General features: G+C 45.4%; 4 protein-coding genes across 6 annotated transcripts in view; 1 reads left to right on the plus strand and 3 right to left on the minus strand.

Moving 5' to 3' along the window:
- Nucleotides 1–2021: 2021 nt before the first annotated feature.
- Nucleotides 2022–22295, minus strand: NR1D2 (nuclear receptor subfamily 1 group D member 2; the record flags this gene model as incomplete). Its single annotated transcript, XM_082015572.1, is given in 8 exon segments — nucleotides 2022–4662; nucleotides 8917–9127; nucleotides 12980–13165; nucleotides 16594–17210; nucleotides 18795–18939; nucleotides 19895–19983; nucleotides 21973–22243; nucleotides 22245–22295. Coding segments are annotated over 8 exon segments (1767 nt in total). The 3' UTR covers nucleotides 2022–4465.
- An 18687-nt stretch (nucleotides 22296–40982) lies between these two features.
- On the minus strand, nucleotides 40983–44897 carry RPL15 (ribosomal protein L15; the record flags this gene model as incomplete). Its single annotated transcript, XM_082015217.1, has 3 exons — nucleotides 40983–41354; nucleotides 43521–43657; nucleotides 44726–44897. 3 exons carry the CDS (start codon nucleotides 44895–44897, stop codon nucleotides 41049–41051), a joined length of 615 nt encoding a protein of 204 aa, XP_081871343.1. The 3' UTR covers nucleotides 40983–41048.
- A 2695-nt stretch (nucleotides 44898–47592) lies between these two features.
- On the plus strand, nucleotides 47593–58849 carry NKIRAS1 (NFKB inhibitor interacting Ras like 1; the record flags this gene model as incomplete). The annotated part of the gene is made up of 3 exons (XM_082015202.1): nucleotides 47593–47686; nucleotides 54679–54920; nucleotides 57680–58849. The coding sequence occupies 3 exons, from the start codon at nucleotides 47593–47595 to the stop codon at nucleotides 57917–57919; spliced, it is 576 nt and encodes a 191-aa protein (XP_081871328.1). The 3' UTR covers nucleotides 57920–58849.
- Nucleotides 58850–62732: 3883 nt separating this feature from the next.
- The window catches only part of LOC309417907 (ubiquitin-conjugating enzyme E2 E2), a gene marked incomplete at both ends in the record, with an annotated part of 320158 nt that continues 311236 nt past the window's right edge, over nucleotides 62733–71654 (minus strand). For all 3 annotated transcript variants that reach the window (XM_082015531.1, XM_082015528.1, XM_082015529.1), the window contains 3 exons: nucleotides 62733–62830; nucleotides 63841–63988; nucleotides 70090–70222. In XM_082015531.1, coding sequence (XP_081871657.1) covers nucleotides 62733–62830; nucleotides 63841–63988; nucleotides 70090–70222 — 379 coding nt within the window. The remainder of the gene's footprint in view (nucleotides 62831–63840; nucleotides 63989–70089; nucleotides 70223–71654) is intronic.

The following is a 71654-nucleotide window of genomic DNA, read 5'->3' on the forward strand; positions in this document are numbered from 1 at the left end:
TGTACATTGCCAGCAGGTATAAACTGCTCTGTGAAGGGGCCCGACACAGCCAAAGCAATGTCTGTGTGGAGGGAAGCTTTCTTGGCTTTGATGGCGTGGATGGATCTGTTTGTTCCTGCAGGTCCTTGCAGCCACAGCCTTGCAGCCTTCACGCAGGCCTACTCAGCTCCCCTCTCTCAGGCTGGCAACGCTACCGTGTCCTTGACCAACTTTCCTGCCTCGCCAGCACAGGCTCCAGAATGTTTTTCCAAGCTGCCTGTTGCAGCTCAGTCAGCTGTCAGGGGTGGGCATCTCTGTGCTCTCCCCATACCTGGATGTCCCTCCCTCCCCACCCCACACTTCAACCTTTAAAAAAAAAAAAGAAAAAAAAAAAGAAAAAAAAAAAGAAGGTATTCGCTGATGAAGGCTCTGGCAGCTGCTCGCTGTACTCATCAAAGAAAAGGAAGTGCCAATTATTTCCTTGTACGAACTGTTTCTGTAATCAAAGTGCTCTGTGGTTCAGTTGCGAATGCTGATTCCCGCCCACCCCGCGCGCAGCCTGCGGGTCATGAGCCCGAGCGGGCGGCAGCTGGCTGCCCACACCCTCATCAGTTTATACTTTCACACAGTGACACTCATACCTGTGTTTTCCTTCCGACATTCATCATCTCGTGGAGCGAGGACAGAGACAGGGCAGGCTGCCGAGGGCACGTTCACACTTGGGTCGGCGCTGCTGACTCCAAGCCCAGCAAGTTTCCCACAAACACACACAAATGCTTCATGTCCCCATCCCCAGAGCATCTTGCCAAACTGGGAGGGTGGGAGAGGGGGGAAAGGAATCGTGTTTTTACTGGGAAGCTTCTCCTCCCACCCTACCTCATCCCCCCATTTGCTGTGGTAAGGCTCTCGCAGCCAAACAGGGAAAAATTAACTTGTGGCCCATCCGGAGCATCACGGAGAAAGCTGGAAAGATCTCTTCCCAAGGACTGCCCAGGCCCTGGGACCTCCATGGCTCACAGCCCTACTCACGGGGGCTCAGACTTGGTGGCAGCAAGGGAAGCCGTATGCAAACATGCCATCAGAGAAAACATGCCAAGAGAAAAGAACGTGGTTTTGTGCTGTTATTTTTTCCAGTGCTGGCAGTCATAATTTTGTTTCTGTTTAAATTTTGGTTTTTTGTTCTTTTTAAACACTGATAGATACATTTCTTGGCAAAGCTTCTCATACCTCCTAAAACAGTAAATGCGTCAAACTAGTAAATCAAGCTGGAAAAAATCAAAACTAAAATGTTTGTCCTTCATATGCCGTGTTCCGTCTACCTCTCTTTTAACCTAACTTTAAGACTGTGTTTACCAAAAAAGAAACCATATCCTTTTTTCAGTTACAAAGTTATATTCCTGAAAGTAATGAAGGTGTTTAAAATAAGTACCTATTTTAATGACATTACCCAAAAAAGACCATTAACTGTAGTAAATGAAGAGCACCAGAAAGCCCAATCCAACCACCTGGTAAGACAGACCAGTATCACAGGCAGACCGATATGGGCTCCCAGACACTGTGTGCCGGTGCAGCTCCCGTGACTTTAGGGCAGCTGATGTCCTCATCCATTACTGCTGCTTTGTTCATCTTGGCGTGCTGTCCTCCCCTCCAGAGTTTGTACAGAAAAATACAAAGAACACAGAAACACAGTTTAGCTTGCTGACATAATGCCCATATTTAATCTTTTAAAACAAGAACAAAATCAAGAATAAAATCAAGAATAAAAATTTCTTTTAAGTCATACAGTACATTAATCTTTCAGCAATGACCCAATCTACAGTACTCAAATGCCTGGCATGAAGTCTATTATCTCAGCGTTTAACAAGTGTATAACCAGTGACACAGTAAAAGAAGAGCTCACAATACACAGCTAACACGATGAGGTTAGATTTTCTTCTAAGAGTCCAGCTAGCGTTTGTAATACATGGGTCACTTTTGAACCATACTTTAATCAACTTTTTTCTTCAGTCAATCTGTTTGGGGCTTTTTTTTCTGTTCTGCGAGTTTTTCCATTATGTACAGGAAGATCATTTCAAATGAAATTGTGCAAGTTAGAATATCTATCTATAGGCATACATGGTCAATCTAACTAAAAATTTAATAAGCAGTAATTACTCAGTCCTGGTTATACATTCCTAAAGGCTTAATAATACAGTTTTAAGAAGAAAAAAACAAAAAACCAAAAAAACCCAAAACACAACAAAACACAGTTGTAGGGTGGCAATCTCTGTAAGAAGCCTCCTTCCCTCCCAAAACAACCACGGGTTAACTGTACTTTCCACATTTGAAATGGGGTCTACAAAGAAGTAATTTCAGCTCCTAAATAATACAAAACATGTGACTCTGTCCTTGCTAAAGGCTGAACAGTTCAATGCATAACTCAGTGAAGCTCTCAAACAAGTAATACTGGTAGGATGCAGCCTGTTAACAGAAATCAGGACAATATGCCCCGATAGCACATTTGTGTAGCAAACCTGTACATATTAAGGGGCCGTCGTCCAGCAGTTAAGGGAGCTTGGAGCAGGAGGACAGCTCTCCCTGCAGCAGCTGTGGAGGAGGGGAAAGGGTGGGCTCTTCTGCTCCTTAGCCGAGGCGACAGCCGAATTTTCCCCAGCTCTTTCTCACGCACCTGCCCCCTCCTGCTCCTGGCCCCCTGGTCAGCACTCCATCCCCCTTTCCGAGGGGAAATCCCCAGTCCAAAGGTGACGGGAGCTGCCCTGGAGCCTGGCAGCGTTCTGGCTCCTGGCCCCAGCTACCGCATACATCTCACCGCGGGAACAGAGGGGTGTCTCCCTCCGCAGAGTTGCGTTACCGAACGCTAGAGACCCAGAGGGCTACCTCTACGGTAAGTCGACTAGACACAAGGGTAATGGAGCGTCTTCTTCCCACGTTAGCAAAACAGAAACATAACTAATTAACACAACTGCTCTGACTTTTTTTTTTTTCCTCATCTCTCCGTTCTGGTGCCAGGTCCTGCTACAAATGGAGAAAACCCAGAGAGAGCCACCTTCCTAGACAGAAAAGCAGCAGAATCTTAAGCCTTGAGTATCTGCTTTGTAATTTGCTACTGGCATAAACAACAAAACAAGTCCCATTTGTTTGGTTGTTTTTTGTGGTGGTTTTTTTTTTTTAAGAAAAAAATCCAGACCATCCAGTGCACCTTCTCTGAACGTACACACACACGCACATGCACACGCACCAATGGAGAGCTCCAGAAGAACAGGCATGGGAACCACAAATGGTGAAAAGACATGGGCAATCTCACAGTTCTGTGTTCAATTCTCATTCAGTAATGAAGCAGCAAAATGATGTATTGCAAGGAATAAATGGTCACAGAACACACATACACCCAAACGCAACCATGGACACATTTTTCCCAGTTTTTTTTTTTCCTGACAGATGTTGTTACTCATCTGATTGATAGTTTCTTTCTGGCTGTGCTGAAGTTTTCGAAGAGCAACTTGGTGCTTCTTTATCAGAATGTAAGAACCTCAGTGGCAATGGACAATCAATCTCATTAATGCCACAACCAACCATCTCCACTCGGGGTTCTCTACAAACATGTTCTGGAAGTTGAAGCTGACTCTGCCCCTGTGGCACCACTCTGTTGTTTTGCTTTTTTTTTTTTTTTAAATTAACAAACACAGCATATTAATGCAAATTTGATGTTTTCTAAAAATTAGAAATGCTCAGATAATTAGTTCAGCAATATGCAAAGTCATCTATTTGGTTCTTTCCATAGATCACCTTCTGTTGTAAGTTTAAATTCCTTCACAGTTTAAAATATTGTGAAGAAATTATATGTATACTTTATGTATAGAACTATTTATATACATACACATATATACACACGACTCTGTACTTTATATAGCCATAAACACTCATTACTTAACTATTTATATTATATACACATGGCAGGAACACACACTCAGCGAAGTTGGTGCAGGCTGAAATCATTCCATCGGGTTTAATGGAATAACAACAGTGAAACCATGAGTGAGTTATCAAGAGACACAGACATACATCTATTAGATAAGTGAAAGACCAATTAAATCAGCTCTTCCATTTTCCTATTAGCGCAGGATTGTTCCCACCCCATTCCACGCTCCGTATGCACATACACAGTTATTTTGCATTCCGTTTACATGAGAGGGCAGTGGTGGTTCTTATGTGAAAGAACAGTCCATATTTACTCAGGCTCATCGCAGTCCCTTCTGCAGAAGTGTGGCACAGCTGGGTCTGGACGTCTTGGAGGACTCTGAACGCTGCGCCGCCGTTAGCTGAAAGCACCTGCTGAAGCATTATTGCATGGTTATGGGACAGCTAGCAATTGTTCACAGTCTATGAATTCTCTCTCTCCAACAAGTGGTACAACTGTATAAATACATATTTTAGCACAAAACAGTTTAACACGAGGCAAGTCCAAGTACAAATGAGACCTAAAGGCCTATGGGTGAACTTTAAAGGCCAAGAGTTCTTCAGAGTGCATGTTGTTTAAGGAACGCAAGTCAGGTAATTTCAAAAGAAGTTTTGTGAAAATAGAGGCTTCATTTGGGTGATTTTTCATGATTAAGGTCCTTAATGCACGGATTAGTGTTTCCTGAAGTGCCTCCACAGAATTGACATTTTCTATTCCGGAGCGATCTAAAGAGTAGGGGTGGGGGGTGAAGAAAGAGACAAGGGGGAGGGGGGGGGAAAAAAAAAAAAAAAAAAGAAAAAGAGACTGAGTGGATGTAGTTTGCAACATAAAGCCACTGCAAGCATCATTCACTAAATTAAGAAGCACAAGAAAAATTAAATACTTACGCCAGAAGTTTCAAACCCACATACCAAAAGTCTTTCAAACATTATTTAGCATCAACTTTGCAAAGTATTAATCTCACACTGACCCAGCAGCATTCATCACCTTTTCTGTAATCGCTTATCCATGTTTCCAGAGAAGGACAGACTGAAGCACGTGCTTGAATATTTTGCTGAATCATGGCTTTCAATGCAAGGAGACAGACAGGGCACACTGAAGTAAAAATTTCAAACATTTCTCAAGGCTGGACATAAAACCCTAAACTTAAACTGGAGGTTCACGTTTGAGGAGGAAATCCCACTCCGGACAAGTCACACACGTATCTGCACAACAGGATCCCCAGGGACAAAGCGAGTACAAGCCTTGACATGACTGGCACTATTTCTGAATGTGTTCAGGAGCACTTACAAAATAAAACACGAGGCACCCAAAAATTGCAAACTGAGGAAGCAAAGAAAAATTTCAACATCAAAAAAATACTATGCTTTCATACACTGCACTCATCCTATACCCAAATCATCTCTTTCAAGAGAGCTGTATTTAAGAACATGCCTGTTGTCCTTAGGTAGAACCTAAGTAAGCAGCTTAAAAGGATGAACTTTTAAACAAAACATCTCACCTAATAACCACGCACAGTAGCTGTTTTTTCCAAGGTGTAGCCTCCTTTCTTGAATGCTATGTAAATTTAGAGCACATACATACACAAGTGATGGACATGAACAAAAATGTGCTTTGATGTGTACACGTACTTAAGCACTTTGCAGAACTGGGACACAGAATGACAACAGCTTTCTGGAGTAGCACTGAGTCAGATAGTACAGTCAGAGCGGGAATCCTTTCCTTATGCTGTCAGTGTCAATCCAACCAGACTTCTCAGGTGAACAGAGTCTAGGAAGTCCTCCTGGACTATTCACTGCAGTTCCCTACCGCTATGGGAAAAATTATTATATAATCCACTTAAGGATCCATCTTGAAGCAGTTAATGTTTTTTGTTCCTTTAGAAAGATTGTTCCAGAACCTTCTACTCTAACAATTATGAACTTTGATTAATATCAAACCATGTTTATTAGCACATATTCCAGTCTTCTGTGGAGATTGTCCATTAGGTGTGATAGCTGCTCTCCAAGACAGCATGAGTGAAGAGAAGTCTTTCTGCATTATTTGTTAAGCTAATTATCCCACTTGTCCCCAGTTTTGCAAAACCTTTAGGTTTGCTCTATCCTGGGCAGGGGTGATAAAATTTGCACACAGTGTGCCAGACGGGGTTTCTCAAGAGCTCTGTACAGTGACAGCAGTCCTGCCTTGCCTCTGAAGGCAGAAAAATGCAGCCCAGTCTTTCCTGCTTGCCTTGGGTAAATTACTGTAGCCTCCTCTCTTCAATTAGTCCAAGTCTTTCTTCTCTCTCTCAGTCTACCTCCAGTTGCTCCCAGTGGCCAGCAGAGGTTTTTGTTAGTACTATCCCAACAAGAAAGAATAATTGAGAGCGTGTATTTTATATTCTTCTACCACAAGGCATCAACCTCGGTTAAAAGATTATCTGGTCTCTATATCTGCACGAACCACATTCTTTCAGCTTTGCTTCCACCTTGCTTCCTCCTTTGTCAGTGCTCATGATCCATCTTGCTATTTCCCCTCCATCTTCAACGCGTCCAGCTAACTGAAGCCAGAGGCGAAGCATTCTTTTCATTTTGGAATTGTACCAAGGTAATTCCTCAGCACCACCAGAAACACTTCCACATCCTCACTGTATGCCCTGCTTCTTCTTTCTTTGCCATATGACACTAAAACAAGAGGATCTACAGTTACACACATTCCTTGCTACTACCCCTGCTGCTTCTTTCTGCACATTCTAAATGTCCCTCCTAAGAGTGGTTATTCATCCAGTGTTATGTGGAGATGCTTCTGACAAGTGTTCTCCCCACTAGCACCATTTACAGACTTATGAACGTTTCTTTTTTTCCACTGGCATTTTTATACAAAAATTTAAACAACTGGAAGTATTTTCAAAAGATTTTTAAACAGTGCAGCATGGTATTTTATATTCTCGATCACTTAATCAGGATTCAACAGCCACACAGTCTTGTCTGCTTCTGGAACCGATCTAAATCTTGACTACTCTACTATCTTCCTTTCAATCTTCTCTCAGTAACTTTCATTTTGAGATGAATAAGTCTTAATGGCCTTATTCTTCCACCTTCAGTTCTTCCAGTTACAGCACATTTTGCCTTTGCCTGCACCTCCATATCATTCTTTCTGATGCTGTTCCTCAACTCTTCCTCCTTCATTGAGTTCCGCCTCCACCTTATGGGGAATGACTCTCTGGGCCACACTCCTTTCACACACATTTCAATTCAGTTGCAAGCTACACAGTGAAGTTGATCCAAAAATTGCTGGATTCACAGTGACCGTCAAGGTTACTATTGTGTCTGAAATACGGTACAAATGCAGGTTTGGGCCCAAATGCCTCCTAAGGCCAATGAAGTCGTGCTTTATAAAACTCTAGAAGTATTTTCTGAAGACATCCAGGAAGGTTATGATCAGACTACAGATCAGATCACAAGGTAGCAATGAAGTCCAAAGTCATGATCTGAAAAATCCTCAGCAGCTGCAAGAAGCCTAAATACCACAACACCTCCTCTTTTTGTCCTGTTGCACAGCTGACATTGCATGCTGTACGTGTTACACGTACGTCCCTAAGCTAAGCCCTGCTGGGAGCTAGCAACAGCATGAAGCAGTGCTTAAAAGGCTGGGGTGGGGCTGGCTCTGGGCTAGAAGCACATTAACAGACCAGATACAGCCCCTCACATTCAAAACAGGTGGTACAGAGACTGACACTCTAGGGCCCAGCAGCTGAGCAAGCAAGAAGAGAGGCTGTACCCTAGATACAACATCGCACAAGGAGGGATGAGGGCTGGTTCTCAGTTCTTGTTTTAAAGGTTGTCTCCAGTTCTCATGAATTTATTTTTTTGAAAGATCAGATTTGTAAAGCAGGGTCTGGAAAAGCAACTAAAAGCCCAAACTTCTCTCTGATACCAGAACACTTTCACTAGCAGACTATCATGCCATGCTTCCTTCACGCTGCCATTCCTTCTGGCTTTTGAAGCTTGCAGAGTCTGTACCATGCTCTGCTCATTACAACCGCTTACAAATTGATGAGGCTACAGCTGCTCCATCCTGTGCTATCACATCTCAGGCCATGCACAAAGCTACTAGACTGAACTCTCCTACCTTGTTTACAGAGGCTTCATGCACCTGCAACACCACGCTGGGGGGGGCCCTCCATAAGAAAGATGTGGGTCTTCCACCTGAGTGGTTTAGAAGTCCACTTGTGCAAGAAGTGAGTGGCCCCCAAATGCTGGCTTGCCGTACAAGAAGTGGGCACTACTAGCGCTCCTGCTAGCTACCTCGAGAGAGCTCCCAGCAAGCAGGGATTCTGCATCTTGTATTCCAGGCACTATATGCAGAGCTAATGTGCCTAATTTGTGGCTTTAGATAATACTACAGAAGTAGGTGCTTAATCCTTCTTTGAATCTGGGCCAGGGTGTTCTGCATATCCAGGGACTGAAAGAAGATACGAGGCCAGTGAAGATCTTAGTGGATTGGCAGACCTTCAGCGGTAAGAAGTCACGATGCAGATGACTAGAGCTTTCTTGCTGACATAGGCAGAGATCAAACTGTTGGATTTAGACTTAAGTAAGATACGCAATAGACTTCAATGACGACACTTGGAAGTAAAAATACCACCTTATCCCAAGACTTAGGCTGTGCAAGTCAGAAGTAATTTCACTGATGCTGTCCTGTGAAACTCAGATGAGTCAGACAAATGGCTTCTAAATAGCCATCGGGCAGCTATGAGATGTATTTTTGCATTCTATAGAAAGTAGCAGGAAAACATCAGCCCATTGCCACATTTTTCCAAAAGGCAAATATTAGAAAGAGCAAGTATGTAAAAAAGTAAATTACAGGCTGCTAGTAGCTTAAAACCTACTGAATTGCACTTAGACATGAAATAACAAGGTATACATTTTACAGAAATCTTTTAATAGAGAGCCATATTCAAAATTGGGCAAAGGTGTAAGTTAACTTTCTCTCCTTACCAGCAGATACCAGGACAACCGCTGTAAACAAACTCATTTCCTCATCACTAAGTTGCAGGGCATTTAATTTCTCACTAAATTCAAACATTGAGTTGAGCAGATCACCAGCTCCCATCGAATGCAAGTCGTCCACACTGTACTTCTTTCCACTAAGGAAGGTGACGGTACGTTCCTTTGCATCAAACAAAGATGCAAACCGTACCATTAAAACCTGGTGAAAGAAAAAAAGAAAAACAAAACCAGATAAATATAGGTGGATTTCTAGAAAAGCCAAAGAAAAAATTAAACCTTTTTTTAACATCATTCAAACTGTCTCATTAACCGCTGTACAAGCATTCTATACAGAAACTGTCAAGCATGCTATTGAGCTGTAAAAATCAGTGCAAGCTCTGTCCCAGTAGTCTGAGAGAAACAAACAAGTGAAAAAATTACCGAGTGGATGCAGGGGAGGGGCTGTAGCACATGAAAGGGAGGAAAACCGAAATTTAAGCCTCAGCCAGCCTGAGCCACAAAGACAATGCCATTCATAAATAGGCCAGTAGGACAACTTGCTTAAGCCACTGAACAGCCAAAGGCATACTGAGCAATAAAAGAAATCTTTCTTTGGCCACATGTATGAGGAGCAAAATGAAGGTATTGAACCAGATTCTTGCTTGGTATAAGCTGTAGCAGCTCCACTGAAATAATGCTGATTTACACCACCTGATGATCTGGCCCACTAGGCATTCTTTGGGAAAGCACCATGCCACATCGCTGCTCCCACAGGAATGTTAATGAGCTCTGGCAGAAAAGGAGCCACATGTACAGCCTTCAAAAGGCTACGGAAGCAGGGCTTGAAACGGCACCTGGTCTGTAGCTGCAGCTGGGAATACCCTTTTGGTGTAAGCACCTGGGCTGGAGCAGTTGACATGTGCTGAACTTACCCCTCTGGGCTGAAATTTCTCTTGTGGTTTCTCAGTCGTATTGTGAAATGTTTCCCTCTGGAATTGCTTGTAAAGTTTCGTTTGCTCATGTTCAACAACCTCATTTACATTTAAGGTTTAAGTTGCACACAACAGCCACCTTATTTGGAGAGAATGAACCAACTGGCATTGGTTAAAACTTCAGACTTGCTGTAATTTCTTGGTGTGACAGTCGCCTCTTCTCACTTATCCTACATAACTGCATTAATTTAAATGTTTACTACAGATGACAGGAGAACCAGATTTTCGGCAAAGGCTAGTGCCTTTGACAAGCTTAAAAAAGGAGGGTTCAAAAAAATGAAACTGTTTGAGAATTCAAACGCCATTCATGCACATTACATGACCTGCTCCTAAATTTAAACAGCCAAATGACATGCAGCAATCTTGATGGACACATGAGCGCTACATATTATTCACCTTTGTCATCTAAGCTATATGTCCTTTGATGACATTAACTACAGAGTGCAGAAACCTAGGTGCTGAAGCCCTCAGTATACAACAGAAGGAGACAAAGGGGAGACAGACAAAGCTGAACTTGTGCATTAGCAGGGACCCACCAGGTACTCAACAACTCTCCAGTTCAAAATGGTATTCCCCTTACAGAACTGGGCTTTAGAAACATGAACTTTCAATAATGAGCAACCACTATTAAAGTTAGTATTCAAAAACCAAAGCCCATGAAGCTGTGGTGATTTATACTAAGGCAAAGACCTTGCCCATAGATTTCAATGTCACCATTCTAACTCAAGGAAAAATAGTCTGGACTATGGTATAGCACACGTTTCACTTCAAGCCAGACTCCTATTTGTGCATGCTGAGGATATACCTGATCAACCCTACCACCTGACCATAGCAATATAAGCTCACAAAATGTGCACACAGGCAAGTGCTTGCTCACTTCCCCACCACCTGTAGCCAAACAACCAAGTTTGTGAGTCTGTGGAGAAATTGAGTCACTACCTCAATGGATCCAAGGGGCTTGTTAGCTCTACCATCAACTACATTTGGACTGGGGGCTTGTGGAGGTGGGGGAGGACCCATTCAAATCCAATACTTATTTTAGGCTCACTGCTGTTTCTGAGCTGGCTCCCATACAAAGCCATGCAAATGCCACCATGATATACTGAGCTCCCCAATACTCCCAGTTCTAAGAGGGCTTTTTAGCTTACGTGTGTGTGAATATATATAGCTATGCTGCTTCTGTACCAACATTGTCTTCATGCATCTTCTTACCCCCAAATGAACAAGCACTCCTTGAGTATGAGCTGCTGGTATGCACAGTGCCAGGACAGCCACACACTGATGCCCACGGGAGCCAAAACAGGCTCCAAGGCAGTACTTCTACTCAGGTTCTTCTATTAACATGCAGATGTTGGGATATCCTAGTTTAGTTACCCAGAAGACAGAAATGACCTTGTATGCACCAGGCTTTCAAGATGTTTTTTCCTCTATTGCAACGGTTTCATTAACCCTGTTTTGTTGGGGTTTTTTCCACTGCTCTGCAGCTTTTTTTTTTTTTTCTGTTGCTAAAATGTCACATAGTCCTTTAACTACAGCTACCAGCTGACTAACAGAAATCATTAATGTTTCTTATAAACAAGTGAATAGGGATAAGCATGCAGCCGTACGTTATTATTAATTCCCCTGGATATAGAAACCTTATCAGCAGTGCTTGTAACTGGCAAAAAGGCATAGGAATGAGGCTTGAGAAAAGCTTGAAGTGAAGAAAGGCCAAGACAAAACATTTTACTTGCAAAACATGAAGGTTTGGCTTTACATTACAGGAAGAGTTCAAGCTTGATTATCCACCCTCCTTGAGGGCACTGGACAGTATACCACTTTGCAGAGGAAGGAACCAACATTTTTGTGTAATGTGAACAGCAACGTAAAAGGCTGTAGCTGAAGAAGTTAAAATACAGCCCTTAGCTACAGGAGTTGTAGATGAATATTAAAAGCTGAAGAATAAGCACAACAGCAAAAAATACATGATGGCAAAATGGAAGAAACGGAGAAACTGACACGCTCCAGGCACCACGTCTTCCAGTATAACTTGTACCTTCCAACCCAACAGTTACCCATTTTAGAGCCAGGCTGTATAAATGCAGATAAAAGACCCGACACATTACACGAGAAATGTCTTCAGTTCAGGCAAATATGAAATGCAGCATCCCTCTTTGAAAGAATAAATCAAGTAAACAAGAGCAAAAATGTCACCAGCCCTGCCCTCCCCAGAAAAGCACAGTAACATTGAATACTTGGGACTTAGCTCCTCTGACCCTCTATGTTTAAATTTCACATTTGAATGCTTATAAAATGTGCATGGTCTCCAACAGACACAAGGGCCTGGAATAGCAACTAAATCCTTAAGTAAAGGTCCCCTGGTGAAGGTCACCAATTATAAAACAGCACCAAGCTCTCTGGTATCATTCCCAGTTTAACACCACTAATTCACATATGTGCCATGCTTCCAAGTGGGTGAAATTAACCACGAGGACCTGGTGGGATTAGTCTGGAGTAAGTCAGGCTGCAGCTGGTATACAGTATCTACAGAGCTGCAGCAGTACAGCTAGTTATCAGTGTTATGGCTTTGGAGGCAGAGGCTTCAGCAACCCCCAGCTGCCAGCAAAGGTGACTGGTCAGGACGGATGTTCTGCCTTTGGCAGGGAGCACAGTGGCAGAAGGAAGGACACACAGAGCAATAAATGCATTCGTCTACAAAACTGTTAAGTCAATAGATAGCTTTCTAAACTATCCACCCTTCCAGATGCAGTCTGCTTCTCTCCAGGCTAACCAAAGGTAACTATCAAAGTAACCGCTGCTACACAAAACCAAGAAGCTCTTCATTAGTGATTTATTAATGCCCAGGGAAGAGGAAAGGGTAAAAGGGCTGAGCAGTTTTGAGCTACTTGGAAGAGGGACAGCTCACCAAGATTTGGCCAAACAGAAGCACTGGACACCATCAGCTTGAGGAAAGCTCACAGCTGGTATCCCCAAACAAGCTGGTTCTGCCCAGTATAACCCAGTTCTATTTATTTTTGTTCTTAAAGGGTCAGACTGATGTACAGCTTGTCAGGTCCACGCTATACACACAGTGGTCTCACCTCAAAGGTCCCAGCCTTCAGAAGATTAACCTGGTCATGTTGGGAGAGATCTCGGAAACCTGGGATGCGCTTGGCAAACTCCACCACTTCCTTCACCGCAGGGGTAAAACTCAGGGAAAACTCTTCCCAGACTTCATGGCCAGACTTGTTTGGGTCCACGTGGGGAGTCTTACTCATTGGGCAGACCTGATGTTTACAGAACATAAAACAACTCTTAAAAATACCATTCCAAATCCTGACAAATACTTGAAAGACACAGGTTTCTTTTTCAAGAAAACTTTGCAATGATGCATAGAGAAAAAAATACCAGAATACTGGTACTCCCAGTCAAGTCACAAAGCAACTGAATTTCTCCCCCTCCCTTTAAAACAAACAAGCAATAAAAAACCCTATGTCAGTGCATTAGCACTGTTTCTAAATTTGCTGATCTTGGAGAGAACCCAGGTTACGCTTTTCTTCCCTGTTGTCACTCATGCCTGACATCTAGATTTCTCTTACTTGTATTATCCCTGTAATCTCGCAATTAATCATGATTTCACAATCAATCACTTGTAATCTCACAGTCACTAGTACATTCATTCTCATATATCTTTCTTGTTTTACAGGCAACCAAAGTGATTCAGTCAAGGTGACAAAGGTGTCAGCACCAGAACAAGGAACAGAGCCTTGGTTTCCTGAGTCACAGGTTTACACCCTCATTAACAGGACAACCTTCCTCTCCTACATATTTGCTTTTATTTGTATCACTGAAGGAGGACCAATGAACTGATATTCCAATTTTGCTCAGTCACAAGACAACGAAATGCTCTTTCTTTTATATAAACATACAGCAATTTTTTTGTAGGAAAGTCTGAATCCATTACAATGAGATCAGACGTATCAGTCAAGGCTGACTGCCAGTAAATTCCCTCTGTAAAACCCAACCAGATGCTTTCTAAAATTTACATCTTTTAATGAAGTTTAAACCTTTTAATATTCATTTCACCTGTCATCATCAAGGATGAGAATTCCATTTAAGTATTCCTCCCAAGTATACTAAACAGTGTGTGTAATCTTATATAATGTCACCAAATAGAAAACAGTGAAATAGATTAGTAATTCCCTCAGAGCTATGCTGCTTTTGCAGGGCATCTTAAATCTGATAATTGCCTAGCAATTCTTTGCATGGAAGGTCCTGAGATCCATTACTAACATTCATTACAAGAATATATTCAACAGGTATATATACGTGTGTATGCATATGTATTCGGCAACAGCTAGGGAAAACAAGATGGAGAGAGACAGATATACATTTCTGTTTTGTTGGGTTTTTTCCCCAAATATCAGTTACTAACTGGGCAGTCAATATGCAGAAAGCTCTCCCCAAAAGACAAAGAACAGAATTGCAGATTTCTTGGTTCAGTTGTGAATCACAACACCATTTGTGTATCTGAGGACAACGCCCAAAACCAAATGATTACTTGTGGGGTAGAGGAGGACCTTTTCCATAAACTGAAAATCATAAAATATTTTGGCAAAAGGAAAGGTCTAGGCACACAACCAGAAGGACAGCAGACACTAACCACTGCTCTGTCCATGATACTGCAACAGTTCATGCAGGTATTGTTAAAAATACAGTACTCCCTGAAAATAAGGAATGTCTGGTTCAGCACGCCACTCTGAACCAGACAGAAAGCACTTCAGTTTCTTATCCTACCACGGTTTACCCTAGCTCCCAGGCACTCGGTCCTGAGAGAAAACTGCCACCTTCCACCCCTGTGTATTACGCCTAAGCTCTCTTGAGAGACCTCTGCCCAGGAGTCCTTCCTATGGGAGGAGTTGTCAGCTTGTGCAGTCACTTGCTCTCTTTAGAGGAACCTCTTCAGGAACAACCTGTTCTGCTTTCCTGGTTGTGAGGGTATCGAGTAAAAAAAACAAAACCCTGAACATCTGCCTCTATACTGGTTCAGGGCCTAATTACACTCCCTTACAGCTACTGACTCATTTGGTCGGATCCGGCTCCCATTGAGTTCTCTGGCAAAACCCTCACTTGTGTCAGGGATGCAGGGACGGGGACCACAGTGCTCTGTTGGGTTTGGGTTTGTTTCCTCATCGTCGGCTGCATTAAACCTCCCTGCAGCTGCTATGCACAGGTCAAACTGACTGGTTGGGCCTCTGCAGGCAGCGTCACTCCCTGCCTGCCCACTGACAGGTTTAACTTCTGCTTCTCAGGAGTGCCAAGAATGCCGTTGTAGTGACTCTACATACTTTCCCTGCGAGGAATAAAGGTTGGGAGTGATTACTGTTTGCCATGGTGTAGTGCCCAGAGTCTGCAATTAACGTCAGAGCCTGCTAGGGATGGCATGGTCCATATATGCGGTAGCCAAAGAAGAAAAAAAACAAAACAAAACAAAAAAAAACCCACCAAAAAACAACCAACCCAACCAAGCAAACAAAAAAACCCAACAAAAAAGGAAAACCAGCATCAAAACAAACAGCATTCACTGTGTGGAGACTTTCAGGGGCCTTCAAGCACCCATGAAGAATCTTTACTAACTAGGAAGAAGAAAAACACTGGCAGCTCAAGTACTTCAGAAAGGTCAGGGGCTCGCACTTCCCGACAGGAGTGCAGGATGAGAACGAGGATGTTATGTTCTCTCATTCCAGGCGGTTCCAGTGATAAAGAGAAGGACAATCTATTTTAAGGGGCTTACAGAACCGGTTGCCTGAATGGCAGAGAAACAGCAGGTGCAAGGCAAATGGGAGGGACCTGTTAAGGAAAAAAAAAAAAAAACATATACAAGAAAATAGGAAGCATTCTTGTTAAGAATTCAGTGAGAAAATGCTCTAGCAAAGTCATCTAAGATACCCAGAAGTGTATTCAGAGCCTCACTTGTATAAGTACTACAGAAAAGACCCTGAACTTCTCTCAAAGCAGTTTAGCCATGCATCTTCCTCCTGCCTCTGTTCAAATTTGAAGATCTCTCCTCTTCTACGGGAGAAGGATAGTCTGTGAGTCCCACTGAGTCTTTATTTTACATTGCCTATAACAGAATAAGCCTACCCCCATTAAAACAAAACAATATTAAAAAAAACAACCAAACAAAAAACAACAACAAAAAAATCCAGCAAGAAAGATTTTAGAACACACTAGCACGGCATGCAAACACACTGGCTTAAAATCCTAGCCCTGAGGTTTCACCCCAGAAATTTGCTCTAAATACCTTTAAGGAAAATACAGCATATCTGAGTGTGTAGATTTTTTTAAAAGAAGTCTTCAAGAGGACTGAGTGAAGAAGGGAATTTATAAACTCCTAACATCCGTTTTCATTTTTAAGTCAAACCAGGTAAAAAACCCATGAGTTTTCTTCAACCAATGCTCTTTGACATTAGTCTACTTTCAATCAGGTACAAACTGAGCCAAGAAACTCCACCACTTGTATGATTTCAAATCCTCCACACAACTCAATTCATTACTCTCCACCACAGTTTGCGCTACCAAACTTGTGTCACTATTTTAAGTTTCAGCAGTTGTGCCAGTTGTGTGCAGCTTCACTGACTAAAGAGGCACAGCTGGATCACACCCATCACTAAGCCTTCTGCTAAGTGAAATCAAACAATTGATATCAATATACCAGATGCATTCTTCCTCCAGTGCTGCAAGAGTAAGTGGTATTCTTGTTTGGAGAGAAGCCATCTTCTGGGATCCTATCACACAGTCTCTGAGTATAACCACTGGTGAAGTTCATACAGTGGCTGTTTGTGAAACACATGGCGTGGCCACTTGGATAATGCATTGCGCTTCTCCCTTTGTACTGTCCACCAAGGTGCTGCTCCCTTTCAGGGTACTGAGGGCCACCGAGCCCACTAACAGAGTGCTCGCTGTTCAAGATATACTGCTCAGTGTTCTTTGTCACTCTCTCCCCACTCTGGGACTGCATCATCTCTGCTGGCTTTTGAGACTGTTCTTGGTTGTACATGAAAGTGTCTTTGTGGGCCCTAGTGACCATACCGATCACTTCTTCCTTAGCCATGTCAATGCTAGGAGGGGGAGAAGGGCTTTTGATGGTTTCCCGTTCTTGTTTGGGCTTGGAGGACAGGTCTTCTTGAGGTGCTTGATCTTGATGTTCTGTTAATGCTTCATTAGGTAAGTGACCACTGAACTGACTGTTCATCATGGTTTTCATGGCACTCTGCATTTCAATCAGCATCCTCTGTTTTTCACGTTTGGGAATACGGCCAAATCGAACAGCTACCAAGGTGAAAAATGAGAATTGGTTGGAAGAAAAAGAAAAGGGGGGGAAAAAAAAAAAGAAAAAAGTCAATCCTGAAAGTGTTAGCATGCACACACACACAGAATACACATCCCAAACAAAAATCTTGCCTTTTAAGGGAGACATTAACTGCTCTCTTTCCTACAGCAGGGATATTACCACTGAAGTCAAGGAGCATAGGATCAGCATGAGATATGAAACGTATGCTGTCGCTTACATACAAAGAGAAGGCAGCTCTAAAGCACACAATCTCTAAAACCTTTTCCCCTTTTGCTACAAGCCTGGCCATGGACTATATACACAGTTGTGTTAGTTAATTGTCAGGCTTTAAGATTGGATCAATTAAATCAGTACAACTTTGTGAGCTGACAATTAGTTGAATGTAAACACAGTTCCTATCATATTTGAATAGAAGTCCTACAAGACAGCTCCTCACGGAACAATTATATAATTTGCCAAAACAGTTAAGAGAATCAATGCTGAATGAAGCTTACCTTGCCAAATTTTCCCGATAACTTTGCCTTGACAGGGACATTTTCTGCTGGCAAGGGGATGGGCATCATTGTGGCTGCAGCACTTTTGACCCTGTCCTAGGGAATCTACAACTGCCTCTATCCTGCCCAACCGCAGCCTTACAAGGGCTCATAACCAGTTTCGACTGATGTAATTATGTTCATGCAGTAGTCCGTCATTAATGTAACCAAATCTCTTTCATTAAAGCAGGTGCAACCTTGTGCGCAAACAAGCGCCTAGGGGATGAAATAACTCCTATGCACGACAAGAACTCGAAACAATTATTTAAAATAAGTTTTAACACTCCACCCACTAAATTATTAACAGCCTAAGATTCCTAGTTCTTGTGAAATAAACAGCCAGAGAAAATTAAAAAGTGAAACAGAAGGAAGAGTTCTGTGACAGGTTTGTGACAGTAAGTTGTAGCAGACTAATGAACTACACTTTCAGCATTACATTTTTAATGAAGTCACAAGAAGTGGATAGCCAGCAAGGTGGTCAGAGACACAGCTCAACATTACCTTTTCCTCCTTGCCTTCCCGCTCCCTCCAAGAAAAAAATAAAGAACCAAGCAGATGGATGCTCATCCCATGCACCCAAACCAAACTCTTTAAGCTCTATAATGATTACTCTAAGGCCATCAGCTCGGGCAGAATTCCTTTTCATTGCAAAAGCAACAGTAACAAAACACCAAAAAAAAAAAAAAAAAAAAGAGAGAAGACTCAGGCCTCTTCAGATTCAGGCAGGATGCAGCTATAAATTAACTGATTAAAACAAAATTGAGACTCTTGTTACAACCGTCCCCCTAACAGACAGCTGCAGCGCACCCCACCGCATTAGCCTCCAGAGACAGGAGGACAGCTCTGCAGCTACCAGTTCAGGGGAGTCATGGAGCAAGAAGGCAAGTTGATCTAAATGCTCTCGGACAGAGAGCCTGTCCCTGACAATCGGGCTGGCTGCGTTTTCTGCCATTAAGACCCTTAGCAATCGGTTTTGAGGTGGGTAGCAGATTCCCTCTCAGATGATCACCACTCAGTAGAGGAACATACCATCTCTTGACATCCCAACAGACAGGCATTTTTTGAAACGACACTGCTGGCATCTGTTCCTATTCATTCTCATTATAGAACAGTTGTTATTCTTCAAGCACTTCTTATACTGGATGTTTTGCTGAATGCTTCTTCTGAAAAAACCCTGTAAACAAACAAAAAAACCCCCACAACTATTACTACAGCACATGTCAAACCCTCCTGCCAAGATTCATCTCTCCACAAGCACAAAAAACTTCACTGCAATTCATCAGCTGCTTCAGAGCCATCAGCCTCAAGTGATTTTAAAGAACTTGCTACTCCTCATGACTTGCTTCCCCTTCATATGTGATCTGGGTATAATGCAAACTAGTTATGATTTCTAATTATAGAAGATGCTAAGTTGTTCCCTGCATAGTCAGCACTTAAGAGCAAAATGTCTCCAGTATTACCTCTATCACTGTACAGGGAGTTTATAAGATATGCCCTCAACCTCCTATGACATCAAGTGCAAAGATGAAAGTCAGAAATCAGATATTTTCACTTCAATTTCCATAGTTCGGCACCAAAACCATCCTGTTGCACCATATGACCTTCAAAGGTGATTCTTCCACACAACCCTTAGGTGGATAAAATCCTTCACAGAACATAACATTTGCAGCATTACAGTATCAGGAAACATAGATCTACCGATGGGTGAACATGCAAGCACCCCCTTCTGTCTTTCCACGTGGTAAAGAACTACTTTTCCAAAGCTGTTTTGTTCTGTGTCCCAGCCCAGGTGAGGACTCGCACCCCCTATCTCTTAATGCAATTAACATTCACGTGTCTTGCGTGACATGGTTCTTGCCACCTCTGCCTCCAGTTCTTGCTCTCTGCCGCACACTCCAGGTCAGACAGGATTAGACAAGGGGCGAGAACAGAAAGTACTGCCGAGTTTGAAAAATGCTGTGTATTGCTAAGTGTGCCTTTTCCTACAACTTATACGCTGTCTGAAATTTCTCAGATTTAAGTTCAACAGAGAAGCATGCCAATATTTTTTCAGCAGTATCACCCCTTTTTCCCTACGGGGAGAACTTGAGCATTTCACCAGCAGAAAGGTGAACAGAAATATAGCTCACCTTGCAGCCCTCACAGGCATGAACACCATAATGAAATCCTGAAGCAACATCTCCACAGACTTTGCAAAGAAGAACCATGCCATTAAATTCTAGAATCAGAACAGAAAAGTCAAGGATATAGAAAACCAATGACAACTGCAGGAACATGTTTAGAGCTTTTAAAACCTAGACTAAAAGTAAAATGTATCTGGTCAGTTCAACATACAAAAAAAAAAACACAGCAGAGGAACACACAAGAAGAATGTACAAAAATCCCCAACAGTTCAGGAGGTATCAGTTCAAGGGAGGGGGGAAAGAAGACAAACATGAAGCACCCAACAGAACAGGGAGAAAGCATGTATTCACTGGACTTTCAATCACAGTAGCATTGTACTCAACTGCAGAAAAAGAAAGTCTGCTTATGTTTACGTACCTTTAAAAGGACCATTTAATTAACTAGGCCATGCAAGTTCGGGCTCAATCTGTTTTTCCATCAGGACAAGTAAGCCCAATATCAAGGCTACAGTTTCCCCAACAAAGAATAAACATCCTTTCTTAAAAATACAAATATTAAAGGACACTAAATTTTATTATATATTGTAAACAAGTCATACGTTCTACCTATCTGATAACAATTTAGGAGTGCGAACTCAGCCACATCTAAATATGTAAAGACTCATTTGACTGCATATCCAGAATGGCATGCTTGCACACTTGAACTTGAAAATACCTTTCTCAGCCCTCTAAATACATTCATGGTTTGGGTTTTTTAAGTTTTTGCCCACCTACTTTATTTCAGCTTGTCAATAAAGGTTTTCTGCAAGTCCTAAATCCTAGTCTAACATCAGTTTCACTGAAGCCAATTTTACCAGTGACTTTGGTAACCACAAAGTTACCTTACGAGTGAGCAACAAAGACAGCTGGAAATACTCTCACTGAACCATAGTCTACCAGAAAGTACTTTATTTGACATTTGGGCTTCATTTGTAAAGAGAAACTAAAACCTTTTTTCTTTTTTTTAAGGTTTTGAAAAAGAACCAAGCCACAAAATTCCCTTTGTTTGTTTTTTGTTTTTTTTTTTAACAGAGATAACATTTTTAGATGAGCACTAGCTATCTATCTATACATCTGAACAGTTTACAACACGTTTCATCTTCAGGAACCTCTGCCCTGATACCAAAACCCTAGTTGCTAGCAAATTTTTAGAAGGAAGTAAAGGTTCTTACTAAGAACTTTGAGTAGGAACAATTTAAAAAAAAAAAAAAAAAAAGGCTTTTAAGGTAGAACTGCTAGATATTTATTCTAGCTTCGTAACAATTCAAAATGGTAAAACAATTCTGCCAATAAAAGAATTCAGCCTTCAAAAGAATAGTCTAAATTCCAGCTGAGTGTTTGTTGAAACACTCATTCCAGTACTCAGTTTGATTCCTGCCCTTCCGAAACTGTTCAAATATAGTTCTTTATCGTTGATCTTCTCTCATTACCAAAAAAAGTGTGAAGCAAATAGCTGGGGCTAGATTGTTAAACGCATTTTAAAAGGCTATCCTTTAGTTCCAGCTTACGAGCACTTTGGTTTTTACATCCACAAATTAAGACTTGGAATCAAAAAGATAAAGGTCCCAGATACAGCTGTAAATATAATATAATGTTTTGGTAATTTATTTATTTTGTTCCTCAAAGAAATTAGGGGGGTGGGAGGGAGGTGAAGGGGCAGGGGAGGGATTATGAAAAAACAGAAACTAGATTTGCAAGACAGCCCCATAAATACTTCTGAAGGCACTATTACCTTTACTTCATTGCACCTTTTTAACAAAGTGTTTGATTTTTATTCAGATCAGTTTTCACTAGTGAAAATCTGAAGTAAAGCTGGACTGTATTTATGGACTGTTTGAAGTCAGTAGCAATGGGACCTCCATCTATTGGCATTTGTACGGCAATACCATCTGCATTACCATACATATAATACAAAAAGAAAAAAATGGAGGCTTTGCTGTGTCACAGCTTGTCACAGCAAGCCACACGGCGGACCCGGTTGTAACATATGGGTCCGTAATATATAAGGGGAAAACAGTGGTTTCGGGAACCGGCACCAAACATACTTGTGACTCCATTATGGCCTTTTGTCAAACCAGCAACACTTGACTGGTTTGTTTTAATAGTCTCCTCCAGTCGATCGCTCTTTGGTGCCCCGTCAGAACCCTCGCTGCTCCGGCCATTGCAGCCGCTTTCCGAGGAGGAGCTGTTTGGAGAAGATGGTACAGGCGAAGAGGACGACTGGAAACCGCTGTCTGAGCTCTCGCTGTGACATGAGGCTGGGCTAGATGCCGAGCTTGAAGAGCTGATGTAAGCTATCACACCCCCTAAGGCAAGAGAAAAAAGGCAGCACGTAGTGACATAACAAGCAGACATGCACCACTGCCATGTGAGCCACGCCGTGACCCAGCACCACCAGACCCAGCCATCACGTGTCCCTGGGCGCACTCCTTTCCCTCCCTCCACCTTGCTTCTCTCCTTTTTTCCACAGCTGACCTCCCAGTCTGCCCCATCCCCTTCTCCCATCTTGTCAGCCTCCTCCGATCCAAGTTGAGATGAATCGGCAGAACCAAAAGACGGAGCAACAAGCTATGGTGCTGGCAGGATGGGGCAGCGGGGACAGGGCACGGGGTGGCCCAGGGAGGGTTTCCCTGGCCACCCTCCGAGCAGAGCTTGTCTGAAGCCACAGCAAAGACAGGATCGTACAGCGCTGTGGAGCCAGAAGGCAAACAAGCTAGGTTAGGGACAGAAATAGGGCAGGGAGAAAGACTTCACGCAGGCTACACACCAGAGGCACAGAAAGGAAGGGCTCACAGTGCAGAAGGTAAGGGAGCAAGGGAAAGAAATAGCGCTGCAGCCTGCTTAGCCTACCGAAGGCCATTTGTCCGACTGCAAGCATTTGTAGCCTTTCTAGCACCAGCTAAACTCCAACTGCCAGGCTGCCGTTTGCAAGCAGCCTCTGTCCTGCTGCGTCTTGCAACCTGACATACTTGAGAATCCCTCAGATGAAACAGCTTTTTGTTCTCAGGCAGACCTGGGAGCAGTGCTGGCTTTTCACAGGCTCCTTTTTCTTGCTTGTAAGCAAGATAAATTGTTTTCACTTCATTTGAGTTTGTCTCCAACAATCAGCACTGCAAACGTAAATATAAAAACATTTGATACTTCACACAAAAATTTCAACAGCAAAAGCCACGCAACTGTTTAAATAAATTACACTCAGCATCTCTGTTTTATGCCTGTGTTGCTCTGTGAAGCCTCTTCACAGATGACTCAGGACACTGCAGCAAGGAACTCCACACACCAGTTAAGAATCAAAAACTTTAAAAGGGCCATGCACTGGCTTCCTTTGGAAGAAAAAAGAAAGAAGTAGAGTCCTTCATCAACTGACATGGCATGGCAGGATGGGGCTGTAGCCCCTTACATCAGCCATCGCCTCCTCACAGATAAAGGCTGTTACGCCTATTAGGCAGCAGTGTTACACAACCCTAGAAAATATCACTGCTGCAGGAAGAAATCCTGACTTACAATTTTTCATTACTTTGATCAGCTGTAACGGTCCTCTTAGCATTGCTGCGGCAGCTTCGCTGGCCCATTTCCTCCTTAACATTTCATTTTTTCTACCAAGGAAACCGACACCCTAAAGAGCGCGCAGCCAAGGAGCCTCTGGCAGAGCCGCTGCGGAGCAGAAGTCAGACCAAGCGGCCATGCGACACGTACGCTACATGCAGACCGCTTCTCGCGTTCCTGGCCCCTGGTGCCCCTACGCCGCATGGCAGTGGTCGTTCCTGCACAGATTTTATTTATTTATTTATTTAAAGAGATCCTCTATGCAGCGTAGCAGGCATCCAGGGTCAAGTTTTTGGAGAAAGGAAGGTTGCAATGGACACGGAGGTCCCACAACAGCGTGAGAAAAAGACACCATCAACCGCCCGTGCTAGGGTAAGACACCACCAATTTGACAAAGGTCCTGCTATCTCACGGCGCCGCACGCGCCTCTGCCAGGTGCCAGGGCAAAGCTCACAGTCCACCTGCTCCAAGGGAGGCACTGAATGTCTCAGCGGGCGCCATCCTTATCTGCAAGGGGCAGAGCAGGGCACGCAAACAGGGCCCCTGCAGGGAACTCCACGTTCCTCCGTGCTGCCGCCTCGCCTCCCGCTATCTTTAAACCCTGCCTCATAGAAAGGGATGCTCTTTTTCCCTCCAGGGTAACACCAATGTCATAGGGGACCACGGAAAGAGTGTTTCGGGAGAGGGGGGGTGGCTTTTGAAAGCCTGAGGAGCCCCAGAGAGCCAGGCAGTCTTGTCCGTGTCACGGCCAAGGTTCCTAATATTTTTGTTATTTTAGAAGTTACATTTCCCTATGAGCCCTATTTTTGTTCCATCAGCAGCTGAAAGTCGAATCTCGGTCACAGCGCTGGGCAACAACCTGAAACAACGAGCACGGGCGCAGCAGTCTCTGTGCACCCACACCGGGACCCCGCCGAAGGGGACGCCGGCGCTCGGTGGACGAGTGCCGGTAGCGTGCGGGTATTCCATTCCCCCAGAGACGTGTCAAGGTGCCGTGACGCACAGGCGCGAAGGAGGAGGCGAACCGGCTACGTTAGGAACCGTTTCACCCGGCCCCGAGGGTGCCGCCTGCAGCAGGGCCTCCCCCGGCCGGCACCCCCGACACCATTTGCCACCCCTAGGAAGAGAGAAGGGAAGACAGCGGGGAGCGGCGTCACCCTGCCCGTCCCCCGTCGCCGTGCGGGCAGCTGCCTGCCTGCCGCGGCGCGGTCTGCGGCTTTCCCTGCCGTCACGCGGAGCCGGGTTGGAAAGGCCCTGCCCTGCCCCCGGCCGCCCCCACCCGTTACACAACGCCGCCCCCGCGCACCGGGCCGGTCCACGTGCGGGGCGCGCGGGCTGCCCCGCCGCCGCAGCAGCGCGCCCCCTCCCGCACCGCGCCCGCGCTCCACCGCGGTCTCGCGCGGCGGGGGCGGGGCCAGTGGCCGCGAGGGCGGGGCTGCCGGCGCCGCAGCGGCGCGGCCCCACGTGTCCCCGGCGCGCCCCTCCGCCGCCGCCCCGAATGTAGGTCACCAAAACAGCGGCCGCCCGCCCGCCTCACGTGTCCGCGCCGCCAGCCGCCCCGCGCCGCCGCCCCGGCACTATTATGCAATCCGCGCGTCACCGCTCCGCACGGCCAATGAGCGGGCACGCCGCGCGGAACGTAAACACAGGGCGCACATGGCTCGCCCGGCGGGTCCATGTGAGGCAGCGCGCGGCCGCCCCGGCCACCAGCGGGGCCAGGGCCGGGCAGCGCCGCCGTCCGCCGCGCCCCTCCGCCCCGCGACACCCCGGCCGGCCCCCACCTGCGCCCCGCCACCCGCACGGCCCGCCGGGACCACCCCGCGGCGCCCCCCGGCCCGCAGCGGCCGCCCTGCCGCTTACCCGCGCTGACTTCCATGGCGGCCTCCTCCCGCAGGGGCAGGGGCGGCGCCGCGCTGGGCTCCGCTGGCCCCGGCACGGTTGCGCTCGGCTCCGCTCGGCCCGGCACGGCTGCGCTCGGTCGGTGTCTCCCCAGCTCCGTCCCCGCCGCAGCCCTACATACAGCCGGCCAGCGGGCGGGCGGGCGGGTGAGAGGCGGCCGGCGCTGTCGCCTGTCAGAGCGGCGGCTGCCCGTCCCCGCCGCGGCGCCCTCCCCTTTACAACAAAAGCGATCGGGCGCCGCGCAGAGTGCGGCACCGCCGGCCGCCCGCCCCGCCCCGCCGGCCCGCCCCGCCCCCGGCCGCCCCCCTCACCCAGTGACACACTTTCCGCGCCGCCCGGGCCGCGGGCGGGAGTGCTCACGTGCGGGCGGCGCGTGCGGGCAACGGGGGCGCTGCGGCGACGGGACTCGCGCCGGGCGCACACGGGGCTTGAGGGGGGGCGGCGGGGACCTGCTCGCTAATGGTGTGCGCGCAGGGGCCCCCGCCGCGGCGTCGCCCCGTGGCCGGGCGCTGCGGGGCGCGAGAGGGGGGGCGGGGGGAAGCCCCGCTGAAGTCGCCGCCATCGGCCGGGCCGCTGCCGCAGCCGGCGCGCCGCTCGCCCACCGCGGCCGCAGTGCAAGTACGTGCCCCGCGGCGCCGCGGTGACGGCCGGCGCTGTCAGCATCCGCCGGCGGGCCGCTCCGCCGCCGAGCATCGGCAGGAAATGCCACTGCTCTGATTGCCGCGGCTAATTAGCTCTCCCCGCTCCCGAGCGCGGCAGCTGGCAGGTCCCGGCGCGGGGCGCGCCCTGCCCCTGTCAGCCGCTCGGCTTCTCGTTTGCGGGGGAAAAGGAAAATCCGGGGTTTTCCACCCCTTCAGCCCAAACAAATGCAGTGAAGTCTCCGGGCACAGCCTGCCCCCCCCGCCCCGTCCGCGGGGGAGGGATGTGCCCACAGAGGACCTGCTGCACCCGGGTGCCTAAAGCAGAGATGTCCCCGCCGGGGGGGGCCGCGCAAGGCCCGAAGATGAAGCCCCGTCCCGCCTCGGCCCCCGGGGGGCTGAGGGAGACGCCTCCCTCCCTCCCTGACCTCCGGACTGACGAGGAGGCGGTGGGGTTAAATGAGGTTAACAAGCGGAGGTTAAACGCAGCTATATGTAGTTTACCGCCTCCTGATTTGGGCTAGTTTCCTCTCTTCTCAAATGAGGTAAACAGGCCAGTTTGGGCGAGCTTCCTCACTTCTCGAATAAGATAAAAGAGTGAGTTTTCCCATTTTTCCACCTGTGGCCCAGCAGCCGGGAGGCACCCAGCTTTCCTCTTAGTCTGCACACAGCACCCACCGCCTCCAGCCCTGATATCCTACAGCAAGAGCTTCTTGTCCTCCTTATATTCCACGTTCTCCTCCTCATACCAACCCCAAACGACGTTTCCTAAGCTCCGCCACGTTGCCCTCTGGCTCTCTCGCACCACCTCCCTCTGCCCGCTTGGCTGGCCACCAGGCAGTGCTGCCTGCCCTGGGCATGGTGTCCCACCCTCCCTCCCCATGGTCAGGGCGCCTGGCCTGAGGTCTCTTTCTCACTCCACCTGGCTGCTGGTCTTCGTAGACCGAACACACATGGGGTGTGTTTGAGATTAGCCCATCCTGCCATGTCAAACCTCTCAACAGCTGAAACTGGCCAACAAACTCGAAGGAGAAGGCAGTGTATAAATCAAATTCTCTTAGGAAACCGAATTAACAATCAGGAACAACAGCAGAGGAAGTACTCTCTGCTTGTGCACTCTGCATCTTTGGGGTTTTCTTTGTTATTTTAGGATTTTGGCAAAATGTTAGGAATTAGACACGACGCTTGTGTAACATTTGCTGAGCAGTGAGTTGCCACCCATAGGTGTGCACTGAGACTGCTAAAAAAGCTACAGAGCTTGAGCACTCGCTGCCGGATAAGGCAGGAGACTTCAATTTGCAGGTGGTGGAAGTGGTGCCCCAGAGGTGAGTATGCAGGCACTGGCACTCAGACCAAAGGTCTACCTGGCCTGGAGGCAGTCTGTGGTGCTCAAGGGAGGCTCCAGGTTTTTCGGGTCCACAGACTCCATTCCTGAGAGTGGCCAATAAAGGGAAGGACTGCTCCTCCACTTCCTTTGTGGGCAAGGACAAATGCTGCTGCTCCTGCCTGGCGGGACAAATGGGAAAGGCAACGTACACAGCTTCGTAGGATGTCGTAGGGAGAGGCCGTCACACTATTGCACCCAATCTCAATCTCTCCTATTTACCGCCAGGACAGGACTTTGTCCCTCCCAGAGGGATTCCAGCCTCTAGTATCTTCTACCATCTGCTTTTGAGACTCTCAGGGATCATTACAGCAGTTTCAGCCCGCTCTCGCCTCTGGTGCTGCACTTTCCAGCCCTGGAGCCACCCCCCACCCATCTTCAAGAAGGCCTTTATTTTGCTTCTCTCTCCTATCTCAGATCAGCCCCTTCCCTAACGACCTTGGGCTGCTCCCTATGCTCCCATACTATCTCCTCTCTGGTTTCTTCCCTGAGGAGGCTCCCCACACACACGTGGGTTGCAAGAGCCAAGCACTTCTCTTAGGGAGGGAGTACGGCAAAAGCAAGTAATGGGCCTACCACCCAGCCTTCCACTCAGGATCATTGTCTACAACACCAGAGGAAGCCAAAAGGTGTGTTTCCTGACAAGGTCCAGCAGGTAGAGCTGGCTGTGGGTAGCCATGGGATGGTACAACCAGTGTAACTCCCATCCTGAAGTACCTAATGGAGAAGGTCTCAGAAATGGCCCTGTCCAGTATGCTATAGGTCTGCTGGTCAGCACAAAGGTATGGACTGCCACAGTAGTCCAAGAGAGGAGTTCAAGGTGAGTTGTGCAGGCATCAAGGTTTTTATTCTGCCCTGCAACCTGGGGGAAGCCAATGGATTCCAATGTGGGAGACAAGTTTTTTTTGGAGCCTATTTCCACCTACCTCTTCCAAACCCCACACAAACACCTGGCATAATAACCTGTGGCTCTGGGTGCTGACCAAGCCATAGTGCCTGGGCTTCTTCTTGAGGGGTTTCTCTTTGACCCTATAGCTTGGCCCCTACCGCTCTAGTGTTACTTGCTGAGCTGCCACTTCCCTTCAAGGTGTGATGCTCAGTGGATATTCCCTAATCCCCACAAGGAGACGTGATTCCCTCTGTGTTGTTCACCCCTCTATGAAGGGCAAAACAAACCCTGCCATCATGGAGAGGCAGTTTACTGCTGGCATTCACAGGGGCGTGGCACCTCTCCAACACAAAGGATGGGGGCGAACTAGGATGACCATCTGAAGAGTGGTAGGGAGTCCGTGTGTTTGATCAGTCCTCTGAATCCTTCAGCCTCCGTTTGCTGAAGGTGCTGATCTCTGCAGAAGTCTTGTGGTTCTGGGAAGAGGCTGAAGTGAGGCACTGACACGTGAAGGGGCAGAAGAGGGGAAAAAAGCACAGAAGGTGGGACAGAAAGCTTCTATAACCCCCTTCCCACCTCTGGGAAGGAACACAAACATTTGCCCCCCACCCCACATACATGGAGCAGCTAAAACTGCATGTTTAAATTCCAGAGGCTGCAGAGTGACTCCCACCTGTGCTACAGCCTCTCCTACCTCTGGATGGGAGACGGCACAACAGTGTTGCAGCAACTAATGCTGACTTGACTGTTAAGTGTAGTTGATAGCTGGATGGTGGGACAGGATGCGCTTTGGCCAGCTCACCAGAGGTATGTGGAGGCTGATGACTCTTTTTCCTCAGGCCTGAAATGCTGGTGGTTGCTCAGGTCAGGACAGAATGCCTGCACCTTTCTGTGCCCGTGAAGAGGCCCACCTAGTCTTGGTAAACATCCACACACCAGCCAGGAACGTGGGAGTTTCCATCAGCAGGCATTTTCCTGCTTTTGGACAAGTTGGATTTCTTCAGTGCCTGGTACATTTACAGTAATATTAATTTGATCCCCAGACATACACTTTGCAAAGAGAAAAAATTTGTTTACATGAAGAGAGCCAAGGAGCAGCATCTTTTCGTGCCCCAACAGCTCCTGATGTTTTCTGTTTCTTTGTTCCTTATTACCTCAGGAAAAAATTCCTAACCTCTTGTTTGTCTTTTTGACTGATGCTCAGAACAACGCTGACATTTGCAGAGATCTACAGTGAGTCCAAATTCTCTTCCCTGGTCTTTTACAGCTTACAATGGCTTAGATGTAATGAAAGTTATTTTCCCCCATATAAAATACTTTGTCACTTTTTCCGTCAGGTCAGTCTGTTTGATGAGATCCTTCTGAAACCCTCAGTCATCTGTCTGTCCTGAATAATTTGTGCTCCACAGCTGCAGGTGGAACTAGTTCATACAAGTACACTTCTCTTAGGTGAGGCAACTGATAGCAAACCTATCTTTGCATTTCCAGCTTCTTTAAACCAAAGATTTACTTGCTTTCTTCAGTTACTAGCTTAAATATTGCCCTCTAAAAGTCATTATAATGACAGCTATAACTGGGACTTCTTTCCTACATTAAATGATATAAATAGCAATAACTCATCTAAATAATCTCAGCCTCTGGAAGCAAGTGGAAATTTTTCTATTGATTAGAGTTGGCTTGGGTCAAGCCCTAGACAGTGTTTTCTGACCCCTTGCCCTACTTATTCTCCATTTCTATTCCACGTATGTATCTAACTCTTTTGTTGCCCTTCTTTTTCCCTCTCTGTTGAAGAGAAATCCTGATAAGGCGGTCCCAGAGGTCTTTTGCTTGTCATCGCATCCCTTCACAGGCTGAATATGTGCAGAACGCTTTAGGAAGAAGCAAAAGCTAAATATAGAATCATTTAAAGCCTACCCATTAAGGGCATGCCTACATGACACAAATGCAACTGGCTTAGGTACCGGGAGCAGTGTAGTCACGGAGCTAAGTATAACCGAAAGAGAGGAACTGGCTCACAGACCGTTCCCCCACGCTCACATCCTGTCTCTCAGTGCCAAGTATCGGAGCCTTGGAGGAAGATATAAAAGCTCATAATAGACAGTTATATACTAACTTGCCCATAGGGTGACTTTCTTCCTGATTCAGCTCTTTAGCAGTCGGTTTACGGCCTGAAGCATGTAACACTTCTGCTTTTCTCTCTTACCTGATGTTATCGCAGGTGTGCTTTTTATTCACATAAATTGATAATATGAGTGGCCTTCTAGGCTGGTCAAAATGATGGGAAATAACCTTATTTTGTAACACATTACAACTAGCCTCAGCTGACCCTGCAGATTTTAACGGAAGGTAAGGACTTGGACCTTTAGTCCCGAAAGACAAAGTGTTGATTTTGCATTAATTAAACCTTAATTAAACTGCCCACCTTTTCCTTTTTGTGCTATGTTACTTAATCTGCTGGTACATCATCTATTTATCCAGAATTGAAATCATCAGCTAATGAAACAAAGATGAGAATATTTAACTGCTTGATTGGGCCAATCATGATTTTTGGGAGAGAGACAGAATGGACCATGCAAAGGATGCACAAAGAGCTACCCTTCACTTTCACTGAAACACCGACACTTACGTGACCTAACTACAGATTTCCAATGACATTGTACTGTCTCGGAGAAGACAGCAGTGTTGTATTGAAGGCAGAGTCAGCAGACAAACGCTGCCTTTCGCTCCGACGGCTGCCAGTCCCTTCTCCCCCACCACCCAATCCTCTCCATGGGCAACTGCATTTGTCCCTCTGGTGTCTTTTGTAATAAACGTCCTTCTAAGACTAGATTTTCTTCTGCCTTTTTCAAACTCTCGTATGTCACAGTGTCCTGCAGAGCATCTTATTTCACAGCACTGATGCTCACTAGGAAGTTCGCTAAGCTGCAGGCTGCCAGCGATCACGTTGGCATTGCGTGACGCTGGCACAGTGCTGGCCGGGACATCCTCAGTGCGGCAGCATTGCTGTCGCTGGATCAAAACCATTGCTTCAGAAATCACGCAGCTCGGCTCCACCACATCCCTTCTGAACCCTCCGAGCCACCAAAAACATAAATCCAGTTTGCTTTTTCTCTTTGTAAACTATGTTAATCCTTGGAGGGATGTAGTGTAACACAAACACAAAGTTCAGTCCTGGGCAGAGCAGGGATGCAAATGATGCCTTCTCCTTGTCTTGGAAAAACTCTGTAGGTCGTATGGAGGAGACACAAAGTCAGAAATGTCACCCGCAGCTCCTGCAAGGCTTTGTGTATCGCCCTTGCTTCTCTCCTCTGGAGCAGCACAAGCTTATTGTGATTACTGGCATATTTTACAAGGAAAATCCCAGAGAAAACTCAGCTCAGTCAAAAACAGTGGCAAATGCCACCTGCATCTGGCCCTAAATAGCCCAAGACTGTAGCAGACGAACATCCTTTCGTTACAGGTGCCATTGGTCCCTGTGCATGAGCCCCGAAAGAGCGGACTGCCTTTTTACATCCAGGCAAACCAAGGGCAGCTATATTCAAATCAGTAACATTTCTCTGGGGAATAAACCAAAACATATTTTGGCCCCAAGAATAACTACCCAAAGGATAGCTGGCATCTTAAGGGCCAAGACAGTTTCAGAATTTCAGCAGCTCTATATAGCACAGTGTTTTTTTCCCTGATCGCTGTCTTACTCTGGCTCCCTTGGAGGTCAAAAGATGATTTAAGGCCTAGTGCTTCAAGGTGCTGAGTTGTATCAGGAGAGGACGCATGGAACACCGTATCAGACCTTGCGTCCTCGTGGATTAGGCCCAACTGGTCAAATTCTTGTTCCGAAATGCTGGCTTCTCCATTCTGCTAAGAGCCTGAAGAGTTAAAGTTATTAACTGGCTTCAGAATGAAATGCATTAGGAATAAATATGCTTTAGGATAAACCTATTAAATGGATAAAAATGCCATTACCAGTGGTGAAATATGATTGTGTGACCTTTTAAATAAATAAGCCTGCTATGCACCAAATTATGTCAGATAATAAGCTTTATACATGATAAAGTCATGCAGTAGGTCTCAATCTTCAGGCATTCAATGAATTATCGCTAGCCATAAAGGGCTTCTGAAATGTTACACTAAAGAAAATTGCTTCCAGCTATAAAAACTTAACTGTTAAAACAAATGTAGTTTCTCTCATAAAATCCTCTGCAAGGCATTGGGAGCAGAGTGAAAGCTTACCAGAAACAAACCTGAGGTATTCCAACTATTTTACGAATACACAACGCTTCTTAAAATAACTCAGATTCCAGATAAATCTGGAATAACTCCATTGAAAGCAAAAGGGTTATAAGCCCTTTTAACCACACCAGTGTAAGATCCAAATTATGTTCATAGGGTCTTAGAAATGTGTGATATCTCTGGATACAAACGTTGCTGTGGATCCAAACTAATCTACACTTGTAGTTTTGGCACTTGTACAGGCGGTGGAAATACTGACCTCTCCGGCTGTCCTGAATCTTGGGCCTGCCTCTGTTATACCTCAGTGACTTGCCCAGATTACTCTGGATACAATGATATTCTTATTCAGGGACCATTCGTATTTGACGTGATGGAAACAGAGCTGGATATTACCAGCCTCGTGAATAAACACAGGCATGCATTTAGTCAGATTCAGCTATCAGCTTCACTCGTGGCAAAACTGGCTCTCTGCAGTAAAGTCAGAGCAAGAACTTTCTGCTCTAAACCATTACAAATAAGAAGGAATGAAGTAAATTCTCTCATTCCTTCTAGCGATCATGGGCAAAACAACAAAACCTCCTGGTGAGGCACTTACTGTTTTAATAAAATCATCATGGTCACTTCATCTATTGTTATGTAAACATCAGAGAATACATGTGATTCCCAGATAGGGTCTCAAATACAGCTCCAAGGACCGAAAATACTCTTGGAAGTCCCTGTCACAATCGATTGTCTTCTCCAAAAGGTAATATCAGACATTAACAAAAAAGAGCATTCCTGTTTCTTCTGTGTTTGTTTTTTTTTCTTCTGAACTGGGAGAATGCAAACACTTTTTTTTGAGGATGGAAAGGATCTTTTTAACCTCCAGCTACAAACACTGAAAATTTTCACCGACGTTCAATCCAAATCAAACTTTTCCAGGAGGGGCACTGAAAGAGACATAGAAAATTCAAGCGCACAAAAGCAGCCAGCTCTGCCCCAGGTCCCAAAGAGCAAAAAGATCACTCTCTGAACCTTAGCCATTTAACCGCAAAGAGACAGGTACATTCTCCACAACTAGTTTTAGTGCTTTTGCTAAATAGAGCAAGGTACGCCACACTAAACACAACTTAAACGGGACCACTGCAAAGGAATGGGTGGCACCATGAGGCTAGCAGTGAAATTTTATCTCCTCTTCCTGAACAAGTGTAGCACAATATCTAGAAACAAATCATAGGTCTGTTCGGGGCAGGAGCTCAGCTGCATCCTCAAAATGCCTCCAGGCACTTGCCATTTTGCTTTAGTGCAGCTCCTCAAAACTGGTCGATTGTAAGCGTTAGTCTCGCAGAGAAGGCACGTTTACCAGCGGTGAAGGACATCTGCTTGTTATATAATCCTGCCAAATCCTTGATGCAGCAGTTCTCGGCGAACAACCGTCTTGATCTGAGTCATCTGGAAAGTCTCTGGTTCAGTGAGCTTCCAGGAGCAGACCATCAAAACAGGTTATATTCCCACTTCCCATGTCAAATTACAGGAGGTACCTCTGAGTCAAGGCAATCATTTTCTCTTTATCTACCTTCAGATGCTATCCCACGTGTGGAGCCAGCCTGCGCTCCTGCTGAGCCAGAAGCCCCGTGGGAGTTCCCAGCTAGCTCGGGGTGCCAGAGCTTGCCACTCCCCCGGGCGGCTGCTGGCACGCCGGCCTCCGCAGCTGCTGAGCAGGACAGTCTGAGGGCACCCACGGTGCGAGGAGATCCTTACCCTGCTCTTCGGAGAATCGGAGGTGCTACACGCGGGGCTGGACTTGCTCCGTACTCGCCAGCCTTTCCCCAAACACCCACCGCCGGTCCCCCGTCAGAAGCGGACACCGTGCCCATTGGACCTCTGGACTGGCCCTGCACGGCCGTTCGCATGGTGGGAGGCCGGGCGCTGCCAAACGCGGCGTCCCCGCTCCTGTCACCAGAGCCAGGGGCTTGATTAGCTCACGCTTCTTTTTTTCCTCCCCTTTGAGGCAATGCCAAGTCTTAATCCAGTCCTGGGTCACGGATCTCGGCGGGACACATGACACCGGGTCTATCTGTGAAGGAGGAAGTCTGCCTAATTCAAAGGCAGCCCTGCCTCAGAGCGGGCCAGCCTGGGCCGACCGCTCTCCCGCCTCCCTTCCTCCCCGCCGTGCCCGACAGGCAGCCGCCGGCTCGTCCGGCAGCAGCGCTGGCGCACAAAGACGAGAAGCGCATTTTTTCCAAACCCAGACGACTACGCCGTTGGCCATCTCGCTCCCGTTGAACGACGACAAGAAGAGCTGAGTCAGCAGCAAGCAGTGGCCTGCTGCACGGGGCTGTAGCAAACCCCGGAGGAACGAGATGGGTCGGGTTGGGCTGGCTGGTAGGTGCCGAAAGAGCTGGCCCAGGGTTACCACTTCAGGGGCCGAAGCGGGGAAAGATGGAAAGTAATCGCTTCCCCGGTTCTCTGTCTCACTCCTCTGCATACGACAAAATTGCCCCAGCCTTTACTGCTATTACAAAGTTCCTATGAAAGGACCATACAATTCAATAGTCAAACGGTAATGCAATTATTATGATTTTAGAACAATTTGCAGAATCTGCAAAAAACGTGAAGTTTCAGTGTTCACTACCATCTGGACAAAACTGCAGTTCTGCTGTTCATTTCCACACAGTCGTAACTTGGCTAAAATAATTATTCAGGCTCAAAACAAATCTCTTATTTCTTTATTTTAAAATTATTATTCTTAAAATAAATTAAAACATCAGTACGTTGCCAGAATGGCACCTACCAGAAATTAAGATAGTTTATTAGAGAGGTATTTTGAAGTTTTCAGTTGTAAATGGATGGGAACATCACTGGAGAAAATAGGACTCATGTATGCCATATGTCTTCCATAGTTTTATGATTCTTATATTTTTTATTAAACTAGCCGATGAAAATAACAACTACAGCGGAGTTTTTCATTTAGCCTCAGGAGTCAGAACAGTGATTCAGCTGTTCACAATGGGCTGTTTTCTTTTCTCCTTTTTTCCTTCTCGGCAACATAAATCGTGAATCTAAGAAACGGGCTTCCAGTGTAACCCATTATAGGAATTAATTTGTTTTGTGTTTCCCATGGATATGGTATAACTGTTGCTTTAAAATTGCTGTTTGGGTAAAACAGGGCCCAAAACCCAGGCAGCAAGCATAATCTAAAATGTACATCGCACATAAATGGCAGCAATCATCTTCCCAGTACAAATCATTGGCGTTAACATGAAACACTTAGTCTCTCACCATCAGTTTATACGGGTATTTAGTCTCTGCCTATTAAGAATGGACAACCAGGCATCCATCAGAAATGAAACTATTATTTACCTTACTACTGGGAACTAGTTCCTTCAGATTCAATACAACCAACTGAATCACGTATTTTGTATAAATAATGTATGTATAAATCTATTAAAAAAAAATCAAGAAAGTTCCTTTTATTTCCACCTTATTTCCTAAATTTATAAATATTAACTGGTTTCTATCTGTCCTTGATTTTTTTTTGTGTAGCTGTATCTTACTTGGCATCTTTTTCTGTAAAAAAAAGATCATAAGCAGATGTTCTCTATCAACACCTGTAGCAATAACTTCTAAACAAAGTGAAAATAATACGGAATTTTCTATTTTACTTAAAAGCTTTACTATGACTTTGTTTAACCATGCTTTGACAAAACCACTTTCCAAATAGTTGCAAACAACATAGCAACATACAAGACAAAATTTTTATATATAGCCCTGAATGAACTGAAAACACAAAGCTCAAAACACATGATTTATAAAGGTTGCGTAGCTTGCTATCTAAACTCATCTGACTAATCACGAAACCCGTGAGAGGCAGGTGGACTGTAACAGCGGATGAGTTGAAGGGCCGCGATTCTCATACAAGGAAGGGGTTCAAATAATTGCTTGTTAGTCACAGAAAAACAATGCTGGAAGAAAAATGTATGAATAAATGAATGAGTGAACACCAGACTAATGAGCTACTTCCTCTACTTGGCGTATGAGCTCTCTGGGGATGGCGACTCATTTTCTTTACACGTGTGAACACAACGCAGAGCGTAATAGGGTCTCGGTTTCTGCCTGCTGTTCTGGCTATTGACACGCAGCCTGGTGATGAGGCCTGGATGACGGAGGGCTTCAGTGTTGGACGCAGCGCCTTTCACAGTTCGCAACACCAACCAAGAACTGTCCTTGTCTGGGTTTGGTGGACTGCAGCCGCTGCCTGCTCTGCTGGGGTTGCAGATAGACACCAAAGACACAGGCACCTGGAACTAGTTCTGTGCTGAGGAGGCTTGGGTCCAGCCGGGTTTATACCGTAGGGACGGCACCACACAAACTTGGCTGATGAACCCTGCTGGACCCTGGCTACCTGTAGCCTCCTCTGCAACGTGTTCCTGTCACCGGGCAGCACCAGTGTACTAACAAGCCCTCCTGGAAGCCAGCTGACTCATCCTCTTCTTTTTCTTCTCTTTTTTTCCTTCAATGTGCCTCTTGATTCTTGTGTTTCCAAGGGAAATTCTCAGCTTGCACGTGGACAGTCAGCTCGGTCCAGAGCTATGCCTCCACAGCCCTTTCACAAGAAGGCACAGGCTGCACAAACCCTAGGGAGCCAGCTAGGGCCCAGCGTATTAACCAGCAAGGGCTTTTCTAAAGCCTGGTACCAGGAAGGCAACGCGGGGAGACCTGAGCCGGCTCAGAAGAGAGTACTTTCCATCTGAGCGTGCGTTCCCAGCCAGCATCGATCTTAACAGAGCCAGGCTTGATTTAATCACTCCTCTGCTCCCACTGAGCTCCCTGTCCTCCAGGATACTTCAGCTGTCTGATTCCCTAAATGATGGAGAGCTGACAGTATTTAATGAGATTAAATGTCATCTTCATTACATAAAAGCCTTTAATTAGAGGATATCATTGAACATTATTTGATACTGAAGAAAAGCACAGTCTCTTAAATTTCAGGCAGTGACAAGGGGCCCAGAACTGGGTTCCAGTCCTGGCTTTGCCAGAGGCCTCTTCTGGTGCATTAGGTAAGAGCAGGATAGCCACCGAATTAATGGTTGCGTAAGCAGCGTAGCTCAGGCACTGCCTAACTTTAGGGAGCTAGACTTTGCAACCTAAACACTCTGTGTGTAGTTATTAAATTTGGGCTGATTCAGAACATTGACACATGAAAAGAAGAACAACCCACAGGCTCTCTGTCCTTTTATACAGCTATACATTTCAAGTAATTACTTGAAAGGGGTTGGATCAAAAAGTTGGTGCTTGCTCAAAGCCCCAGAAAAGAGCATCCATTTCAAATCCAAATTGCTTTTTTGTGGCTGAAGCAGTGTTTCCATCACTCTGGGTATTTTGGCTTGATACTCTCTGAACTAGACCTGTGCGTGCTGCAAAAAGAAGAGAGCTGTACGAGGGCAAAAAAGATGGTGTTTTCCCCATCTTGGAGAGAGAGTAGGTAAAAGAGTAGGAATCAGGCTCTATTTTTAGTCTAGCTTTTTAATTCATTAGCTGGACAGGACTGTTCACATGTAGACACTTCTCTCACTGGGTCAAGACTAGTGAACAACTGCTGCATTACAAGGACAGAGATAAGTGAGCAAGTCCAGCTATTGCTCTCCTCCATCGCCAACTGCATCATTCTTAGACCCCCACAAAATCACCAGTGCCGTTCAACGACTTTCTGCTGCAAGGAAGGAGCCAGCCACCCCCTCCATCAGCATCTGTGCCTACCACAGGCAGCGCACCGGCGTCCCTCGCCCAGCAGCACACAGCTGCCTTGCCGAGACCCCCAACGCTTCGGAGACAACGTAAGGAAACAATTACACTCACTGTTGATTAGCGAATCTGTAGTTTTCGATTTAGCTAGTGTCGCCAAGTAATGAGCGCTTCTATTAGCTACGTGGAAGGGAGTTTACTACTTGCTTATTTAAAGACCGTGCTAAATCACACAATCTGTTTTTACACATCCCACCCTTCAGGAGGACAGAATTTGTTTCTAGCGGGGGCTGAATTACTTGCCAGGCCCTCACCTCCTACCAAAGGCTAGGCAATTAGTTAATCTAGGCAGCTTACACAAAACTGAAACCCAGCCTAATAAAAGCTTACAGTCAAATATTTTCAACAGCATCTGGTATCAGGCTGAAATAGGCTGGTACTGTACAGCCCTCTTTCCCTGCACTTTAACTGTGGAACTCATTTTGTCTTGCCTGGAAACCAGACAGCTCTTCTAATTACATCTAAAACATGCCAGTTCAGACTGAGAAATTAACAGTCCTGCAAGCAGAGCCAAGTAGACGGCTTGGAAACAAATTATTGGATTCTTTCATGTCTTAATAGATTTCACCAGTGAAATTCATGATGCTGCTTCTTCCTTCCTCTCACGCCGCTTCAGCTACAGCTTAGTATCTGTGTTTCAGGCAGACTCTCAGTGTACCCAGAAGGCTGAACTCAAGTAACAGCCTCTCGCTAGGGCTGCTGTCTCAGAAAACCGATTTTCACCAAACTCATACGGAACACAGGCTTGCAATCTCTGTTGAACTTGCACAACAGGCTCAAAAAATCATCAAAGTAGGAAAAGGCAGAGATCAGGTAACCTCTCTCTTAGCCTGGTTTCCCAAGCTAACATGACCAAAGAAGGAAGTTTTTCCCCAGTTTTGCCTTGTTTAAACACAGGTTTTAATAAAGAAAATTTGCTTTTCCCCTTCACACAAATACTGCACTGCATTTTCCCCCCCCTTCCAACCCAAAACACTGTTTAACAGAGCATGAGACAATTCCAGTGTGAGAAGATGCTCAGGCGATCGCATTTCCAGAAAACTTGAGACTAGCTGTATGTACCCAGAGCTCCCATTGAAGACACTACCATCTGTTCCAAATTCCTTAGCTAGCCTGATCAACACCATACCCTCTTACATACACTTCCATCACAGGACCACAAAGGGGAACCTCAGGCAGGTCTCACTGAAGACATCCCCCATGCGCTATAAGTTTTGAACCCTGGCAAGGGAGACAGCACGAGAGCCCACGGCCCAGCCACCTTCCCCCATCATGGGCGAGGGTCCCGAGCAGCTGAAGGAGCTGGAGCACAGTGTCAGGCTCCTGTGCACCCGCTCTGAGGAACAGCCATTTCCTGTCCTACAGCATCACAGGAGCTGCTTTCAAGAATCCTCTTCTTCCCAATACTAGTTTTTCCCTGACAGGAAAGGTTAAAGCAAAAAAATCTTCCTTCTTTAGAGGCGCAGGTAGCACTTTTTAACAGAGCTACAGAAGAATACTTTTTAATGTTTTTGCTTGTTTGAGCTGAACAAAACATGGAAGGATTGCCCTCTTGAGCTGTTCTTCCTGTCTTTAAGATGCTGCCGCCAAAAGAGTCTCTTCTTCAGACTGCAGTCTTCCTGTGAGAACTTAAAGAGCAAAGTTAGTTTCTCAGTTGAAGGCCAAATCTTGGACATTTCAGTCTCAGCATTAGCTATCTGTTGTTTAAAAGCCTTTCCAGATCCCAAGCTGCAGCTCTAGGAGGACACAGCTACTTCTTGGGCTTTCTATCGATCCCTTTTCCTATCGCTACCCAGTGGAGGTGGTATGAAATCTGTGGAAGGCAGGACAGCCGTGCAGCTCATTTACCAGAAATTGCAGTTACCCTCCCTCTCAGCATTTCTGTGCAAGTTGACTTCATGGTAAAAGGTCACATTGTAATTTCACAAAATGTAGCCTAAAATACATTAATCTGAGATTGTAACTGTCTGCCATCCAAATGCAATTATTTCTACCACCCAAACATGCAGAGCATATGAGAATGCAGCTCTTCAACACCAGAGAAATGTTCTCTGCTCTGGTATCAAAAGGCAGATCTAAGAAACGTTGCCTCCACTGCAAAATGTAAAATGAACAGCCTGGAACCTTGCACAAATGAAGTAATACTTACTCTACAGTCAGTATTTTATTAGTCAACCTAAAACATTGCATAGTTCTTTGTGAAGTCTCCATATTTAAAATACTGTGCCCTTTAATGTCTTACCTTTCTATTTTGTGCTTAGTCCATTTAGCCCATGTTTGCAGATAACACAGGCTCAAGAGCTGGTTTCACACTGAAGTCATACAAAAAAACCCCAGAACTTGAAAAATAAAATTGCCATTAGTATTTAATCACCTGTAAAAAATAAACTAGCACTTTCAGTTTACAACTCATTGCACAAGATCAAAGCTGGCCTTCAGTCTAAGCACAGCACAGAGACCCCGACCTACAGACAGTGAAGTATACTCAGACCAACAGAAAAAAGAACATGGACTAGCCATTAAGCTTTCAATTCACAACTGCACGTGTCTTTTCAGTCTTATCAAAAGTGAAACCCACCACAGAACTCTACGCTCGAGGCCTACCATCTTTACAAATACCAAATTACATTTTCAAAAACCTTTCAAAATACGGAAACAACTGAACTCCTGGAGAATTCTAAGAAGCAGCAGAAGCACTTGTTAAATTCAACAACCTGCATCAGCTTTATTAGATCGTCACGTTTACAAGAATTAACGGTAACGGTGCAGCTGCAGGGTATTGCGTCTTCTCCAGGCAGCACGACGTGAGCCACCAATGGTGTGGTGGAATTTGTGGCCCTTGCCAAGACCACGACTCTTCCGCCCGGCTGATGTCAGCCCACGCATCTCTCTGTGCTTGTGAACAGGTTTGGTGATCCACTGGGTATCAGGGTTGCGCCTGATGGTCTTATGGAAGGGATCGATCAGGATAACTTCAAAAAACTTGTACGTGGAATCTTCACCCACCCAATATGAGTTCAAGACTCTCAGAGCCCCACAGTGACGGCCGGCACGTTCCTAGAGGAAAAAGATAAATGCAAAAGGCTGTAAAATCATGGATGCAGGCACTCTTCATGCAGGAAGATATGAATAACTCAAATTTAAAATTTTGTAGGTGTTAGAAATTTCAATTTGACCTGAGACCCTCTCTTCCTAGAAGAACTGTTCCCCTCTCAGTTGCAAAGATGCAAGAAAAAGTAATAGCTGACACTGTATTAAAAAAAAAAAAAAAAGACTGTTTGGTTTCCTACATGAAGCAGGTTTTAAAGAACGTGAGGAAGGTGCTTGGTTGACAAAAGAAAGAACTACTCTGTACACAGAAGCACCCAGTAAGTAAATACACAGAGTTAAAAACAACTTTACCGTGAAGATGAAGATAAAGTGCACAAGCTGCACTTGGGGCCACAGAAAAGCCTTTTGTGGGAAGTTACGAAAGACTGATCAATTTGCACATCCAAAGCTACAGGGGAGAAAGACATTTCTGCAGAGAATAAGCCCATACTGACAGGAGAAAAGAAACAGCTGATGTAACAAGTCTTTGTTCCACTGCTGGTATATTAGTGCTTGCTATTTCTACCCTTACTTGTGGTTGGAAAGAAGCAGTCTTAGTTTAGAAAACAAAAAGCAAAAAATACCAATTATGCAACTCCATCTGCCTTCTCTTGTCAAGAATGTTCCTTTTTTAAAAACACTAAAAGTGTGTTTAATCCTAGGACTTTACCATCACTGTGGGAAAGCATAAAGCAATGGAGCTCACTCATCTTCTATCCCAATGAGATCCCAACCTATTACTACAGTCTTCCACTGAACAGCACTTGAGTACTTTCTGCAAATATCATAAAATTCTTTTGAGTCCTTGTTTCATTCTAGGATGACAGCGTAACACATATATCAAACATTAAAACACCAACCACCCTCAACCAGCTTCTATGTGGGATGGTAGCTACAATGGAGGTTTTGTATTCCTATAGTATTTCCATCTGAAAAAAAAAAAAAAAAAAAAAAAATCTAAGTCCTCCAGGAAAAAGCATGTCAGATTCAGAAAATTTCAAACTAAAACTGGGGTCCAATAACCTCTTCCACGAGCTGTCACCACAAGTGAGCATGTGATTAGCCATCAGATATCTGATGATAGCATATATGAAGAGCATACCATGACCACTGAAAACAGAGAACTGCGTTTTTAATTTAAACTCATAATTTGCGTCTCTTTTAAATTAATATGTCCCATTTACTTTTTTTCCCCCTTTTAAAACACCCCACCATATTCCAACTTATTGAAGTCACTTATGAATATTTTTGAAGTCCTGGGAACAGAAAAGTCTTCTGCTTCGAGATGGAACAGCAATGAGCAGTCTCCATTCTTTCACAATGCCTCTTTTTTGAGAGTGCAGACTAGTATTAATTGTAACTCACTGAAAGTTTTTTCTAAAGGTGAGAACTACGTATCTCTTCAACACTACTACTATGACATTATGAACTTCAAGATCTCATTGAACGGAAGTTTCCATTTTGAGTACTTCAGCAGGTAACAACACTTCACCTAAAACCAAGTTAACCATCAATCTTTGTGCTTGTGAGGTAACAAAGATTTTTATAAAGAACCAGAAGGTCAGCTAGCATGCTGCTTTTAGATCCTATGACACAGCTAAGTACACTGCACGGCACTCCTACCACATAAACAGGCGCTACAGACTTTAAGACAGAAACTCACCTGTACTGTGTGAAAGGACCATTACCTAAAGCTGGTAATAAATACAACACGGCAGGGAGCACAGAGGTGGGATTTAGTCAGACACCTTAGCATATTTCAATTTTTATTTCTCAGACCTAACCCTTAATTTACTGGGTTTTATACTAGTTGTATGTCTATTTTTCACTACAAATATTGTGTCACACTTTAGAAATAAATATACACCATGAACCTCAATAAACCGCTTAAGTAGTACTTTCCCCAGACTTCATTTGTGAAGTCTGAACATTTTTTTCATTTGTCTCAACACAGCTTTTCAAGACATTCCCATGCTTTCCTGCCATCAATATTCAAGCTCTTTTACCCAACACATTAATAAAACAGCTGTTTGGTTTTTTGGGGTTTTTTGTGTCTACGAGTATTTTCAACTTTTACAGACTAAGACAGACATTCCTACCACCAAGTTCCTGAGCAATAACCAAAATGGTCACCTCTGCTACAGACTGAAGACTCCGGGCAAACTTCAGCTGGTTAACACCATGATGCACGGGTTTACCATAGGTTGCACCTTTCGGGACTGGGCGTTTACGACCACCACGGCGAACACGGACACGGTAGATAACATAACCTACAAGAAATGGTGACTTAGGAACTAGCAGAATTCTGTAGCGTAGCAAATGCAGATGACAGTAAGACAATTTTGATGCCCATACTGAATTTCCAACCCCAAAAGCTTTACATGAAATGCTGCAAAATTAGGTCACTACACCCATCTTCACTAAAACCTACAAGTGGAGGTGGCTAGCATAAGATGTTATTGTTACTTCCATTACAACTAATGGAAGCAATGTCCTGCTGCAACTACTTTTTAGTTCCAGCCCAGAGCTTAGGGCACCTTTCCACTATGTGGTTCCAAATACACTAAGAACAGCTACAGCTATGTTGTAACATACAAAAAAACCCCAGCCCATAAAACCCAACAAAACAACCACCTCAAACCCAAAATCCCATATTCAGATAGTAGTATTCATAAAGCACTGAAGCATAAGCCATCCACAAACCCTGCTGAAATCTGATCACTAAAAAAATGAGGAAACTAGACAAACTTCTTAAATAGTAACAGAAGCGTAGACTCTTAGTTTTATATTTTCATAGTGATCAAACATGTTGTTTCAAGGGTTTGCCAAAGTTACAGATGGATGGCAAATTTCCCCAAGTTTCCTTCACTGACCAGTAACTGTTTTCTAATGACAGCACAAACTACGTCACCTTGCTTACACAAGCACGTACAACTGTAGTACAGTCAGAGTAACTCATGATAAAATCTGGGCAGAGAATGGGCATCCACCAACCCTAGGATACTAAAAGCATTGGTCAACTCCACAGCTGTAAAACAGCACAAAACCAAGCAGAATTAAAGCCAAAGCCCACTTGATCTCCAACTGCTAAAATGGCTGCAGGAGGCGTGAATTCAAAATTATATGAAGTATTGTTTTGGGCTGTGGGCATGGCGACCAATTTAACACGTTTATAATATTAAGTTAACTTTCATGCAGGATACTTCAGGATCTTGGGGAATGTTTAAGTTTCAGATTTTGTTATTCTACTCTCACTTAAGGAAAGAAGGAAGGAAGCTGACATTAAACTCGGCCATTCCATCACAAAGCACATGGATGTCACCTCTATGTCTCATTACCTTGCTTGGCTTTATATCCCAGCCTGCGAGCTTTGTCTGGTCTGGTGGGCCGGGGAGCTCGGTGCAAGGCAGACAGCTGGCGATACTGCCAACAGCGGACACGAAGGAGGAATCGCATCACATCCGACTGCTTTTTCCTCCATAGCTCCTGGATGTACTTGTAGGCACCCATGTTTGTCTACCTGTTGAATCGAGAGCTCAATGAAAAAAGTGCACCAAATCTGATTCCAGATTTGAACAGGTTCCAACAGACATCATATAAACCCCATACATATACCACCACTGAAATACAGAATGCTCTCAAGCTTCTTTACACCACTGGCACATCTGGTAACATGGCTTATGCTTGGCAGTCTCCAATAGAGCACACAGCAGTTACCATTCTCAGCAATTTTCTTCCTTTTTAGTGTTGAACTCCTCCGTCGAGGATTTCTCAAACGTGTACATCAGATACCACCAAAATCAACAGTTAACATCTGAACCAAGTTGTAAATATTAATCCATAAAGAAGTATGTGACTGTGACTGGTGTGGTCTTTATTTTTAACATGGTTTAATTATCTCTGATAACCTTTGAGCTCTCAGACACCTGCAGCAATTAGCAAATATAACTGAACTCCACCGAACCACCACCCAAATCACGAGAAAAACACAGCTCATTTTATTTGCACAAGAAAAAGTTCACCTGTGATTTTCCACACCCTTCTCCTTTGAATCAGCCCAGCCATGGCACAGCTCTTGCCAGCCCAAGATACCCCTTCTTTACGGTTGCATTATGGCATAAAACACCACAAAGCAACTGCAAACCCCAGAGTCAAACCAAGACGTGCGGCCTGTAATCAACCTGCATCCGCTACGCCGCGGTGTGCGGCCTTCGGCTCACACCAGCCAACCCCGGGTCCCACTGAATGTCCCCTTCCCCGTCCCACATCCCCGGCAGCTAGGCCGCTCCGACGAGGCGCAGCCCACGGTCCCCGCCCCGGCCTCCCAGGGCCCGCGGCCCGCCCGGGACCTGCTCCCCGCAGAGCCCCCACGCCGCATGATCAGCCCGTCCCACTCCGCCAGGGTGGTGGCGGGCAGGGGCGGCAGCAGGGCGGGCAGATGGCCGCCTCGGACCCGGGATGGAACCGGATTGAGGGAAAGGCCGAACACCAACAAACCCTCACCTGATGGCGCCCACCACCGGAAAGGAAGATGCCTACTTCCCACAACCCCTTACGGCACCATGGCGCTTCCGGTGGCAGCGGCGGCGCCTCATGGGTAATGTAGTCCTGGTGTCAGGGAGAAGCCGGGCCGCCCTCCTCGCCCCGCCCCGTCTCGCCCCGGCCCCCGCGCCCGCCAATGGGCGGCAGGGGGCGGGACTCGGCCCGCCAGGCCGGCGCGGCTCAATGGGGTGCAGTGGGAAGCTCTGCCCAGGTGCGCGCTCGCGCTGGGGCGGGGGGCGGGGGAGGGGTCCCTGGGGCGCGCGCGGGGCCGGGGGCGCGCGGAGCTGCGGGCGGGGGCGCGCCCTCCGCGGCACGGCCCGGCCGGGGCCTGCGGAGCTGGGGGGCTGGCCTTGGGGCAGGTGCTTGGCGAGTTGGGACATCCTCTGAAACACCCCCTCCTCCGCTCTCCCTCCATAAAAGCCCCAAACTAGCTAGGGACTGGGGCGGGGCGGGGGCTGACGTAAAAAAGAAAAAGTACTTTAAAAGAAATCCTGAAAAGAACCCTTTAAAAAATCCTAAAAATAGTAATAAAAAAATCATAAAATGAAACCATAAATCTTAAGGGGGAAAAAAAAGCCCTAAAACCAACCCGGAAGCCTTGGGGGCAGGCATGGAGCCCCATTTCTGTGCCTTCCCCCCGCAGCCCTCCTTCCCCTGCCCAGCACCCGCAGAGGTGGATTTGCAGGAGCAAGGACAGGGCCTGGTGCTGAGGAGGCTTTTTGTCCCCCTCTCTGGCTCCCAGCAGCATCCCCAGTTGTGCTGCTGTGGAGATGTCGGGCCCTGCCCCAGGGAATCCAAACAGGAATTAGGCTTCCCCTGCCTCCCCCGTGGCTACCAGGTCACCTTTTCGTGTTTCAGCGTCTGCTTTGCAGAGCACTCTGGCTTGCGAAGCGTTACCCGGTTAAACTGGAATCGAAGCGGGACAGCGGCAGCTCCTCATGGTCCCGAAGGGGTTATGGTTAACCCTCGTGCTCTGGCGGGCCGCTCCCCACGGCGACCTGAGAGGTAGGGCCTGCTGCCCGGCCACGGCTCACTGGCAGGGGGGACTGCCAAAAAACAACCCCCACCCACCCAAACTGATCTAAAACACGCCACAAAACCTGCCTTTGCATTTGCTTTCCCGTGCCTCTGCCTTTAGCACTCCAATTCTCTAGCTCCTAATCTGTAAAAGCGAGAAACTTTCTGTGCGTGAAGTGAAAGGGGAGGAACCGCTGTTTGTCGCATTTCCAGGAGCCATCCGGATACCACCAGGTACCACCAGGCCCGCAGCAAAAACACGAAGCCCTGATAATGCAAGTCTTGCGGTGTACACGCACGCCGGCAAGCACAGCCCCTGCCCCAGAGGGTTTACACCCTTCAGCGCTCGCAGTCTCCCGGAGCCCGACGGGACGAGCGTCAAGGCTGCAGGCAAGCATCAACACCGATGGCAGCAGCCTAAAACCTTAAAAAATAGTGTGGGAGGAAACTCTAGTCCTAAAAATAACAGTCGCTGGTGAGCGCCTGGGAGGGAGCTGTGCCTCCGAGTCACCCACCGCTTCGCGTTTTGCCTCTCGCCTTTCGGGGGCTTTGCTTCTCTCTGGTGCCGAGCCCCGCCACCGCGCCAGGCTAACAGACTCCTGTGTCGGCACAGGGCTCGCCTGCCGACTCTGCCCTCTCGGGAAGGATGGGAAAGGGCTACAAGGTGGTGGTTTGTGGAATGGCCTCGGTGGGAAAGACCGCAATTTTGGAGCAGCTTCTCTATGGAAAGCATACTGTTGGTGAGATATTTTTACTTTTTGGGGGGGATTGTTTCCTTTTCCAGAATCTTGTGATTGCCCCCAAGAAGCAGTAACCGAGGACTGCAAACTGCACTGAGGTGAAGGAGGAAATGAATGTGGATTCGTTGCACCTCTGGGCAGTTCTTGAAATTTGTAGTCCCTTAATTACCCATTTTTAAAAGAGGCTTGGAAAAGAACTCTTTCCATGATGTTCCCAGTTACAAAATATGTGAACGTTTAAAAAGAAACGAACACAGAAAGTAGGCGATGTGCTTGCTGCCTATTTACATAGGAAATATCTTGTTCCCTGAAAGATGCTGTGGATGCCTGAAAAATAAATAGATGTCACATGATAAGTGGAGAGACTATTTAGACTTTTATTCCATCTTCTTAAAGCTTTATTTTGCTTGGGTTTGGCTAATATTTAATCAAAGCACTGGAAAGAAAAACAGCTCTGCTTTAGGTCCCACTTTCTTTGCTGAACTTCAAGGGCCGAGCTTCTCGGCTCTCAGAGAAATCCTCCTGTGGAAAATGGACTTGAGACAGGAGCGTGGGATGTCTGAGACTTGCTGTGCACAAAAGAAAGGGAATGAATGCAAAGCCAGCTTGTTTCCCCCTGTTTCCACATGACTTGGCTTTCAGAGGAAGGGCAACGATCAGCAGGCTGATGAATTATTCCTGCCTCACCCTGAAACAAGGGGTGGCACCAGGGTTGAATCTCACGGCTTTGGCAGAGGATGTTTAGTCCATTTGTATCTTTTCCTTGGGCTGGTAAATTAAGTGTTGGGGTAAGTTATTGGATAAACGCTAGGGTTTCTAGAATGGTGCTTTGCAGGCACTGTGCCTTTAAAATGTGTGGATGCGCGGAATTCGCTGGCAAAGCGTGATACAGAACTGCGTGCTAATACCCTTGTTTAAAAGGAGGATTTCCTCTAATGTCGCAGCAACATATGTCTCCAGCATCCTACCGAGACCTATGCACGTAGCCCTGTGTAGCCTTCAGGGTGAAGGCTGCAAAACCCACAGGCTGAAGGTTTTTCCCTTCGGTGCTGATCTGCCTTTCCTCTGCGCTGGGCTGGGTGACGGTCAGAGACACCCGAGCAGCATGAGCAAGGCCACGTTGCTTAAATCGTATTGCCTTGCATTACTTCCTGCCCCAAGCTCCTATTGGCGACCCAAACAGGAAGGATATTCGGGTGTTGCTGATCAGAGGAGCTATTTCTGGAGCCAGCCATGTACATGATTATACAACGTCATGGATGCTGGCTGACAGAACCGGAGGGAGGCCTCGTGCTCGGGGTTTAGCTGAGGGTGTCCCTGTGTCACTCCTGAACGCTCCGCTCCATCTCGGCCATTGCACAAGGCAGACTGTTCCCCCTCCTCTCTCAAAAAGATCGATTTTCCTTTCCCGCAGCTCTGTTCTTGTTTTTTAGAGTTAACAGTAAGGGAGGAAGCAGCTGATAGCGGGGGGGGGGTGGTGGTGCAAGGCGAGAAGGAAGAAGGTAGCCTCCCATTTTGTATGATTTTGGTCAAATCTTATTCCCAAGACACTTGGAGAAAGAGGGCAAGTAGCAGAGTCAAGATCAGAGTAAGGAGAGGGCTCATATGGAGCCACTGCAGCCCCAAGGGACGAGTGGCCACAGCCCAGCGCTTTTGCGATCACCCACGTGTGCCATGGACTGATATGTTGGCGTTCCCGGCAGTCCCGCTGAGTGGTCACCGTCCTCCCTGTGTCCTCCCCAGCCCATGGGCCGTTCCGGCAGAGGGTGCCTGAAGTATGGGCTGGTGAAAACGATTCCCAGAAGATCTTTAGCCACTGCTCCAATCTGTGTTGATTTAACCCTCAAACTGTGGAGGCAGGACACCGCTGTGAGGGTCTCACTGGGCAAGGACAGAGTTAGAGCAATAGCGAGTCTTTGACTACTCCTCAGCTGAGCAGCTTTAAACTGCAGACCAGCTGCTGGTGCTACCATTGCAGGGGTAGCCCCTCCATGCTTAAAACATGATTACTGAACCTCAATCCTTGTTTCCTAAAGCTTGTGGGCGCCAGAAAGCTGACATATACATCTTGGCTGCTGGCATTTTTGGCAGGAGGCGAAAAGGACTAGTGTGTTTGCTGAAAGCCTGTCTGTTCAGAGCCAACTAGCAAGGCAGCTCACTGGGTATGGCAACATGGACACAAGCTGTTTCAAAACCTGTGCTTCCTGACTGACATCAGGAGCAGCTCTGCGGCTGATCCAAGGGCTGGGGAGCCGTTGGGAGGACTGCCGAGCCAACGCACAGAATCTCTCCATTCCTGACGGCATCTATATCCTCCTCCCAGTGACAAGAGGTGTGCTCGAACTTGGTTGTAGGCTCAGAGCACAAGGTCTGGAGCCATCCTCCGAGGTGTCGCAGCCACTGACATGGGGGTCTCCTCCTGGCTGTAAATCATCTGTGAGTCTAGGTCAGTGCTCACTTGCCTTCTGTTGACTTCCCTGTAAAAAGGAGTGGTGGTACAGCTGCTATCAGGGAAGTGATTAGTGTCCTTGGAGGTTTCACGTGGCTATATAAAGCCCTTGGCTTTGAGCCCATGCTTCTGGCTGTGTGCTTGGCGATGGTGCTGTAACCCAGTTGTGCTGTGTTTCTTTTCCTAGGAAAATGAGCACCTTCAGCTTTCCCTGGCTTGTCATGGATGAAGTCCCTAAGTGCTGCCATTGCTTACGTGCTCAGCAGCTAGCATTCTTGCAAAGGCACTAAGACTGCTTGAGGTCAAAGAGGAAAAAGTACTTGGGAGGAATGAATACTCCCCAAAAAGGAACATCTGTGTCCCTGGAGCATGCGAGCAACAATGTGTGCTATTGGGCTTTGTGCTAGGCTTTCAAACTGCAAGAGTGGCTGTTTGCCTTGGGCGCTAGGATGAGAAAGGAGAGGGCAAAAAGATGAAAGATGCTGTCAGAGCCGTGTAAAGTAACGTATGTACTGCATGGCAGCCTCTCTGGCTAAACTGATACAAGGAATCAGACAAAACCTGAAAGGAGATGTTTGAAATGGGCACAGATTTAGCTTTGAGTCATGTAGGGACTATATTGCCATAGGTCAGGCCAAATAGTTGTTAAGGCTTGCACATATGTATATGATTGCCTGGTACCTGGGATGATCTCTGTTTTTGTAGCTTCAACATTGTGTTTGTCCAAATCTTCCACTTTCTGTTGCACTCCTGAAGAAAGAGGGGCCAGTCTTTTCTCCTCGGTGATGAAATGGGTCTTTGACTGGCAGTAGAAGATTGTCCCACTAAATACCTGTGGTACCTGGCACTGCTTGGCCTGAGCTCTCTTGAGAGTGCTAACAGGAGAGGTGTTGGCTTAACTTTGGCATGGGACATGTCTGTACAGAGAGTAGGTGGTTTTCCTTAAACAGTGTTCCCATTCAGTGATGGTGCAGAAAGGAGTCTTCTTTCTACCTTTAAAATATCTCTGGCCCCTCAATCTATGGTAAAACTTATCAGCTCAACAGAAGGAGATGAGAACTCTTCCTGTAGAAAATACGATTTTCCTTATCTCTGCCTCCTGGCTGTGTAAATAGCTGGCATGGTCAGGTTATTCATAAGCAGATAGTTCAAATCATCTTACTAGCTAGGGATGAAAACGCTGTATTTTACCGTTGTAGAACCCATAATGAGAGAATTTGCCTCGCTTGGTCTCAGCTGGAGGGATTTGGGGTTTTGGCTTTCACAGCTCCAAAGATGAGGAGGTTAATTAACCAAATCACGCATTCTTACATCTTTGTTTCTTAAATCAAAACTATCCCTTGATAGAGCTGCAGTCAGCTTTGCGTTTTAGAAATAGATGAAAATGGAGCTGAATGTATGCAACTGAGGGTCACAACCATGGCTACTGGTCGGTGAGACCAGTACTTAACTAGCAGCTAAATCTAAATAGGCCAGCTCCTGTTAAGGCCTGTCCAGCCCTTCTCTGAGTCAGGGATCCTCTGATACGCTGTCATTTGAGATCTAAGTAAGCAAAGCCTGTTATCCCGCAGTTTACAAACCCAAGCAATAGTGGGCGTTAGGAGCTCTTTCCTAAATTCCTGCTGGAAAGAAGGAAGGAGAGATTATATAGGAGATCTTCAAAAGTACTCAAGAAGACACAAAATTTGCACTGCATTTATGTTTGGGAGTCACTTGGGATCTTCTGAAATTCCATCCATCTTGAAATTTTGCTTTACTTTGGTATTTGCAATCTCTCTGCCTTATCTAGCCTGAGTGTGCAGTATTCGTTAGTATATTGAGCCTTTTCTTTTCCTCATTGGGAAACCGCCAAGGGTTGAAACACCACCCAATTTATGACTGAGGCTTCCCCTTTGCAGTTCCTCTGTGGCAGCAGTGGGTAACATAGATGAAGACCTTTCTGCCTCTCCTAAGACTTGCACCAGCTAAGTAGGCATAGCATCAATCTCCTGTTTATTTCTCCTTTCTCTCCCCAACTTTTCATCTTTAGTTTCCAAAGAAACCATGCAATTTTAAACTGTCTTTTTAGTTCCCCCCACCATAGCTTCTGAACCTGAAAGCTAGTTCCATCTGCCTGCTCATCTGTGACACCACAGTCGATATCTCAAAATATGTTTCTGTAAGTTTAGAAAAATTGGTAGCAGGAAAGAGAGGTAAAGAGAGAAATAATGCCCTCCTCCAAGGAAAACAACTCAAGCTGGGAGCAGTCTGCAGGGCAGCAACTCCCCAGCACAAGCTGCCCTTGCCCACCCAGGTAGCGATGGTGGGAGGATGCCTGCAGATGCCAGTGAAGGAAAAAGGAGACAGGGAGGATGGGATCATGCCAGACACCTTCCCAGGACACTGGGCTTTCCTGACCAGTTCTGCTGCTCGTACAACAACTTGCCCGGCACATGTCTGAATGGAGACTGGGAAAGTGCGTGAGTGGGACGGTACTAACAAGAACTGTAAATATCCTTGCCAGCAAGATGTGGCTAACACGCAGTCTGGGCTTTGGAAGCAGGGCCTAGAATAAGATGACACAGGTATGTCTAAGAATTATCTGTGTTTGATTAGGAATCTGCTTGCATATGCTCCCGCCCCCAATGTACATAGGTGAAATTTCACCTCTGGAATCTGATACTGATGCATAAATTCCAGTTCCCTCCAAAATGCCCCCTGCCCCCATTTCACATGAAAATTTGTTGCTCTATTATGATGACTTAATTCCCAGATCTTAATTTTTCCTCCTCGTTTTCAAGTAGGATGTTAAAAGACATAATTTTCACTGCTACTTTTAATGCCATTAGGAAGAGACTGTCAGAGGAGAAACTGGATATATTAAAGACTGTTGAATTACATCGCAGCATTTAGATGGTAAAAACCTGTACAACATTATTCATTGCTTTCTAAAAAGAAAACTTAGGCACTTATGGCTCAGTCCTCACCAAAGTAGTATTTACTGCTGCTAGATATTTCCTTGACCTGTCCGTACAATACAATGAAGCAGAGGAAGAACAAACATTGTGCTATACCAGAAAGGGCTCTATTACCTACTTCAGTCTTTAAAAATGCCCTTGTAACACGGAACTGCACAGAATGCCTCCGTGCTTCCTCTTTTTATAACCTTTGTTTTGTCCTTCTGCTTTTAGTTTCGCTGTCGCACGTTAGCATGGCTATATTTGGAGGCGAGATAAATTAATTCGTTGCAAACCTAATAAGAGTTTGATCTACGAAGACTGCACAGAGAGGGGCAAAAAGAACAGCTTGTGCCACTTCCCTGCACAGGAATGCTGCACACATCATGGGAAACCATCACCGTGGGTGGAATGCTTTAGCTTGTTTGTCAGTGTGAAGTATTTTGAATATGTCATTGAATATAGCAAAATCCTTATTTTCATAGAGCAGATAATCCCTCGTGTTTTCTTAAACAACTAATATGGTCCCTTTTTGGCAGACAAAGAGAATAATACAGTGTTCATTACTGTAGCCCTGCAACGGCAATTTCTGTGTACAGGGAGGTGCAGTGGAGGCAAAAATGTGGATTGCAGGGGGTTTACATGAATACTTAAAACCGACTCTGAAAGTGGCCCAGCTACACTATACATAGTTTGTTGGGACCTGTAACTTTACGCATCTGCATCCAGGGCACCACAAAGCTAAGGTGATCTATGTTAAGGTTTGGCTTGGAAAAAAACATTTAAATTTGTTCAAAGTAAGCTTCCTTGAATTACCTCACATTTACCATGGGGAGAAGAAGAAAGGAGAGCCAGTGTGCAGATAGTTACCATGGAGCAGGTGATATACATATGAAAGCTTGTTACTTTGTGCATGCTCCTACCTTGCAGTAAATGAGCTTGCTCCTATTAGCAAATCTGAGTCATTTTAGATCCCTAAGGGCTGGAAAAAAGCTTATTGTGTATTTGAGTAAATATAGCATGCAACTTTGCTTGCATGCAAACATCCTCTTCCCTTTCTGGCTTGATTTCACTTGTTGGTTAGTTGTACCACCAGTACACACTCATTTCCAGAGTTATTCCTTTGGCTCCTGCTTCTGCCGTATGATCCAGCTCAGTATGAAGCAAAGAATTAGGCTCAAGATGTTAGTACTTGACTATCTGGTGTTCCTTGGCTGTTCTTCCAACAGTGGATGTTTGGGCAGGCCCATTTGCGTTATGTTTGGCACAGAACTGGTACACTGGGTGGTTGGAGTTTGGGAAACCTGGGGGAAGAGCCATATATCATATCCTATACTGAATGTGCGCATTGTATAGATTAATTTTACAGGCATAATCATGTGCTCATATATCAGATGGTTGTATTTACACAGTGTCACTATTGTAAATAGCTGGTGCAGTGATCTATGAATACAGCCCTTCATGGAGATGTCAGGCAAGGTCGAGTCTAGGTCAAGTCACTCTGGAAAACATGCACTGAAAGCTATTGTGGGGTAAAATACTGCAAATAATTCTTACAGTGGTGCTGTACTTGCACCAGTTGAACTTTTCTGATTGTTTTAAAACAGGCTTAGAAGAGGGTGCCACAATGGAAGATGTGTATTTGGCATCGGTGGAGACAGACCGAGGCGTGAAGGAACAGTTACGGCTTTATGACACCAGGGGTCTGCAGGAGGGCGTAGAATTGCCAAAACACTATTTCTCTGTCGCTGATGGCTTCGTTCTCGTGTATGCTGTGACAAGCCTTGAAGCTTTCCAAAGAGTCGAACTGCTCAAAAAGGAGATCGATGCCTTTAGAGACAAAAAGGAGGTAAATGCACGGTGCCATAGCTGCTTGGCTTATTGGTATATCAGTGATCGGAAGTTAAGGTTGCAAAGCATAGATTTTGTTTCTGCATACAAACGAAAACAAATGTACCCACAGCCTTGGGCAATCCAGCAAGAGGAAGCTTTCTCATGCTGGGGAAGCCTAATTCACATGCCATGCAGGTCATGCAAAAGAATGCATTTTTTGGTCTCCTTACTTCCTCTATTACAGCTAAAATTCAGTTAGCTGAATGCACCAGCCAGGACACTTATGACTAATAAAACATATGGTCTACAGCAGTACCGTTCATATGTTTTTTTAGATATTGTACACAGCAAGTCAAGTGCATAGAAAAATATAACGAAGGGCATTATCTGTGTTTGTTTTGTATTCATGTACTTGATGGCTTACAAACTAGAGTAATTGACAATGGGTTTCCCAGACATTAGTCAATTGGCAACGCGGCTTTAATGTATTTTAACAACCATATTGAATCAATTCAATTGTGTGAAATGACTGCTCTATTTTCCCTTAGAAAGCAGCTAGTGTTTTCAGCTGACAGTGTTCCAGCTTAGCTAAACAAATAAAACTTGCATGTGGCATTAGCATTATGGCTTTTCTTACAGTATCTTTATATTCTCGAGTAGTTTTCCCTGTTAAATGTCTTTAGCCTACAGCTTTCCAAATGTCTGGTTTATGCTGTTAAAAAAAATAAAAATAAAAGTGCATGAAGAATTAATTGGATAATGGTAGGGGGAGACTTTCAAAAAATGTAACTTGTTTAGTACTGACAGCACATAGGGTGGTAGAAGAAGGCAGGCTCCAAGTTTGACAGCAGCCGAACATGCAGTCACAGGAGAGGTATGTTAGCGGGTAGGGCTGGTGTGAGCTGCAAACTGTCACGTATATCAGGGATACCAGAGTCAATCATAACTCCCCTGCAGGGCAAGGAAAGGTGGACGAGCAGGAAATTTTTCCCAGGCGCTGTGTCTTGTGAGGGCCTTGATTTGTTGCAATGTGGAGAGGGAGTCACAGCCCCAACAGGATCTGCGTCCCTCTCTCTGTTACCTGCCAGAACTCTTCTCTCTCATTGCAGGCAGCTATTTTAGAAAACAGCCAATTTGCTTATCCTCTGGGAGAGTTTAAAGTTGTGATCTTGACTGAGGATAATAGTCAAAAAAGCAGTGCCCACAGTAAGCTGGATAAATTAGTTTTATTCCTGTGATTTCTAGTCCATATAAAATATCCTTTGAAGCAGGTAGAAGGCGAGATCAGGAGTCCTACCTTAAGATATCATCAGGAGGCTTAAAGTTTGGGCTCTGCTAGAATGAATCCTTAACTGAATTAGGGATGTAGCTCCACACATGGTGATTCTAAGCTGGCAGAACTTCACCTTGTTGAGTGACACAGTTCCCTGTTGTGTGGCAGATGACAGAAAGCACTGATGACTGGTTCCTTGCCTCTGCTGGCTGTGGGGGCTCTCCAGCACACACCTGAAAACCTGGCCAAATTTTATACTAAATAGAGGCTGTGTTCTCTCACACTGACAAAGCTTAACCATAGGTAAAATTCAGTTGGAGCATGCGGTACATGTATATGAAGACTATGGCTTCTTTCAAAGCCTTCACAGAAGGGCCATGGATGGGCTGCTGTAGAAAAGAAGAGAGGCCTCAGAGGAACAGGACAAACATCTCTAGCTAGAAAGAAGCAGAAGACATCCTGGAGTTAGCCTGATGAACAGGAAAGAGCAAACACGTTTGGCCACAGCAAAAAACCCAAATCATCAGCAAGAGAGGACTTTATCACTTGATCTTTGCCAAAGCACTAGTGCAGAGATGAGACCAGAGTTTGACTAAAGACCTTGAGCTATAAATATAGGCATGGTTTCCCCTAAGAGGTGATGCTGGTAAAACCATTTTAGAGAACTGTTAACTTAAAATAGGCAGGAGCAGTAACTTTAAGTGGCCAGCACTACCTTTAGCACTTCCTGGAACTGAAGTACCAGGCAGACAGCTGAGCTCAGCCACACTGTACTGTCTCGGTGACACAGAAGTCACTTGACTGATCCTTACAAACTAAGGGTTGGACTCGATACAGCTGTGCTGCTCGGGTTAGTTAACCGGCTGCTCTTGAAGCTGCTCCAGAGAGGATGGTGCTGGTGCTTATCTGACCAGAAGACTGTCCCCTGAGGTCCCTCTAGTGGCTTATGTGCCTGTGGGAGTGGGCAGCCAGCTGGGCTGGGAGAGGGGCTCAACAGCTCAGCCTGACTGGCTGCCATGTGGCTTGGTTTTATTTATATTGTGGGCTGGGGCTTGGGGAAAAAACAAGCTGCACAAAATCCACAGCTATGAGGTCCAGGCTTTCTCTGCTGAAATGCATTTTTTCATCTCTCAAGCATGTAGTGCTCTGACCTACTCAGGTATCATGCTCTCATCATTTGTCTAGGGCAGCTCAATTGCAAAGTAAATAGAGAATGGGGCTGTTTAACTTCGGCTTTCTGGAGTACTGTTTCCCTTTAAGCGATCGGGGGGGAGAAGGGGAAGTCCTGCATATCCTGTGATTAAAACCAGCTCCCAGCCCACAAGTAGATGAGGCTAATTCAAATCTTAGACCCTGCTCTTCCAAACTACATGCAGCTTACCTTGTGCCAGTGCTAAGTTAAAGAACAGGTCTGAACTGCGTGACTGCTTGCCTGGTGTTTAAAAGCATTGTGAGTGGTGGATGCTTGTTGTATAAGGCTCACCCTTTCGTTTTGTTTGTAGGTAACAGTTATTGTCTTGGGAAACAAAACTGACCTCCTGGAGCAAAGGCAAGTGGAAACAGAAGCAGCACAGCAATGGGCAAGGGCCGAGAAAGTGAGACTGTGGGAAGTGACCGTGACAGATCGGAAAACACTGCTTGAGCCCTTCACCTTCTTAGCTAGCAAACTCTCCCAGTCCCAGAACAAATCAACATTTCCTTTGCCTGGAAGGAAGAGCAAAGGGAATAACTGTGATAACTAAACTACCTTAGCATTGTATGCTGCTGCCAGGTCACATCCCAAGTCCTTTGTGTGCCATTTGCTTCTCACAGTTTCACTTAAAGCAATAATCTCCTTCAGCAAAAAAAAAAAAATCAGCAAGCTTATGGCTAAGAGGTATCATTCCTTCTCACAGACTTGGCTTGAAAAAAAGTCACCGGTGGTAAAAGCCTTAAAAAGCACTTCATGAGAGGAGTTATCTTGCGACAAGGGTTATGGAGGAGGGAGGGACAGGTGGATGCCTCTCTAGCAGGGGCTTTGACTATGCCTGGATACAGCCATGTTGAGGGACAAATCAACAAGCTTATCATTAAGCAATCCCCCTGCAGATCTATAGCCTCTAGTCACAAATAGTACTAGCTGCAATAAAGCATCCAGTTTGGAGAGAGGATATGTTTGAAAGGGCAACAATCCTTTTACCTTGACCTTAAACAGGGCCACAGGGCTTTTTGATGCTGCAGGAGGCTGAGGTCAGTGTGGTGTTGCAGGAGAAGGGTTTGGGGCAGGAGGAACAACTATGAGCAGATTTAGTCGATGAAGTTCTGCTAGTGTCTGGAAGAAAAAAAAAAAAAAAGAAAAAAACCAAATCTTGTGGGAGATACTAGAGCAGATCAACCCCGCCATGAAGCTTGTCAAGTAGTGCTTTCAGCTCAGGAATTTATTTGTACAAACCAGAAAAGCTCTCAGAGCACTCATTAATTTAACTGCGACCTGAAGGACAGCATAGCTGTATGTGGTTTTGTTCCAGCATGTCCAGCACAAATCATTGACATAGGCAATAATTTTACTGAGAAATTATATGGAACAATTGTGTGTGCAGGAGGTGCTGCTCGGGCTCTTAGTGCATTGCATAATACTCCTACCCGGCCGTTCAGCCAAGCTGCAGTAATCCGCCCTCGGTACGAAGCTACTGGCCGGAGAACAACCGGTACAAAGTGCTGTGCTACTTTGTGAGAGGGGGCTAGGGAGTGTAGGAGGCTGCCTTTTGGGAACATCCCCATGGCAAATGCCCACAAATACCTGTACAAATGGCCTTGGTCTTAATACTCCGCACATTGTCCAGCAGCAGCAGCACAACTGTACGTGCTGTATTTGACTCTCCACGCTGGTAAACCTGTGCTGCAGGAATCTGCTGTCCTAGGTCAGCCTGTCAGTAAACCAAACAAAATTGAGTATAGAGGGACAGAATAAGTGACCATTCCCAGAGAAAGTGGCCAGCTTTTGGCCTCTAACAAACTAATACACTAATTGATACTAGCTTTTCTTTGTCTTCGAAGACAAGAGTGGGGAGAGGGAGTGAAGTACCCAGTTTCCTCATTTCCACTAAATTAATGTTGTTTTGAACAAATATTGAGAATTTCACTGTGAGTCAGCAAAACCATGAGCAATATTTGCACTGTCATATCACAACTGCTAAATAGTAAATGTGCTTAATGATGACAATTAAGCTATATGCTTATAGCATTGCTCTTCCTGAATACTGACAAATAAAGTCCATTGGCATTACTAATGTCAGAGCAGCAGTACAATTCACTAAAAATGAAGCAGGTATTCCTACCTTTATAATGAAGGTAGACGAAACTGTTTATGTGCTTTGCTCAATATAGTTTGGATTGCTGTGGCCAAAGAGTAAGATAAGAGAGCAATTAAGAATGAGCAAGCTCTTGTAATGCCCTGCTAAGAACATACAATCGTTTCCATTGCAACACTGCAGCTGAGTAAGCACTATAGCACGACCTCCCCCAACCCGGCTAGTAATAGTCATTGTCCCCAGCGATGCTGCAGAACAACACTCCCTCCTCACTCATTTCCTCCCAGACACACGTGTACTCAAGGCTTCTCCTTACCCAGCAGACTCTGATCTGCCTGCGTGCTTGCGAAGTGGGGGTCACTTCAGAGAAACAGTGGTTCACCTCCTTGCTGCAACCTCTCACCAAGGAATTGGTTATGTTCCTCCTCTTCAGCTCTGCAGAACCCTTCTTCAAGAAGGAACTTGATTCAGCTTTAGATCAATCAAAATAGCCAAAGACCTATGCTGACCGCACATCGTCACTGAAGCTGACCCTTGAGCCAAGGGAGTGCAGGTTGACAAGTCAGAATTACCTTAAAATGCATGGAGATGGAAGGAAAGGAGATGACTGGTTCCTGTCCAGCTCTGCACCTTGCAGACTCGGTGCCAATTCCACTGCCAAGACTGATGTCACCTGTAGGCTGCCAGAGCCGTGTCGTGCAAGATCAGCTTGCTCCCTCACTCCCCTGGACACTCAGGACTTGACAATGTTTTAAAACAGACAAGAGGAAAAGGGATCTTCTGAATGACTAAGGCCATTTTTCCAAACAGGTTACGTAAAGGCAAACACATTATCTTTGATTTGATTAAATTCATTAGAAATGAGTTTGGATAATATTGGGCATTCACATAAACAACTATCACTCCCTGCTTGCTTTCATAAGCTTATTCTGATGGTTTTTAAGCACTCAAGTCAGTTGCCTTTTCTAAATACCATAGTATTTTATTGACAAGTGATAGAAAATGTAGTGTCTCCTTTGCAGACAATCTACATACAGTGGCTGGTACTGAGTCAAAATGAAGCTCACTGTAGTGCAGTTTTACAGAGGGTTAATAAGTGCAGAGTATAATGTAGCTAGACGACAGGACACAATTTTGTTCTTTACTATTCCATTGACTCAAAACCTGCTCTAAGTCACTGGGATCACTTACCTACTACAGAGCTAGACAGTGCCTTCACAAGATGATGGAGAAAGAGGATTATAAAAAAACCCAAAACAAAACATGTAAATCAGTAAATTGAACCATCTTTCTCTGTTCCTCCTAAACTTCTATCCTGCTAAATACATACGCTGCAGATCAGTCACCCCAAATCAACTCCCTCTCCCCTGCCAGCTACAAGAGTTAATCTGGTACATCCTGGTAGCACGAAGCAAGGAGCAGACAAAAACCTACTGAAATGAAGCCATTTACCTCTTTGGTCAGTAGAGGGGAGGAGGGAAGATGCTCCTGGTGTGATGTAGCTATATACCAGTAATTTTCCTAAGCTGAGCCAAACAGCTGAGGGAGCTCACACACCAAAACATACGTTGTCTCAGAAGGTGGCAGTTTAGCAGATGAGGCTAACATACTATTACCCACAATCACCAGCAAAGGAAGGGTACCTCTAATTAACAGACTACTTTGGACCAAGTTAGATTTGATCTATATATAGATGGGAAAAGAAGTATACAAATCAAATATATACAGAATTTATTTTTAAGTACCAAAGTAAACCCAAGAGCACAGATGACCACACAGCACTCAGAAGAATGTCGCAAGGTTAAGTACTTGCCGTGTGAAAATGAATCTGTACTTCCGGCCTTTACTGTAAGGGAGTGGTCAGAAATGCCATATCCACAACTAACTACCCTGTTGCTACACACTTCAATGTAAACACCATGTCTCTAGGAGATAATCTTTGCAGGTAGTTAAAGGATCTACAGATTAAGTCTCCTTTACTCTCCTTTACAGTGTCTTCTGCTAGCTTACCAGGACAGGATTCCCTCTTCTCCAAGTGGGAACAGACCACTCCATAAAACCATGAAGATACTCTCTTCTTCCTTTTATCTCCTGCCTTTTTCCCTTCCAGTTCTCTTACACTTTTTCCAGCTGTACTTTCAAATAATGTGCCAGCCCCGAACAGCCAATGCTGTGAAAGCTTAAGCTAGGAAGTAACTAGCATGGACTCTGCGGCAGGCTGCCGTGGGCCGTGCCAGTCTGCGTAACACTACACAGTCAACAGCTGAAAAAGTGTTAGCTGTCGTTCAGTGTAGCTTGTCTAGAAGTGTCTTCCCAAAATAGAAGCAGTCCGTGCACTCACCTGCAGAACTCCCTTGTCCTTATCCAGACTGTAATCCTCAAAGCATACTGGGAGACGCTGTTCTGGCAAAATGACAAAGCAAGGCACTAAGCAGAAATCTTTTCTTCTTCTTTTTTTTTTTTTTTAAACATCTTTTTATTAGCACAGTAACAAATGCAGACTTAAGTAGCCCACAACATACAACCAATCCACTGAGTGACTCCTACTCCACGCCTTACAGTTAAACAGCTTAAGGTATTTCACTACAGGTTGCCGTAAGTCCTGATTAAACCCTTTATTCTTTTCACAAAGATAGATTGGCTTATAAAATAATACATTAACTACTTCTCATTTCATAGATGAGGCCATATATCCACCTCTCCGTATCACAGATCATGAGATGACAGTCTTTAAAAAGGATTTGTTAAATACCAATGTGCCCTCCATAGGGGAAAACAATCCTGACATCTTTTTACAAAAAACCCCCCCAAAAACCCAAAAAACCCAACCCAGAAAAAAATACCCCCCCTAAACCAAAAACAAAACAAAAAGCAAAAACAGTGTGTAGAGTCTTGAAAGGACTTTTACATAAATGTCAACATATGTACCTGTACAAAATTAAGCTGTTTTAATCTTTTACATACTGCAAGCAAACTGAAAACCAAGGAACTCTAAGAAGTTTACATTCTTCTCGGTACTATATGTGAGCTAATATTGCTGAACTAATTACAGTCTTAAAATATGCTATTCCCAATCCTAGCTGTCTACTGTAGCAAGATACCTTAAGTTACAACAACAAAATCTTAGGAAATAAAAGACTGAATAAAATCTGTTATAGAAATACCCTACTCTTTACCAGCACCCTCCCTCCCCCCACCCCTTCAAAATCATAAGCAGCTCTTTCCATCACAGACGAATAATGTAAGAGTTTGACGAAAATCCAATTTATGTAGCGTATCTTTTGGTCCATTGTCTGGCCATTCTGTCATGCTCTGCTCTGTTAGTCATATACTGAGTGGCAATACTTCCAACCAGGGGGTCAGCTGAAAAGAAAAGAAAACAAACCACTTATTTCAGACAAGTTACTGAATAAAAACTTAAAAATAAAGCTGAAGTGTGAATTTAATACAAGGGAATTACACAGGTAAGGTACCTTGCAACAATCTAAATATACTGAATTGATGGTCTGTATCGTCATTGATTTGTGTGTATTTATGGTGACATACTAATCTATGACTTAATAAAGAGTGAAATCCCCATTAAAGTTTTAAGGAGTTTAAAACCAACAATCCAATAGTCATATTTTGCATTACCGAGGACTTTCACCAATTCATGCATTTCAGGTTTATTTTACCCCTTCTGAAAGCACCTGGGATGTACTCATTGCTACGCGCACTTGTATTGATATAAATTTGCCTTCTAGGAAAGATCAGATCACTAAGAAAGGTTTTATTTTTCCAATAAGTTTATTTTTATTACATATAATATAGCATAAACTACGGTGTTTCTCTCATCTTTTATAGACACACATGGAAATACAACCTGTAAAATTGACTTTGCAAACCAAGGCATATTCCTCAACTGGTGTGGATAACTGGGTGGGTTAGAGAAGCTGCGAGGACTACTTGTGGCCTAGTTGGTCACAGGTTCCAAGTAGACGGTGGAAAGGAAAAGGCTAATCCCCTCAGTTTTCAGAACTGTGTGTGGCTTTTCTTAGCTCCGCTACCGAATTACTACAGTCCTACAGACCAGCGAAGAGTGTTTAACCCTTACCCAAAACCAGAGTTGGTTCGGAAGAGGAAGGAGTTTTCACGTGCAGGAGGAGGACCACCGCTTTCCTCCTGGATCAGCCTGAGGAGCGGTGAACAGCAGGCAGGTAGGTGTATCACCTCCACCACTGCCAGCCCCCTCTGCGGCTGCCCCGGCGTGGGGAGCGCGCTGCGCTGGAGGCCAGAGCCGCGCTGGCCGAAGGCAACAGCATGAGGCGAGGGCCAAGTTATTTGGGAGCCGGGTGGGGTGCAAGGCGGCCGGCGTGGCCAGGCAGGGGGCTTACCCGGGTTGCAGTCTGTGAGGAGGGAGCAGATGGAGAGGAGAACTTTAGAAATGGTTAACGCCGGGCTCCAGTTGTCTTTTAAAATGTCCAGGCAGATGACGCCTTGGCTGTTGATATTACAGTGGTAGATCCTTGTCCGAAATGTTACCTGCAAGAAACGGCTATTAGCCGGCCTGCGGGGGAACCACACGCGACGCGGCGACACACGACCTCGGCTGCCGTAGCGATGTGACGGGCAGCAAGAACTGAGGGCAGAGGAGAAGGGCCCACGCACGCTCGCGGAGGAGAAGCGGGCCCGAGGCCGGCCTCTCGGCTCGGCTCGTCCGACGGGACCGGGGCGAAGCGGGGCCGCCGGGCCGGGCCGGGCCGGGCCGGGCCGGGCCGCGCTGCGCTCTCTCGCCGGGCCGCCGCCGCCCTCTGGCGGCCGTTGGCGGGAGCTCAGGCCCGGCTCCCCAGGCGGGTCCCCGGCGCCCCCACCTCGGCCCACCGCAGCCGCCTTGCCCAGCGGGCACCGGTGGTTCCAGGGCAACGCAACAGATACGGCCCGGGGGCATCTTTGATGAGAGGCCGATTTTAAATAAAAATAAATAAATAAAAGCCTCCCGAGCACACGGCTGGCTGTACCGTTTCCAGACCACCCCCCCCCCCCAACCGCTGCCACCAAGTACACCTGAGCGGCGTTCAACGCGCCGCGACAGGTGACGGCACAGGTTTCCCATTCGACGGAAAGGGAACCGAAACGAAGAACGTGGGTGGCTTATCAGAGCCCTGGGGTGAACCACCGCGGCCTCAGCACAGGCCCACGGCCGACCACACATGTACCATCTCCTGGCAAAACCACCGCCAAGTCTCCAACCTTGGGTGCCTGCGGTCACTGGGATACTCAGGTTGTGGGGGTTTTTAATTTTATTTTTTTAATTACCTTTTGTCTTTTTGCTTACGGTGGCAAAGGGGCCTGGGGCTTTAGTACTAGCATTTTTCTCCTGCTGGGCTCCCAAGGATTTGTAAAATCCCCCAGACAGGCCAGGGCACTTGGAATCACGGCTCCCATCACTTCTAAGAGTTCAGCAACTGGGGGAGTTTGTTGGATTTTATTATTTCAAAATTTGGGAGATGTGAATGAGCCAGGCAGCTTGCCACAGAAGTTATCCGAAAGGGAAACAAAAGCACTGCAAGCCGTTTTCAGGAGAACACAATGTGACCTGCAGAAAGGCCTTACTCTGACTCGCTGAATGAACAGCGACAACAAATTTGGTGGAACTTGCATGAATTCGGATTATCTGTGTGAATAAAGGTTAGCGGGTTCATGCTGTAAATCCTCAGAATTTGTCAGCTATTCACACCCACAAATTTTATTGTCTGTTTATAGGTCACGAGGGTATTTGCGAAACACACTCGGTAAGTGTGCGGTACGACAAGAACACACTAGTGCTTTCTCTCAAGATTAGACCAGCCCACACATAAAATTGCCAGCCAACCCTCATTTTTTTTTACTGTCTTCCTGATGTAAAAATTTTGCCTGTGACCCTCCCCCTCACAGGCTTGGGGAGCAGGCATGGGGTGGGGTGACAGCTACAAAACCGCAGTGCCTGGCGTGTCCCCGTGCACTGCATCCGCGCAGTGTTCCCAAGAACGATGCACAGAGCACACCGGCTGTTTTTGGACTCTCAAAAGCAGTTACTTGTCACATAGGAGCCACCCACACTGCACGCTCGGGGAGACTTTCGGCTTTGTTCCTTGTAAGCTGCTTGGATTTTAGATTAAAACAGGAAAAAAAAAACCAACCCACCCAACCCCAAATCGCTACACTTATGCACATTATGGGTGGGAATAGCAAAATGTCTGCAAGAGAGCAGAGAGCTGTGTTCCCCTCCCACACCTTCTGCAACAAGCTGCAACTCCAAAACCAAGAACCCCCCCTTGCTGCTCTCTCCCTAGGGAACCTTAGAGGTACAGCAGGTAAGAAACCAAAACGATGTTTGTTTCCTAGATCCTCTAACCCTCAGCAGAGCAGCAATGACTCCCTACAATCAGGTGGAAGCCCACGTACACCAGCCTGAGCAGAGGGTGGATCTGACTCTGCGGTACCTGCCCCAACCCATACTGTTTAAGGCAAAACAGAAGTTTGTGGCATTTGCAGTTGTTGGCAATGGCTCTGCTTTGGGTTCCTGAGCAGCCCTCAGCCCAGCTCGCTGCTTGCTCAGTATTTCTCTATTTGACCTGCAGCTTTGGTCTCCTTCCAAGGTGGCTTCCAAAGGTAGGTGAGGTAATGATTTTAACAGATTAAATACTTCCAGAAGGGGAAGCATGGAGTATTTCCAAGCTGATACAATAAGGACCAAATTAACAGAGAGGCCAAGAGTTCTAATTTGTAAAGACAGAAAGTTGTTAATCCTGATTCTGAGCACAAAAGCTAAATACTCAATATTGCAGAAAGCAATTTCTGCAGGCAGTCTCTCAGTCCAGTTGACTAATAACTGATAACAAAGCACGAATCATGTTTGCCTCTAAGGATTAGACTTACTTTTTAATAATTATTTGGGAAGGAGGGAAAAAGAGAGGAAGATGACTCCCGTATATTTGCAGAACAGCCTGATTCCTTAAGGAACCTTAAGATACTATCTTTAAGGGTTATACCCATGGCACCAAAAGCAGTTTTCTCCAGTTAGAGGAGCTCTACCTAACCAAAGCACTGTGGGAAAAAATCTAAATTTGTTTTCACTTAAGCAGCAAGTCAGAACTGGGATGGTGTTAGACACATGTAGTCCAGCTGTTTGCCATTTACCATTTTTGCTGATGGTATAAAAGCCAGCCATGCAGGGAACCCAAATGAAACTGGGAGAAGGGGAGGAATTGGAGGCCCACTTAAAAACAAACAAAAATGTTTAAAGTAAATGTTCATTACACCTTAAGGGGGGCGGGAAATCATCACATAAGCAAGCAGATTCAGACCCAAACCAAGAGAAACTGAGTTACTCAGGAGGTAGGACAAGGTATTCAGGGTCAAGAGAACAGCATGTGGCATAGCAGAAAAATACAGTGTAACTGAACAATGCTTTGGAAATGTCCCACCTGAGATTACGTTAATGCAGTAACTACACAGAGTTAAGCACAGCTTTTGAAAAGACATAAAAGCAGCTAATCTCAACCTTACCCTGAAGTGATAGCAGAGGTTATTTTACACAAGCAGCAAAATGGGAGTGGGGGGAAGGAAGTGGTTAGAGGTTATTAATACAAATGATCAAAGCACACACCAGGTCAACACAAGCTACTGTTTTCACCTCGATAAATGAAATCTAGCCCAACTATAATGTAACTCTTGGGAAAATGTCCATTGTAATAGTACAAAAGAATAGCAATTGTCTTGAGGACTAAATACTGAACTCTTAAATTCTAATTATACTTGTTTATTGGATTCTCCTGAATCCAGGCCCACCCAGCATGTGCCTGACTCAATTGCTAGCTGAAACAAAGGCAAAACCAGAATACCGCACAAAATGAGAAAACATAAAAGCAGAGAACAGATTAACGCTAACATCTTCAAAGTGTTGTATAGAATGCTCAATAAATGCAAAAGAACTCCATTATACATACTTAGGACAGGAGAGAGAGTATCTGTCCCTGTATCAGATTTCTCCCACTGAAGTTCCTTGTACTGTGCAGTGCATTTCCAAGTCAAATTTTAAGACCTTTAATTTCTCCAGCCTCAAGTACAGTAGTGCAGTACCTCTTTAATATCCTTCCAGGAATCTGTTAATATCACTTCCAGCACAACCCTCTGGCTCTCCTATAGCCACATCCTACTCCCAAAAGTTTGCTCCAACAGACTGAATCAAATCCTCAGCTGGAGTTAGACCCAGTCCTGAAAGGCTGCACCTGTATATGCTTCATCACACATCTCTAGCATGCTTGTCAACCACACAGAATTTGTCAGTAGTGGCTAAGCCTCAACACCTTCTCACACGTATTCCTAAGGGCTTGGAAACCTGCCAGGATGACCAGTTTCACCTCACTGTAAGAAGGTAAATCCTTTAATGGCTTTTCATTTTAGAGTTATGAAATGTGTTCTACTATAGACACTTCACCACAGGGCAGCCCACAGCAGGGACTGTCCTCATAAGAATTACCAAGGACTCAAAGAGGCAGCAGAGGTTTCCTTCCACTGGTCTTGCAAGGCTTACCATGGAAGATTCAAGGGAAACTAGTCCTTTCACTCTAGACATCTTAATCTTTTCAGATGTCAAGGCTTTTGAAATGACCTCCACTCTACTGCTCTACTAGTGCTTATCATCAAAATGATACACTGGGTTTTGTTTCAACTAGCTGCTGCTTCATTTCTTGCCCTAAATAGGAAGGCTATGGTAATTACATTAGTCCTACCACTTCCAGATGACCCACAAATTATTTATCCATCACTGCAAACAGTTGGACAATCTGAAATCAACAGATTAGTAGGAATAAAGCAGAAGCAATATGATAATTATATTTTCCACATTATTATTCATTAAAACTAGCATATGTGGTAACACAGGAGCTGCTATAAGAGTCTTTGGTTCTCAGCAAAAGAAAAGTTACTCATTTAAACCTGAAGTACCCAAGTAGCACAAGTACGTTCTGTCAGAGCACTGCTATGGTTTCTCTTATATCCCATCTCAATGTGACTGAAGCTGTATGTATCTTATTTCTATACATATATGTGGTTTGTAAACCAACTTGGGCTCTGTTAGATGAAAGACTCCATTTAAATACAACTCTGCTACAATACAGTCAATCTCCACTAACCTAGTCTCTTAAGGCCTCACTAAGTGGTGTCTGGTTTGGTTTTTTTTTAATCCCACCCTTCTTTTCATCTGGTGAGGGTTTAGGTCCAAAGATAAAGGCAAAGAGATCCCTGTCAGAAGTGTAGAGCAGAAAGCAGGGCTGAGCTGGAACGACAAAACTGTATCTTTGACTCTGCACCAGGGAAACTGGCACATAGGGCTGTATCAATAGCCCTCATACTTATAATATGGTCTTGTAAGGCATCAGGCTGGATAAGCCTGGGATGATAAATGCTTCTGACCTGTAGCATAGAAAGCAAAGGTGTAGCAAAGCACACAGCAGAAGGTAAAAGCTCCCTCTTTAAATGCTTACCAGGCTCGTGACATAAGATACTGCATATAGTCAGTTGGACAATAAATCATCCAATGCAAACCAATTAAACCAAAATAATGAAAAAATATTCTGAACTGAATTAAACTCTAACACAAGACACAAGAGAACCATCCGTGCTGCCTGAGAATCTCCAAAGAGGGATGGACAGGCATCAGCAGGAAATCAATAGAGATGCCCCAAGGTAAGACCATGCTGCTTGTGAATTGGAGCCCTAGCTTAAGGGTAGAATTTAAGGTCTTCTTGATACTACCAGAAACCCTGAAGTTATGCTGGCAAGAACAGTTTCCTTAATTTGGCTGGTATGAGCAATTAGCACTGTCTTTGCTGAGATGGACTGATGGCCTGAACTATGGCAGCGAGTCCATCCTGCTGCAGACTAATCCAAAGTCTGAAGATGGGGCTGTCATTGGTGTTTATCTCATCAGTGCAACTACTTTTAAGTAGAAAGTTAAACATGCACATAAACGCTTTCAGATACAAGGCAAACATGAAGTGTATACACAACCACCTCTTCTTGTAACCCAACACTCTTCCTCTGGACAAGTATGTGAACCACAAGATAACATTCACTTGCACTGGTATTTGCCTTGTAGCACTGGAACACACCACCACCCTGGAACATAAGAGCTTCACAAATACAACACACCTACAGGAAAAGTTTTTTACTGTACAAGTAAGTGAACAACACAAGTACCCAACAAAACTGAAAAATTAAATATTACTTTAGCAGCCAAAACACACACAACCATTATGCTTATGGTAACTCAGTGGTTTGAGAAACAAGTATTTGCATCCTTTCTCCTCTCCCCAAGTTTATTTACTTTTTCAGTTTCTCAGTCCTGTCCTGATGCTTGTGCTAATTGCTTAGGACCTCTTATAAACAGAATCAGGGAAAAAGAAAACAAGCTCTAAAATAGTGAGCAAGTGGATTGGAAAAGCCATTAACATTAGCTAATAGAAACCAACGTAATATCTGGAAGGAGCTTGTTCTTAAAGAGAGTGGCTTTTAAATGGGCTACATTCCATTAACACTGCTTGCTACTTGATGGTCTGTTGAGCATTCATAACATAAGACATCAGCTACAGGTCTCTTACCTTTGGAGGCTTGAAAGGATATTCTGGTGTAAATGTGATGTCAAGGAAGAAAACGCCTCCCTCGTAGACTGAACCTGGAGGTCCTAGAATGGTTGATCTCCATTCGTAGATGTTATCACCTTTGGGGCCAGCACTGAGAGAGAAAAACAACCAAATGGTTTAGGAATATTACCACAGTTCAAATAAATATGACCCCTTACATTCTCCAAGCAGGATATGGAAGAATGTTTTCAGTGCCACACTGCATACACCACCTGGAGTAAAGCTGGGGATTAGTAGATCGAATACTTCCAAAATCTCAGAAATCTTACCTGGGTTTATCAGTGTTCCAGACTGCTTAGTAAAGCTGAGAAACTAGAGGTAGGGTATGTTTTTTCTCATCTTATCTCTCCTAACACGTGTAAGAGAAGCATTGCCCAGAACAACTTAACAAGCTACACAATCTCAACACAACAGAAAAGTTAACTTCCAAAGAACAATTTCCTACTGTATTTCAGAAATGGCTCTTTCAGCTCAGCCTTAAGGAAACTGCACCCCGTCAAAGACCATACTAAATAAATTAAGGACTTATGTTGATTTTATTGATCTTGTGTGTTCTTTAAAATTAAAATATATTCCTGTATTACTGCTCATTGTATATTGAAGGAAGCCAAATACATGACAATACTCAAATGTCAAAATTTTCTACACTTTCATACATTTTTCTACACTGATTTCTAAACCAAAGCCACATGAACTCATCCCATTGATATTGTTTGTATTGTGGAACGGCTTTTGCAAGGGGAATTAAAAACACTCTGTCAAATTAAAACAGCACTTTCTCAAATCAGCTTTGTCTAATTCTAGATTCTCCCTAACTTGCCAGCAGCTCACAAGAGCAGTACAAACTAAAGGTGTTGCAGAACACAAACGTCTGCTTGTTAAAAATTAGTTTTACTGAGATCCTCAGACACTTGCATTCTGTAGCATGCCATATGTCACTGAGTATTTCTAAGCACAGATCAACCTATAAAGCCATTAATGGTTTAGGACTCCATTGCTACCTCTTTCTTTCTGTGCTGCTATGGTCATATTTTATCAGGGAGATGCCAGAGCTGAAAACTCCCTTTGCATAAAAGGGAGGTGCTGACACAGCTTTTTCCATCATGGATGTGCTATGACTTCAGAAATCGCTTTTCCCCTTGTTCTGTAAGGGGCTGGATTTTAACAGCCCTAATACAATGAAAGCCAGGCTGCTCTTTTTTCCCCATTCTTTTAACAAGGCTAATGTAAGACAGAAGGATAAAAAAAGGCTCTTTTCATATTATAACAATCATGGAGCAGCATTACTGGAGAGGGAAGGCAATCCAATAAATTCAATATATACACAACAATATGCATTTGATTAATGTGAAGGGAACCAGAGTGATTGCTAGGTGTTAGTAACAGTGTTACAAACAGAAATACTATTACAAAAACATAAATTCTCAATCTAACAGCAGGGATCAGAGACATGCTTTACTCCCCGCTCTTTGCAGTACTGGTGAACATGTTCTTGACAGCAGGGGAATCAGGGGAGAGAAATG

Source organism: Phaethon aethereus (assembly GCF_964289735.1).
Source record: "Phaethon aethereus genome assembly, chromosome: 2".
NCBI lineage: Eukaryota > Metazoa > Chordata > Aves > Phaethontiformes > Phaethontidae > Phaethon > Phaethon aethereus.